Source organism: Oryzias latipes, chromosome 24 (assembly GCF_053564925.1).
Source record: "Oryzias latipes strain Hd-rR chromosome 24, Olatipes_Hd-rR_3.1".
In the NCBI taxonomy this organism is placed as follows: domain Eukaryota; kingdom Metazoa; phylum Chordata; class Actinopteri; order Beloniformes; family Adrianichthyidae; genus Oryzias; species Oryzias latipes.
Window position 1 is genome coordinate 3,773,213 of NC_136260.1, and position 71,199 is coordinate 3,844,411.

The 71,199-nt window shown below is 42.3% G+C and overlaps 4 protein-coding genes across 6 annotated transcripts in view; 3 read left to right on the forward strand and 1 right to left on the reverse strand.

The window, feature by feature from the left end:
• The first annotated feature begins 653 nt into the window (after positions 1-653).
• On the forward strand, positions 654-25,098 carry dse (dermatan sulfate epimerase). Of its 2 annotated transcripts, XM_078942785.1 has the most exons (7): positions 654-672; positions 755-872; positions 3,842-4,296; positions 7,915-8,168; positions 16,252-16,491; positions 19,175-19,382; positions 19,710-25,098. In XM_078942785.1, exons 3-7 carry the CDS (start codon positions 3,881-3,883, stop codon positions 21,454-21,456), a joined length of 2,865 nt encoding a protein of 954 aa, XP_078798911.1. In that variant the 5' UTR covers positions 654-672; positions 755-872; positions 3,842-3,880; the 3' UTR covers positions 21,457-25,098. The 2 variants fall into 2 exon arrangements, with proteins under 2 accessions (XP_078798911.1, XP_020570105.1); XM_020714446.2 differs by lacking the exon at positions 654-672 and having other exon boundaries at positions 3,842-4,292.
• A 1,648-nt stretch (positions 25,099-26,746) lies between these two features.
• On the forward strand, positions 26,747-29,764 carry ndufaf4 (NADH:ubiquinone oxidoreductase complex assembly factor 4). The gene is made up of 3 exons (XM_004083913.5): positions 26,747-26,929; positions 27,031-27,122; positions 28,552-29,764. Exons 1-3 carry the CDS (start codon positions 26,797-26,799, stop codon positions 28,846-28,848), a joined length of 522 nt encoding a protein of 173 aa, XP_004083961.3. The 5' UTR covers positions 26,747-26,796; the 3' UTR covers positions 28,849-29,764.
• A 1,703-nt stretch (positions 29,765-31,467) lies between these two features.
• Positions 31,468-37,768, forward strand: gpr63 (G protein-coupled receptor 63). 2 transcript variants are annotated; one of them, XM_020714606.3, is made up of 3 exons: positions 31,468-31,720; positions 31,834-31,903; positions 34,370-37,768. In XM_020714606.3, exon 3 carries the CDS (start codon positions 34,473-34,475, stop codon positions 35,703-35,705), a length of 1,233 nt encoding a protein of 410 aa, XP_020570265.1. In that variant the 5' UTR covers positions 31,468-31,720; positions 31,834-31,903; positions 34,370-34,472; the 3' UTR covers positions 35,706-37,768. The 2 variants fall into 2 exon arrangements, with proteins under 2 accessions (XP_020570265.1, XP_004083960.1); XM_004083912.4 differs by having other exon boundaries at positions 31,475-31,903.
• A 32,027-nt stretch (positions 37,769-69,795) lies between these two features.
• The window catches only part of ufl1 (UFM1-specific ligase 1), a 6,723-nt gene continuing 5,319 nt past the window's right edge, over positions 69,796-71,199 (reverse strand). Inside the window, exons 15-19 of the mRNA XM_004083911.5 lie at positions 70,872-71,002; positions 70,715-70,795; positions 70,524-70,609; positions 70,269-70,449; positions 69,796-70,128 (exon numbers count right to left, since the gene is read on the reverse strand). Of these exons, the coding sequence (XP_004083959.1) occupies positions 69,943-70,128; positions 70,269-70,449; positions 70,524-70,609; positions 70,715-70,795; positions 70,872-71,002 (665 nt within the window). The 3' untranslated portion in view covers positions 69,796-69,942. The remainder of the gene's footprint in view (positions 70,129-70,268; positions 70,450-70,523; positions 70,610-70,714; positions 70,796-70,871; positions 71,003-71,199) is intronic.

The following is a 71,199-nucleotide window of genomic DNA, read 5'->3' on the forward strand; positions in this document are numbered from 1 at the left end:
CAGTAGTTGCCCTAGAAACAATTGACTCAGACGGACTTTGGGTCCAAATGGTGGCGCCCGTAATGCGGAAAAATAGTCACTGAATTGGCTTCATTTCGCTGGATCTGGTGGTAAGAAATCTTGAATGGGTGATGTCACACCCGCTTCGTCCATCTTTATTCACAGTCTATGACACAGACCAAGCGCAACAGACTTTTCCAGTCTGAATACACCCTAAAAGTTAGGCAGTATACTTGAATTTGACTTTTATTTATTTGTTAACCTTAAAATGTTCCGAATTAGTCTGAAGAAGTAGTCAGTTAGTGTACCTCCTACCTGGACAGTACATGGTCTATCTATAGTATACTTGTTATACTTACAGTCAAATATACTTAATAAAAAAAATATCAAGTGTACTACTTTTTGCTAAGGGAAAACAACTATTTAAAAGACAAAGTTCTATACATTAGCTCAATCTTCGTGAAACGTTTGTACATTTCCTTATGGATCTTTTCTTTTCTTTATGGATCAGTTTATGTACATTTTTGCAGATGTTTTTAACATTCCGTGACTGCAGACAGCAAAGGTTGGATGACGGGCTGTAGATGTCATCTTGGATGAGAAGTCCAGAATCCTGCACTAAACAGGACGCATACAGTGGTGCAGCAGTGTGGAGCCTCTCAGCAGCAGGAGGTGGAGGAGGATCAGCCTTCATCAGGCCCCTTTAGGCCCTCCCCCCGCGCCCCTCCTCACGGCTGCTCTGCTGCCTCCTCAGCGGGTCTTTTCGGAGACAGTCTTCTCCTAACCGGACTGAGGGTCTCCTGAGGCGGTGACCGTGCGGGATGAGGGCCGCGGAGGCCGCAGCGCGCGTTTGGGAGCGGCGCTCGTAACAGGTAAATGTTGCGGCTGTGCGCGTGCGTGTTTCTGATCAATCAATGCAGTCATAAGGGAGAACAGTTGACTTGGAGGGAGAAACTTTTCTTATCGAACTTTTAATTTGAGTAAAAAGATGCGGAAAAGGTTTACAGAAGGAAAACTTTTCTGTAAGGGGTTTATTGCTTCTGAGGCAGAATCTCGTTTCTCACTCAGAACCATCACAGAACCAGGTTTTTCTCACACAGACAGTGGAACTTAGGAAGAGTCTGAAAATGACAGTAATGCTGAACTCCGGATTGCAGATCCCCTGAATTCAGAAATCCCCCTCAATTGAAGCACGTTGAGGTTCCATCCAGGTCCATTTTTGTTCGGTTTTGAAATGTATTTTGGACCAATTTGACCCGAGCGTAAAAAGACGAAATGCTTTGGTTTTCCGGTTTTATGACACCGTGCGTTCAGCCCCTCACACATGGCGCACCGTCTCCAAACAGTCCCCCTGTTTTCTTCTGCCAGGGACTTTGATCAAACCAAATCAGCTGGAGTCTCAGCGATGACTGAATCCTATCAGGAAGAACCAAAAACCAAAGAGGAAACCTGAAACTTTACGCGGAGGGTTGTGTTTGCGCACAGATGCGTAAATGTTCCAGGCTGAGGTAGGGCGCAGACCAGTAACAGAAGAAGATCCAAACAAATCGTTTGAGTTTAAACAAATGTCTTTTTCCCATTTAAGTAAAAACACATCACACTTTCATCTGAAAATTCTCCTTAACCTAGAAGACCTGGACCTGTTCACAAAGACATCAGTTCAGAACAGAAAACCTTTAAGGCATCACCTCAACTACAGTGACGGAGTAAGCATGCTACTTGGCTGATATCTTATTATTACTACATGTAAGACAAACAAGCCTAAAAACAGGTACTTTAGTCATGAATACTCAAAATACAGAATTTTAGCTATTTTTACACTCACTGTCCCTTTATTAGGGACACCTTGCTAGTACCGGTTGGACCCCCTTTTGCCTTCAGAACTGCCTTAATCCTTGGTGGCAGAGATTCAACAAGGTTCTGGAAACATTTGTCAGAGACTTTGGTTCATATTGACATGAAAGCATAATGCAGTTGCTAAGAAAATTACCCCCACCACCGGCCTGAAGTGTTGAAACAAGGCAGGATGGATTCATGCTTTCATGTTGTTGATGCCAAATTCTGACCCGACCATCCGAATGTGGCAGCAGAAATGGAGACTTTTCTTCTATTCTCCAGTTTTGGTGAGTCTGTGGGAATTGTTGTCTCAGTTTCTTGTTCTTAGCTGACCTGGTGTGGTCTTCTGCTGCTGTAGTCCATCTGCCTCCAGGTTGGACGTGTTGAGATGCGGTTCAGAGATGCTCTTCTGCAGACCTCGCTTGTAACCAGTGGTTCTTTGAGTTCCTGTTGTCTTCGTATCAGCTGGGACCAGTCTGACCTCTGGCCTCAACAAGGCATTTCCGTCCACAGAACTGCAGCTCACTGTATATTTTCTCTTCTTTGAACCATTCTCTGTAAACCCTAGAGATGGTTGTGGGTGAAAATCCCAGTAAATCAGCAGTTTCTCTAATCCTCAGACCAGCCCGTCTGGCACCAACATCCATGTTCAAAGTCCCTTCAATCCCCTTTCTTCTCCATTCTGATGCTCGGTTTGAACTGCAGCAGATCGACTTCACCATATCCACATGCCTAAATGTATTGAGTTGCTGCCTTGCGTTTGGCCTATTCGACACCCCACTTTATATATATATATATATATACATATACATACATACGCACACACATTAATATTAAGGGGAAAAAATATCTTAGTTTGAAAACAAAAGTACTACCTAAGTTCACGAAGGATATGAATATACTTGAAAGGTTGTGTGACACAGTGTTGGGTTTTTTGAACAACAAATTTTGTTTTGTATTTTAATGTTGCTAATCTTTTTCCAAATCCTTTTATTTCAGTACTTTACTGTAGATTTAATGCGATCAAAGCGTTTTCTTTCTTCATTAAACACTTGGACGCACATATAAAGTTGAGCTGTGATGAGCTTGTATATGCTAAAAAAAGGTTACCAGTGCCTCTTCTAGATCTTTTTAAGGAGATTTCCCACAGAAAAATACTCCACACCAAATGTTTGCTCACTCTGAACCCCCGCACCCCCACCCCCGTGTTGAGCACAGAGGAATGCACCTCCTCACGAGGTCGATGGTCAAACTACCTTCAGGAGTTGAATCAGTTGACGGCTCAGCGACTACAGTTTCCACCTCTTTCGGTCTGGCGTCCTTCAAGTCCCAACTAAAAGTTGTCGCAGCAGCCCGGCTTCAGAACCAAGGCTCCCACAGAACATGGCTGGACCTGTTTGGATTTCAATATTTTGGCAGTGAGGGTTTAAGGTCACTCATAGATCAGAGCTCTGAAAGAATGTTCTGTAATTTGAGGGTTGCAAAACAACATTTTAAATCAGGTTAATTTACTCACTTTCTTGCATACATTTGCTTTGTTTTTAAGATGTATTATTGTACGTGCTGCACATTTGACACGCATTTGCAGCAGAATTGTTTTATTATCATGATAATACTATTTTATCATGTTTGTAACTTAATTTGGTCATTGAATTATTCTTTTTGCAAGACAGAAGTCCCAACTTTATTATCAAAAAACAAGTTTTTCCATCTCATTGAAATGTTACCTGCCGCTCGAGTTACATATGAATTTGAAATTGGTTAAACATCATTCATAAAATGTGGAGTTTTTTGTGTATGTGGCAGAAATGGGAGCTGGAGCTGTAACGACAGTGGCTCTATCGCTCCCCAATGGTCTGCATCAGCATGGAATACTGCATCATCAGGCCCACAGCTGCTTCTCATTATTGGAGGAATGTGGGGCTTTTGTAAGAAAAGACGGGGCAGAAACTGGCTGCCTCCTCCAAATCCTTTTCCAAACCCTCTTCTCTTTTCTTCCTTCCAGCTGAAATCAGGAAATGCTGCAGCCATCTCTGATGAGACCATGAGAGCCCACACCCGTGGGGCGCCCACAGCCTTCTTTATACTGTGGGCACTGCTGGTTCCGGCTTCCCCAGCTGAAGTAGACCCCAGCGGGGGAATTCCCTTCATGGGAGGCAACTACGATGGTCATCCCATGCTGTATTTCAGTAGAGGCGACGTGGAGGAGCTGCAGTACGCCGCAGCAGGAAGTCACCGTGACATGGCCCGAAGGATCCGTGAAGCTGGGGAAGCCATGCTGGAGCACCCAGAGGAGTACCTGCCCCCCTGGAGCCCCGTCGAGTTCAGCGCCCGCTGGAATGAGGTGTACGGGAACAACCTGGGCGTGTTATCCATGTTCTGCCTGCTGTATCCGCATCGGGCCGGGGCCCTCCACCTGGCCAAGGACTACATGGAGAGGATGGCGGCGCAGCCTAGTTGGTAGATTTTGTGTCTTTTATTATTTTATCATTAGGATTTATGGAAATAACATATTGTTTTGACTATAGCTCCACTGTAAAGGGAAGGGCAGCGTCTGCAGATGGTTCCTGATATCTTCGTGTTCCATCAGCTGCTCACTTAAATCCTCCACCTCCGTTCCGTCTGACCCACGCAGGCTCATGGGCAGAACTCTAGTTCAAATGTTGTGACCCGATAAGCCTTTACCTCAGGAAATATGTTTAGCAGCTGTTTTCTGAGCGTGCCCTCCCCCCTCTGGCCTCAGGGAGAGGAAATGAAATCCTCAGATGTGAGCAGAACAGCTCAGAGAGTTTAAGGCACCAGGTGAGCTGATGATAATGAGGTCTACACTGATCTGACGGCTTCCAGAACCTTCTAAGGCCTCACAGCCCCCCAGAAAACTCCCTTCACACTAGCTGTGAGGCTTTTTGTGTTCTCCTGTTTCCACTGAACTCTGAGCTCAGTTTTGAGGAGGATGAGTAGCTGTTGGTCAGTGCAGGCTACTACAAGCTGCCTTTGTGCACTTTGTGGTTTGACTTGGGGTGAAACATCTATCTTACAGTGAAAAAATGAGCAGAGCTGTGCGGACATGTGTGCACATCTGGCAGTTTCTGTTCTGACAGCAGGACAGAATGCCTCCGTTTCTTGCTGGGCCTTCATCATGTTCTTGGAGAGCTCCTGTTTTTTTTACTGTTTGTTGAATGATGTGGTGCAGCCCACTGGGCTAACTCAGCAGCACCCACGTGCAGGAGATGACAGCAATGGAAATGTTAGAGGTTTGCAATGAAGATGCCCTGAGAGGAAATGACGGCTGGAAAACTTTTCTGTCTGAGTGCATTTTTTTGTAGAGTTCCTCAGTGGTTCATGGAACTCTGTAAAAGTAGTTAAAGCTAACTGATTATGGAAAACCTAGCAAACACTCTTTTTATACACCTTTAATCTACATACAACGACCAAGAGTGTTTACATGCACTAGAGACCGAGGGAGTGGGCACTAATGAAGACCAGGTTGCTGTTCTCCCCTCTCCAGGAGTTGGAGTCAAAAGCTGCAGTCCTGCTTTTCCACAAAACCCTTGCATTGTCTGACTGACTAGACACACCTGATCCAGGTGACCAGCTGTGGGTGTGGTGAGGGCATCCGGAGAACTTGTGTAAAAAAAAAAAAAAAACAGAAAAAAAGCTACTATTTTTCAGCCCCAAGATTTAATCAGATGCTTTTTATCACAAACTCTAGGATTGTGGCTGAACGGCTGCGGGATCACTCAGCTAATGTATCTATAACCCTGAGGTGACCCCCGCTCATACTTCAACAGTCGACTTTAGGAATGGGAAAACAGTTGTGGTGTACGTATGTGATCATATCTGCGTAAAACAACAAACATCTCAGGTTCATGTGATGAGCAGGACTCTTCCGCTCACAAAACTACATTTGGCCCTATGTTCTTTGGTCTGTAAGCATTACTGAGATCCTGTTTGTGAATATGTCCATCCATATTCTAGACCTGCTTGATTCCTTTTGGGGGTTACAGGGTTGCTGAAGCCTGCCCAGGTACTATTGGGCAAAGGCAGGCTACACCGTTACCAGTCCATCATTGAACAACATAGAGACAAACAACCACACAAAGTCACATTCACTTTAGAGTCGTCAAATGACCTATGAAGCATGTTTTTGGTCTGTGGGAGGAAAACCCACACGTGCCCAGGAAGAACATGCAAACTCTACACCGAAAGAATCCACGTGGGATTTGAACCAGGACCTTCTTACTGTGCTGTTCGGAGATCTATTATGAAAAGAAAAACGCATCAACGTGATAAGATTTTTCATTTGACCATCTCTTGTACTGCAGAGGATTCTTGCACCTCTCCTCTTTAAAGTGTTACTTCAGTTCAGTGAGGAATGCAGACTCTGGTTTCTGAACAGCTGGAGTTATTCATATCATGACACCATCCAGGTCAGACTGGAGCCTCCACTTTCACTGGACTGTTGGAGCTTTGCTCTGACGCTCTGGTCATAGATTTGTTTTTACGTACCAAAACCTTGCATAAGCTGCAAAGCCACACTTCACTGTATAGTAACTTTGCCTCTGAGAAACAACCTGTAACTCATTCTCTTAATGAACAGCTCTGACACTAGATCAAACGTTTTCCCAACAGCTATCTAACGTGTGCATTTGGAACAGTGGTGAAGCACACACAATGCCCTTTTTGAAACCCCTTTTCTAGTATTTTGCCAGGTTGAGATCTGGTTTAAGACAGCGGGGCTCTCTTCCGACTCTACTGAATACACAGTTGTTTATGATGAGTTTTGGTTTGATTTACAAGCTTAACACTTTGATTTTAGAGTAATGGCTTGTTCAGATAAAGTTTTTCAGTCTCTGTCATGATTTCAACCTTTGCTCAGTCTTTCACTCATCCCCGCATGGAATTGAACATTTTTCCATTTCCAGCTCTGACATGATGTTGACCGTGCATCATCAGCTGAGGAGTCGGAGAATAGCTTGACGGTTTTCCACTCCAGTCTCCTCAAAGTTAAAAGACAGACCAAAGATAGTTTGGATACAGATTAATGTGCAGCAGCAGAAACTTGTTTCTGTTTCAGTCTGCTGATGTTTCTGTCTTATGGCGCCGTGTTTCCACAACTCTTCTTCTGTCTGGTCCTCTGGCTGATTACACATCTAAAAGATTATTGTTGTCACCAGTCTTAACTAGTGTGCAAAAGCAAAAAATAACAATCTTATTGATCTTAACAACATCTTTTAATTTTTATTCAATTGGTATAAAGATCTGGATTAAAGGCAAGATTGGAAACAGTAGTCAGTTAAAAACTGTGTTCCACAGCAATAAATGAGAATTAGATAGATCCATTGTCTGGTTACTGTATGGGTTGTTGGAATGATAAAAATCTGGCAACTTCACATCAAACTCACTACTTGTTCACAAATGTTTAAATTCCAAAATCACCTCTTGTAATTCTGTGGCTGTAGCCGTTTGTAGAACCAGGAGCTGGGAGTTGATACTGGGACCTGTTCAGAGGTTTACTGTGCATCACCTGACGGCAGAAAAGCTGAAGGTTCTGGAGAAAATGTCTGAGTCGTGACCGCAATTCTTATGAATGTAGTTTTCATTTGATAGGAAAAAAAGTATTTTTGTACATTAGACGTGGTTTATGACTTCTCAGATTAAACAAGGTTCTGTTTTCAGAAAAGAAACACTTGGTTCTCAGACAGATTGCACTGTTTTTAAACCACTCCACTGTTGTGACTCCTCATCTCCTGGGATCTTGATGAAACTCTCACTTTGATCTCTACCACTCATGCCTTACCGTTTGATCTCTGCAGTTTCTGCTCCACTTTCCTTTTGCTTAAACTCAGCATAGTGTTTATGGAGGTGCTCTCCGTTTCATGACTGAACACATGGCTGTCCTGAGATTCTGCAGTCTTTGAGTTTGAACTGTGTTGAGTTAGAGAAAGACTGCCATGAGGATGGCTCTTTCATTTATGGTTCTTTTTGGACTTGTGTTCTATTTTTTAGTGTTTTTTCTTTTCATTCCAAAGGTTGTTCTGTTTGCACTTGTCCACTGAACCTTGTTGTGTGTTGCAGGTTGGTCAAGGACGCCCCGTGGGACGAGGTTCCCCTGGCGCACTCTTTGGTGGGCTTCGCCACAGCATACGACTTCCTGCACGAGTACCTAAACAAGGACCAACAGGAGCGTTTCCTGCAGGTCATCGGCAATGCTTCACGCCTCATGTATGAGAAGTCCTACGTTCGAGGGTGGGGGTTTCAATACCTGCACAACCATCAGCCCACCAACTGCGTGGCTCTGTTAACAGGAAGTCTGGTTTACATGTCTCAAGGTAAGCACCTGAGCTTCATTTATTTCAAATACAATGCTAGCTTTCCCTTTTCTTCCTAAATAACCAGTCTTTGATAACCTGGTCCAGCGTGTCCAACACCTGAAGAAATCTGAGACACAGCCGATGATGTTTGTTGCAAAAATAGTTCTAGGGAGGTTTCAGTTTATTGTGTGCCTGCCGTGTTAGAGAATAAATTAATCTAGAAGACAGAAATGGTTATAAAAAAACCTGCCTTTACTGTAACTTTAACGACAAATAAAAGCTCAGAGGCGCAGCATGAAATCAGATCATATGGATGCTAACTAGTGGCTTAGTCAGTTATCTGTCTTTTCTCAAATGTTTTTTAATTCTTATTTCTGCAGGTAATAATGGAAACTAAAGTGATACACACAACAGTAATTGTGTCTTGGAGCATTTATATACAAATGATCAATTGCTAATAAAGTTAAACATTTGCCTTCAGAGCTCCACAATCTGTGTTTAATTTAAAAATGGCAAAACAAGAAAAAAACATCGCTTTGAAATATCTGTTTGGCTTTGATGTTTTTGGATTTTTCAGTTGCAGTCCCAGCAAAAATCGAAAGATCTTCTACACGATTTTCTTGCTTGTTTTAAGATATATATTTTATATTTTATTTGTATTTGAGAAGTAGAAAATATGCTGGGCGGGGCCATCAGCAAGGCTCCATTCCGATGCATCCACTTGCAGACAAATTCCTTCACTACTCACTAACTACAAAGTCCACTATATGTGCATTTTGTAGTGCTGTCCAGATCTACAATTCCAAAATCGAGTGACCTAGAAATTTCCCAGAAGTCTCTGCAAAAAATCAGTGTATATCAAATGATAGTAATGAAATAGATTTATCTGCGCTTTTCCAGACGCTCAAAGTTCTTCCAATGTGTCCATTATTTATTCACTCCTCATTCATACTTGGTGATGGTAACTACTCAATCCATCAATCAATTTATTATTTGTATAGCACTTATAAAGGCCAAGGCAACCAAAGTGCTTAACATAAAATCCAATAAAATCACAAACAATATGATGCAATAAAGAAACAATCACAATAAAACAATAAAATCAATTGAACAATAAAAGCAATAAAACAATAAAAACAATAACAGAATTAAATTAATAAAATGAACAAGTCCCACTAGATACGCTCACTGGAGTTAAAAGCCTGAGTAAAAAGATGTGTTTTTAAAAGAGTCTTAAAATTACTGACAGTTCTGGCAGACCTTACAGAATAGGGGAGAGCATTCCAGAGTTTAGGACCTGCACCTGAAAAGGCTCTGTCTCCCCGAGTCACAAGCTGAGTCCTGGGAACCACTAAAAGCATTTGATCTTCAGACCTTAGGACTCGACATGGACGATAAACATGCAAAAGCTCAGAAAGATACTGAGGTGCCAGACCATTCAGACAATTAAAAACCAAAAGTAGAATCTTAAAAGAAATTCTAAAAGACACAGGCAGCCAGTGAAGTGAGCGTAATATCGGGGTCATATGCTCAACACCGTCTGGTCACCTACTGATGTACCCACAGCTGCCCTGGGGCAGACTGACAGAGGCTGCCAGTTCACGCCAATGGCCCCTCTGACCATCACCGGGACATTCATACATATTCACACACCAGTGGAGCCATGCTGGAGTAAGGGAGGGTGAAGTGTCTTGCCCAAGGACACAACCACATCGAACCGATGTCACTTTGTTCATTGGACGACCTGTTCAACCGCTTGAGCCACTGCCGCCCAATCCATATCGATGCTCACTGGAATGGGGAATAAAGACCACAGTTCATTGCGTTTGAACAATTTCTGCGAAAAAATGTATTTAAATGTATTTTTTAAGAAACCATTATCGTTTTCATCATCAAAACACAATATGTTCATTAAAAATTGTTGTAAAATGCTTGTATCAATTAGATTTTCACTTCGTGAATTCGTTGACGTCATATTCACCGTTCGGAAAAGAAAGCTAGTGTGCGTGGTCTCCGAATTGCTGTTAAAATCAAGGGCACTACATCATTTTTTAGTAGTTAGGGGTTAGGGTGGGAATTTGGACACAGCCATAGATTCATGTACGCCTTTGTTTTCCTCTTCTGAGTTATAATCTGGCTCTAAACTTTAAGCCAGGATAGTTTTTTTTTTTTGCACCAGCAATGTTAGCTTGGGGTTGTGAGGGGCTGTTTCTGATGAACTCCTGGTGCTCTGCAGAAACTATGTCCTAGAAACTGCAGGTTCCTTAAATGAAGACCACTGGGAATGTTGGAGTGGGACGTTAACGAACTTCCACTTTTGGGATTTTCTGTTAAAACTCAGTGAACTCTGTGTGAAGATTAGTGTGACTTTCATTTGGGAACATTTTTCTCGTTGCTCTTATATTTGAAACTTTAGCGTTGTGTCCTTTTAATTTGAAACTTACAAAGGGGGCAGCTCTCTCTGTGTGAAAACCTGTGCAGGAGCTAAAAGCTGCATACAAAGAATAACACAGCTCAACAGAGGGAATTTCATTAGTCTGGATTTACTGGAAAGTTTTAGTCCCACATTGACTGATGGCTAACTGGGGGTTTCCAGGGAGGGGCTTCCTTTAAAGCTCGACTCTTTGTGGACTTTTTGCATTACTTTAGAATATAATTGTGTTGTTCTGCCTCCTTTTGAGACTGGGTCCCGGAGCAGAAAGTGGATGTTCTTGATTCTGTCAGCTGCCTTCTCCAGTGCTCCTTACTGAGTTCCTGAATGCTGCCATCAGCAGCCAGCTGTCCATGTTTTTGGCATTCACCTCAGTGAGCTAGCTGAAGTTGGCTGAAGGATCCAGTTAGAGGATTTCTCTCCATGGAACTGCTAAAATGTATACCAAAACTTGAAACTTTGAAGAAAGCGTCTTAGCCTGATAGAGGCGACTCAAAACAGGCACTCATTATGGTTGTTCCATTTGTGTAGAAGTGGTGTTTGTGTGTGCAGAGTTCACATCACCGGACTGGACGGGCTGCTCTGTGGTTTCCAGGCTCAAACCAATCAATGAGGGGCTCACGGCAGCCGGGGAATGGCTCCCCAGAGTGGGTGTCGGCCGTCCTGAGATTCCTCAATGAACTGTGGTTGTAGTGTTTATGTGTTTGCCTGTTCTCATAGTAAACCCTGTGTGTGTGCCACAGGGGGAGTATGTACAGAGCAGCGTGGCACAACTGTGTGATGTTTTTTTTTTTGCCACAGGTCCATGTTTGGAAATATGTGGGAGGTTTGCCAGATTCCAGTGGGTAAAGGATGATAACTCTGTGACAGAACTCACTGAGCTACAGGGGTCTAAACTGAACAGAAATCAACTTTATACAGAAAAACAACAGAGTGAGGTTTCCTTTTTGTTTTTCCTTTAAAAGATTTGCTTCAGATTTACTCGTTCACCTGGATTTCAACTTCCACAACTCAAATGCCAATAAGCAGTGATGGATGGTACTCATGTGGTAACCAGGTGAGTTAATGAGGGTGGCTTTTGTAACACCCGATAATTTGTGTTTGAAATTGGACATAAATTTAGGTACTATTCTGAGTGATGTCAGTTATGTCTTGTTTTTGTAGTTCTGTTGAGAGGTTTTCCATAGATGTTGTCATTCTAATAAATCATTGGTTATGCCCGTTATTCACGTGTATCCAGCCAGGGGTGGTGCAGGTTTTTGGGTTTTCTGGGCCTGTGGAGGGTCATAGACAGGAGGGGCTGTATCTCAACAGAAGTGCAGGTGTGTCTTGCAGTACTCTTGAGCCTCGTATGGTCATCTCAAGGGACGTCATGTGTGTACTAAGTGTATTGTGAAGTATTCATAAGGATAACGTAAGTTACACGCACTTATGATGTACGGGTGTCAAATGAAATCTCCAGATTATCAAGGCATTCTGGGTAGAAATGTGCTGCCTAGTGTCAGAAAGCTTGGTCTCAGTCGCAGGTCATGGGTCTTCCAACAGGACAACAATCCAAAACACACAGCCAGAAACCCCCAAGAATGGCTCAGAGAAAATCGTTGGACTATCCTGAAGTGGCCTTTATGAGCCCAGATCTGAATCCCATTGAACATCTGTGGAAGAAGCTGAAACATGCCATTTGGAGAAGACACCTGTCAAACCTGAGACAACTGGAGCAGTTTGCTCATGAGGAGGGGGCCAAAATACCTGTGGACAGGTGCAGAAGGCTCATAGACAAATACAGAAACCGTTTCATTGCAGTGATTGCCTCAAAAGGTTGTGCAACAAAATATTGTGTTATGGGAACCATCAATCTTATCCAGCCCTGTTTTAGTAGTTTTTTTTTTATAATTCTGTTAATCAACAACTCAAAAGTAATGGCTGATCTTGATTATTTAATTTTCAAAAAATTTTAATTTTATTGTTACTTTTGAACGTTTCAAGTCATTTCAGTGAGCATTGTGGACTTTCTTTCTTTACAGTTTTTCTCAGACGCTTTAGTACCATTCTCAGATCAGAATGAAATTCCCAAAACTATTTGTTCAATCTTCACATCATGATGTCACTTGTGCACATCATATTAGCAGTTTCTCACTTCTTTGAACAAGTTGCAATTGCTTTGGTACATCCATGCAAATGATTATGTACAATTATCTGCTCTTTGCTACATTATCAATTGTTTATGTCATGTTGATCAAAATGTATTATATAGTTCACTTTGCAATAGTCTTACTCCTCAAAACACCTAGTCATTAGTTCATCGTATAAGTCATTAACTGCAAAATGGTTGACCAAGTTGTCATAATGTGACAAACATATTTTGCTGCGTTGCAAGAGAGGATATTCTCTGTGATGTGGATGAGAATTTGTGGCCTAACATACAGGAACGACAAGAGGTGTAGGAAGACCACACCAATTCCTACTGCACTGCCTGTACTGTTGGACAGAATATTGTCCTATCTTTTTTTCCCTTTGTGTTACTGTTTGCAGTGGGGTTTTTTTCTATGTTGGCATGACATGGTCTGTCAACAAATTACAATATGAACAATAAAAGTGTAAATGTGAATCTTGTCCAGTCTCTTGCAATCAAACAAAAAAGGTGTAACTTACATTTTACAATAATTGTCATCCAAACTTTAGCCATAGTTTACATCAGAACCTCCCTCTAAAGAACACAGTTATATTGACAACATGACTAAGTCATTTGACTATCTTGTTCGTAGACAATGACACAAGGACTTGACATTCTGATGGCACTGACATGTTCTATGACATGAAGACTCAGTTTTCAGAGATGAACTAAAGATTTTGAGCAAGTTACAGGCTTTTGCAAGAAATCCATAGTGTTTTGCTGTTTGAACAAATTGTTTTGAGAAATGCACACACGTATTTGCAAACTTCAATTCTGATCTGAGAATTGTACTAAAGCGACTGAGAAAAACTGTAACTGATAGGTACCAACAATTTTGTCCACCAATGTATGTGTGTCAGCTCGCTGTGTGTGTAAGAGGAATGAGCATGAGAGCAAGAGTGAGTGATGGCCTCCCTCTTGTGCTGCACGCGCTCCCTCCTCTTTCTTACACACACGTGTGGTTTCAGCACATACACATCCTCAATCTACAAACATGTTTCAATGTGGGGACATGCAGCTTATAGACAGGTGCAGCTTATGTATGTACAAAATGGTTTATCCTTTAAAAATGTAATGGGTGCGGCTTGTAATCAGGTGCGCTCTATAGCCCGGAAATTACGGTACTCAGGCTGCATGCACAGGGTGCACATAGGGCACACAGTTATCAGTTAAACAGCACTAACGGGCTTCTTGTGCAGTGAACAGGATATGGGGTTTAAAACAAATCGTACAACATGCCTGCGTCTCACCTATTTCAGTCTCACTTATCCTCACGGTTTGTTTAAAGTCCCACTCTGTTCATCTTTTTATATATTTTCAAAGCGTTCCCAGTGGTCTTATAATTATGATGATGCTGTTTTTAGCCAAGATCCAAAAACCTGTGTCGTCTTCTAGAACAGTGTTTCTGCAGTTCATCAGAAAATCACCTCTGAGTTGGGTTGTCTGAGTTGTGGGCGGGACTTTTGATGTGGAAGTAGGCTTTCACCAATTTCCCATCATCCCTTTGTTTATACACTCTCCTAATAGCTGACAGCCCCTCACAACTCCAACCTAACATTAGCAGTACAACAATAATGGTGAGCAATATCAGAGCCATCCAGTCATACAATTTTAATCCAGATTCCAGCTCAGGCGAGAAAAACAAATACAAACGTGGATCTCTTTGTCTGACATCAGAATGGAACAGAGCAGGGAGATTGTGACCACCCAGAATATGTTCTACTTTACCTCAATCTTTCTTAAACTGCCTTTTTTTCATCTTCTAATCCGCAACGATTTGAATAAAAAAAATTCTCAGAAATGCAGTTTTAATCTTACTTTTTTTTATACATGTCCTCCATCATTTCCGTCATAATAATAAGGCCCCTAAACATCCAACCTTTTGTTTGGCAAATAAGAAAGATGTTATCAATGTTTTGTCTTTTTCTCCTTTGTGTTGGCTGCTCTGTGTTGGTTCCTTTGGGTTTTGATTGTTGTTGATATACAGAATAGTTTCCAACAATTTTATTGAAAGTTCCCTATAGTTCTTTATTTCCCAGTTTTACTCTTGTGTTACTGCACCTTAGAGCAAAAGGTTTGGAAAAGGAATCTTTGACTTGTTACAAAGTCAAAGCAAAAGATGTTAAGCCACTGTATGGAGAGGTCTTTAAATCAATGACCTGAAGGTTTATTGTGTGATGAATAACCTTAGATACTGCTGGCTCATGAGTACACCTCACTACAAAAACAACACTGCTTTGTCTCGTCTTTTTCTTCACATAATAATATAATAATAATAATAATAAAACTTTTTTTGTATAGCACCTTTCAAGATAAAAATCACAAACTGCTTTACAATAAAACACTAAGTAAAACACACAAAAGCAAAAAGAGAATTAGGAAAAAGCAATTAAAAAAGCTGTTTTTAGCTGCTTTTTAAAAGAAAACACTGAGTCTGCAGTTCTGAGGTTGAGAGGAAAGGAGTTCCAGAGCGATGGAGCCACTGCTGCAAAGGCTCTGTCACCTTTAGTCTTTAACCGTGTTCTCTTAACAACCAGCAGACCATGGTCACATGATTTCAGGGACCTGAAGGGCTGCACAAGCTCTATTACATAGACTGGTGCTTGGTTGTTAAGAGCTTTGTCTATTAAAATCAGGATTTTAAAATGCACTGTGAAACAAATGGGGAGCCAGTGCAGCTGGATTAGCAACGGGGTGAAGTGTGAAAACTTGAAAAATATGGTTCAAAGTCTTGCAGCAGCGTTCTGGACCACCTGCAGCTGTTCGAGATATTTTTTACTTAGACATGCGAAGATGGAGTTGCAATAATTAGGATGAGAAGAAATAAAAGCATGGATGAGCATCTCCATCTCAGAATGGGACACAACTGGACTTAGTTTGACAATGATTTTGAAATGATAAAAGCAAGAACGAACAAGTGACCCAATGTGAGATAAAACTGGGTCTAGAGTTACCCTGAGGTTCCTCACAGTAAGGAAACAGGTGGACCAAGCCCCTGGACGATCATCGAGGGAGGCAATTGTCAGGAGCACAGAAGAGGACCTCAGTTTTAGCTTAATTTAGTTGGAGAAAATGAGCAATCATCATTCAAGGATTAATCTGCATAAAATCTGAATTTAAAAACATCCTGATGTTTCAAAGACTTAATGAAGCTTAAAATATGCTGCAAAGGCAGCAGATATAAAATGAACCAGAGAGGACCCAAAACAGACCCTTGTGGTACACCAGAGGTGAGGGATCCAGAGGACTTGAGTTTAGAAGATGCTACAGAAAAAGGATCTACCAGTCAGATATGAGGAGAACCAGTTTAGAGCAGATCCAGAAACCCCGACCCAGTGTTTCAACCTGTCCCAGAGGACATAATGGTTGACAGTTCTACTCTCTTAATAATTTCAAAATAAAACTTGTTCAAATGACACGATCCTTTTAACTTGGTTAATTTTGAATAGAATGCCCTTTTAAGAAAGATTAACCCAACTCCTGCTTCTGTCTTCCAGGTTACCTTCAGGAGGCATACTTGTGGACCAAACAAGTTTTGTCCATCATGGAGAAGTTCATGGTTCTGCTGCAGGATGTGACGGATGGCTCGCTCTATGAGGGCGTGGCCTATGGGACCTACACCACCCGCTCTCTTTTCCAGTACATGTTTCTGGTACAGCGCCACTTTGCCATCGGCCACTTTAGTCACCCCTGGCTGCTTCAACACTTTGCTTTCCTCTACAGGACCATCCTCCCCGGTAACTACCACCCACTCTGAATGGTGTGTTTGCAAAGTTATGAGTATTAAGGCCTTTCTTTTCAGCGGAAATTTACGTGTTAAGGCAACAAAATGCAGAACATGTCAACAGTTTGCAAAGGACTGTTAATTGTGGACACTTCCAGATTGTTCTTGCCACGCTGTGTTCTACCCGAACCTAACAGGGTAAAAAAAGACTCAGGCTTCTATATAGCAGTGGAGTTTGAACCCGGTGCTTGTATGGGTTATGCATGCATGGAGTGATTATCCTCAGCTGTGCTGAGACCTGCAGGGATCTGAGGTCTCCTGAAAGAAATGTTGTCCTCGGGTCAGGGAGAGGGCAGCAGTAGGGGGAAGGGCCTCTGGGTCAGTCTCTGACATGTCGCAGCTCAGTGCTGACGGCTTCCTGCTAACTCGAACAACACAGGCATGTTTTACCCAGAACGGGGGAGTTTAGTTCAAAAATTGCTCCCATTAGACCAGGGGTGGGCAAACGTTTTTTACTCGTGGGCCACAAAAGGTTATAAAATTTAACAGAAGAGCCAAACCAGGAGCTGGTTGGTGGAGTGTTTTGGTAATCCAACTCATAAGAGAAAGAAAAACAGAATCTGGATATAAACATGCTTTAATTGTGATAGAAAATTAATATACTGTATGTAATGTTAAACAGAACTTTTTTGAGTTTTTATTTCAAAACCATGGCCTTTACACCAATTACAATTACACCAATAGGTTGATGTCCCTTAAGGCCCGTACACACCGGGACGAATATTCGCCAGGCGTTATTCGCCAGCGTTTTTCGCCACGTTTTCTGTGTTCACACCCAGGCGATTTTCGCTGACGATGAGCCGAGCGAACATGCAATTTCCTTCCCTGACATTAGATGGCGCTTAATGTAAACAGAAATACTCCTGTACACAAGGTGGCGCTGCGCAACTTTACGCTTCTTAAAGTCGCTTTTTACTATGAAGAAGAGAGCAAGTATTTACGCGCTAGTCAGAATAATACAAAGAAAACATGAATATTTCAAGCACCAGTAGCTCCAACTGGTGCTTGGTTCGGGGATGTTTTAGAATGTCCGTCATTATTTCTTCGCGGCAGTGTAGACGCTACTTGGCGTCTATCTTCTTCGCTGGTATGTGAGCTCAGCAAGGCAGTTTTGTGTTTGAGCGCCCCCAAGTTGTGTTTTACTGTAACTTCAGAAGCTCCAGACACGTGTGCAAAAGCGCCATTCTCATTGGTCGAATAGATTTCGACGCGAGGCGTCAAAAAAGAAAACGAACACGAGGCGTTTTTTTTTTTTTTTGGACGCGTGGCGTTTTTTTTCGCGTCGGTGTGCACACTCTCATTGATGCCCTTTGTTTAGTCACAAGGCGTTAAACGTCAGCTAAAATCGCGGGCGAAATTCGTCCCGGTGTGAACGGGCCTTTAGAGAAATGCTGTGTTCATGTGGTGTTGGAATGATCGGAAAAATGACTCAGAAAACACACATCAATCAGAAAATAAACAAATCTTCAGATGCAATGTAAATGCTGAATAGCTTTCTGCTGCTAAACAAAGGTCAATTGATTTACAGAGCACAATCAATGGCGAAAAACCAGAATTACAAGGAAAAAGGCACATTAATAAGGGTTAACAATATTAATTATTCCAGTTTGGCGGGCCAGATTAAATAGTTTAATAAATGGCCCCCGGGCCGTAGTTTGCTCACCCCTGCATTAGACCTAAAGACGATGCAGTTTGTTGATGTCTATTACTGGCCTTTATGTTTGCTTCAAATTATTCTTCATTATAAAACGCGCCCCGGGCCATTTAGACACATAAAAACCAGCGTTGGGAAGGAAATACTGCAAAAAAAAAAAAAAAAAAAAGGGAAGACGGCCAAAAATACCCAGATGTTGTTGAGAGAAAATCCAAATGATCTTATCATAAACCATCCACATGTTACAAACTATGAAGAGTCCAAAGATACCCAAAAATTACAACCAGAAGACAAATGTTAGAGCAAAAATGCAGACCAAACCAGCACTAAAGAGGTGGGACATTTCCAGAAAGAAAAAGAAAAACAGAATCTGTTCTCTTGACATAATGGAAACTAGTGCTTCACAGAACCTTCTCCATAGCACTCATTTCTTTCCAGTGTTTCATTTTTTGCAGCACCAAACCAAAATGCTCAAGAATCACAACACATTTTCAATTTATTGATGAGGGAGAGGTTTGTGTGTTTTTTTACATTCAAATATTTGTTCTTGAACTAGTTGTTGAAACTTGAACCTGCTGTAGCCCCGAAAGACCCCACCACCACCCGCCCACCTTTGCTTCTAACTGGTCTCTTCTGCCAGGCCCCTCCTAAAAGTTAGGAGGGAAACTCCTAGTACTGGATCCAGAGATTCTCCCTGAGTGTCTCAATACCCCAAACTCTTCTATTGCATATGGAAAGCAGCTGAATTGAAAGAATTCAAAGTATTTCCTGTATTAAAGATCTCTTGACACCGCAGTTCCGTTATTAATGTAAGACGACCGTATTTTGTGGTTTTACTTTACAAAACATCTCTTTGTATTATATGGAGGGAGCCTGTGCTTTTGGGGCATGAAAAGTTTGCATTCATTTAAAAACTCTGTTAGAAGGTTTGGTGTGTGTCTACTCTGACATTATGCTGCCTGCATTTTCACCATCTGAACAGGCTTTCAGAGGACTGTGGCCATTGCCGATTCCAACTACAACTGGTTTTACGGTCCAGAGAGCCAGCTGGTCTTCTTGGACCGCTATGTGTTGCGTAATGGAAGTGGAAACTGGCTGGCAGAGCTGATTCATCAGAACAGAGTGGTGGAAGGGCCGGGCCAGGCGGGAAAAGGCCAGCGATGGTGCACACTTCACACAGAGTTCATCTGGTAAGCTGTGTCTGTCCAGCCATTCCTCTGCGTTGGTTTGGTGAACGCTTTTTGAATCTGATTACAGTTATCTTAATTCTTCTGTCGGGTTGCTTTTGTATTGGTCATTGAATCAGGAAAACTGTTGTTCAGTGTTGCTGTTTCCAATTTATGACGAGTCCTCAGCTTGACTTGAAAACTATTTCATATCTAGTCGCTGCCATGTTGGAATTCATCAGCCAAAGGTTTTGACCTCCACATCCAAAAAGCCCTATGATCAAGGGGAGTCCTGTTTTTGCTTTGGTTCATGCTCTGCCCTTCTAATGTTTGCTTCTCATGGTTCTGCAGGTATGATCCAGGCCTGATCCCTAAACCTCCTTCAGACTATGGAACTCCTCAGCTTCATTACTTTGAGGACTGGGGCGTTGTTACCTACGGCAGTGCTTTGCCTGCAGACTCCAACCACTCCTTTCTGTCCTTCAAATCTGGAAAACTAGGAGGACGTGCCATATTTAATATTGTTCATAATAACAAGTACAAGGAGTGGATCAAAGGTTGGAGGAACTTTAATGCTGGCCATGAGCACCCTGACCAGAACAGTTTCACTTTTGCACCCAACGGTGTCCCATTCATCACGGAGGCGCTGTACGGCCCCAAGTACTCTCTGCTTAACAATGTTCTGTTGTTCAGCTCGGGCCTCTCAGGGAGCTGCTTCACCCCTTGGGCTGGCCAGGTCACAGAGGCCTGTGATTCCAAGTGGTTAAAGTACAAGGCGGGTCTCGCAGCAGATGCCCAGGGCACAGTGGAAGCTGCTATGGAAAGAAAAGGAATGATCTTCATCCGAGGCGAGGGACATTCAGCTTACAGCCCGGATCTGAAGATCCGGAACTTCCAAAGGAATTTGCTCCTGCTTCATCCACAGCTCCTGCTGTTGGTTGACCACATCCACCTGGAGCCAGAGAGCCCAGCCAGAGCAATGAGTGCCTTCTTCCACAACACAGACCTGCCTTTCCATGGTATGAAGGTAGATGACATTTATGGAGCATTTGTGTCGCACGGAGGGCTTAAATATAAGATGTTTTGGATGGATGACACAAGTAGCAGCAGCAAAGGGGTGGTAGGCTATTGGAATTATCCTCGAGGGTACCCATATATTGGCTCCAACTATGTGAACGTCACAATGCCATTAAGGTACCCTCACACAAGGATCGCCTACATTTTCTTCGGACCTGACATGGACGTACAGAGTTTCAGCTTACGTGGGGACAACCAGAGGGTGGATGTTTACCTCACCACTAAGGACCACACCTACACTATCTACCTGCTGACCGGAGAGGTCATCACTAAGCCTTTATTTGCCATGGTTCTGATGGACCAAAAGAAGATTGTATTTGAAAGGGCAGCAGCTGTACCAGACAGTTCACCCCAGGAAGTAGAAGAATACGTCAACGTGGTGGAGGACAACCTCCAGCATGTCAAACCTGTCTTCCAGCAAATGGAGAGGCACATCCTTGGGCGGGTCCTCAACAGCGCCAGCTTTCGTAAAACTGCAGAGCGCCTCTTGCACTTTTCTGACAAGAAGAAGACGGAAGAGGTCATCGAGAAGATGTTTGCCATGTCCAAAAAGCAAAGCAAAAGTAAATGGGATAAAAAGATGAGCTTTGGGGAGAAGCTGTCTGAGAACATGCCTGATATTTTTGCTCAGGTTGAGGTGAATGAAAAAAAACAGAGGCAGAGGACTTCAAAGCGTACGTATGAATACAGCCCAGAGGAAGGAGACGCAGACTCACGGGCTTTCATGGATTATGTAGAAGGCCGCAAGAACAGAAAGGGGGGCTTTGTCAAAGGTCGCAGATTCAAGGAGGTTCATATGGTGGCCACAACTGGGAGTGAGGGTCTGTCCAGCACAGCCTCCTACATTAGACTCTTCCTCCTGTTGAACACCACCACCTTCTTCCTTCTGCTGGCAGTGCTGCTCACCCGGTTCCAGAGGGGCCGCAGCCTGCACACACAAAGGTGCTTCTACACCATCCTTCTGATTGACTGCTTCATCCTGCTGTACCTCTACTCCTCCTGCTCCCACACACAGTGCTAACACCAGGAGAATCTGCTCTCCAAGGATGTGCATTACACTGACTCCACCTCACCAGTGTCTTTGAGTAAGGCTTGATGGAAGAGCGGTATGGCCACTGTTCAAAACACATGTTGAAGTAAACAGGACGCACTGCAAAAACTGAAACTTAAAAATAGGGATGACGACATATTTGTGCCAGTATCGGTATCTGCAGATATTTGCATAATTTCAGTTTAGCGTTATCCGTCTGATATTAAAAAAATCTATATTTTCAGATACATTTTTATTTTTGAGATGGATACTTGTTCCTCATGGATCCCAAGCACTGGCAAAGTTTTAAAGAGATACTTGTTCCTATGTGATCCCTTTTTGTATTTCAAAAAGTTCCAGTACAATGTGATTGTATAGCAAAAGAAAAGTGCATTTGTAATAAGAAAAACAAGAAGGAAATCTAAACTTTGGGTTATTCCTGACACCTTTATATCAGTATTGGCAAATATCGGCTGTCAGCCACAGCTGCAGGGGAAATATCGTTTATCGGTATCGGCGAATAAAATATCAACCCATCCCTACTTAAAAAACTAAAAATACTTGTTTCAAGGAAATGTGTCTTATTTCCTGTTTTGCAAGAAAAATAATCTTATAAAGAAAGATTTTCAATTGCAAAATGATCTCAGAGAAAATACGTCTTAGTGACTAAAATGTTTTTTTCTTAAAATAAAAGACCATTTTCCTTAGCAGATGTTTTGCTTATTTATTTTGGACTTATTTTTAAGGGCCTTCTTTTTGCAGTGTTCATCCATGAGGGAAGTGACAGCATTTAAGACCAAGCTGCTTTTTCTTTTCTTAGATTTTTTACCACAGAGCTTTGAATATGTTTCTACAGAAAAAACTGATTTTTCTGTAATATTTTTGACAATGAAAAAGTAAAATCAAAAGCATGAAGTATAGGGACTTTTTCCTAAGGAAAAGGCTTCTCATCCGTCATGAGATTGCAGCTTGTCTTTCAGTCTTTGGGTTTACTTGCAGCTTTGATCATTATTGTGTTTGTAAAAATGTTTTTTTGGGTCTAACTTGAGTTATGACCAGAAAGAGCTGGTTAAGTTGTTTATTTCAATTTTCTAAAGATGGCTTGCTTGTTTTTTGCTAAGAAAACAAAAAAATTGGGTCATTTTTGTGTCAGAAGTATTTACTGTATATGAGAACTGGACTGAGTGACCTTCCCCTCCCCCGGCGTTCCAAACAGGAAGTACCTACTGGCTCCAAAAAGCCAAAATCCCGTAGACTTTTATAGTGAAATAAACAGCTGTTATTGTTGACTATTTTATTGTTCAGAATGACCTTTCTTGGTCTTAATACCTTTTTTTCAAAAAACATGTTCTTGATAATCCTATTTTTTTTGTGGTACTTTTTTCTGTAGATCCAGTCATTGAAGTTATAAGTGACAAATCAGATGCCTCAAAAGTATGTGTCCGCTGGCCCCCACGTACAACGTTACACATTTGACAAATATTGGCTCCAACATGGATTTGTCCATATTGGGAAAAACGGTGCCTGGATTGACTTGATTGGGTTGGAGTTGGGGGGTAAGGTATTTACTGGTTTAGTTCTCTGAGACAGTCGATGTTCAGACATGATGTGGATCTGAAAGAATTGAATGAAACCTCAGCACCAATGAGACCAGCTGTCATGCTTTGAGTTGATGTCTGCTTCTTGTATTGGGAATTCTATTTATCTATCTATATACCCAGGCTGTGTCCAAACAAAGTGGGTTAGCCTAGACAGGGCACACATTCTTACCTCCCTCCTTCTCTTCCCCAAACCCTCCTCCTTCAGTGTGTGCGTGTGTGGGTGTGAGACTGGTCTAAGGCCTGGTCTAAGCCACACCACACTGCACCAGGGTCAGCTGCACAGCCCAGTGTGGGCACCTCCACAGCAGGGCCTCAGCCGAGGCTGGCTTCCCCTTGCCGCTTCATCCCAAGACCAGACCTCTACCACACCCATCCATTCATTCATACACAAACTCTCTCCACCCATCCCTGTCCTGAGCAGCCGCTCTCCCCTCCACCACAGTCATCCCTCTTGCATTCAACGCTCTTTTTACACCCCCTGTCCATCCCATTCGCGGTCTTCCTCTCATTCTCACTCCACTCACATCAGATGATACCTTTTTCACCAATCGCTCCCTTTCCATTCTTTCAACATGTCCAAACCATCCCAATGCCTTTTGCTCTGCTCTATCAGCCAACTCTCGCATCACACCAGTTGTCTCTCGGATAACTTCATTTCTCACACGATCCATACGCGTCACACCACACATACTCCTCAAACATCTCATCTCAACTACATTCAGCTTCCTCTTTTCCGCCACTTTCAGACTCCATGTTTCAGCCCCATATAACGCTGCAGGCACCACCACACCCCATACAATCTCCTTTTCGCATCCTTTCCCAGTGACCTACATTCAATTTGGGAATTACATTTGGGAATTACATTTTAAAAATACAAATTTCATCTTTACTTTCAAGGCTGAATTTTGAACTTCATGTTTTTAATTCAGATTAAATAAAATAAAAATGTTTTTAAAAGGAAGTTTGAAATACTTAATCCCACAAATTCTAACAAAGTATTTTGTTTTTTCACCCAGTTTGGGGTCTTTTCATGCAGAAGGCAAACACCAATATTGTTTGTCTTAGCAGTCTGAGGGAGACAAAGTGTGAAAGAAGAGGCATACGCCATTTAAATCTCAACTTGTCCTTGGAAGAGTGGCCTTTTTTTGCTCAAATCCTCAAATTTAGTGCTTGTCCAGGATAACACAAATGATCCTTGGCAGTGAGTTGAGGTAAAGCCAGATCATGGTTTACATTAAAACTTTCTGGAGAATAGTTTACAGGGACCTCAGTGTCTAAAGTTCAGCCACTGAAACCCCATCACCTCATCTGATGGTGTCTGTTCTGTAGATCACGGAGACAATCACAAATGTTAATATGTTAAAGCAAGATGAATATGTATATATTTTTTGTCTCTTTTTATATTGTCCATGAATAAAATGACTATACATAGGTGTGCATTCATAATTTTCATCACATGAAAAGGTCTCTGAGACTGGTTCTGGACACTGATACTTTACATCACTGAAGACACAACAGTTGAGTCTTAAATTCATGGTTAATGTTGATGATCAGCCCGTCTTAGAGCTTTTCTTTAAAGGCTAACTTGTTGCTTATTCTAAACATTACTGTAAAAACCCACTCAGATGAAAATTGTGTTCTTGGTGTTTTAATGTGTTCTTGTGGCATTTCTCTGATGAAGAAACCTCTTAGGACGTGGCATCAGCGTGGACATCACATTTTAGGTTATACTACCACAGTAGTTAATTCTGCTTAACTAGACTCCTGTGACTACATGTTTAGAGGGTCGGCTTAAATATTTGCTTGGGTCTTAAGAGGAGAAAGAAAATTAGGTGAAAAATTGTGTTTCTGGGTATGTTCTTATTCAAATCATTGTGAATCTGGAGCAGTTGAAAAATAATTATTTTGTTCTGTAAAAACTACGCTGGGTGGGCCTCAAGTTTTTATTGAGATTGCGCCAAAGCTTCATGAAGCATCAGGCACCACTGTTGCACTTTTCATTGTTGGAATAAAAACTCTGCTTTGGGAGACAGCTATGTTTTTTTTTGTTTTTGTTATTCCAATGCACACCAACTGATGCAGAGCTCAGAAGTTACTCGGAATCATCTGATATTGATCTTTTATTGACATCCATCATTCTTTGCAGAAAGCCCTTCCTCTTACAGAGGCCAGCTTTTCTTGTTGTTTTGTTCTCTGACCTTCATCCAATAAATGAAACCTTCCAGTGCTGCTGGCTTTATGTTGGTTTAAGTCTTATCCCTTCCTTTTAAACACACACGCATAGATGATTAGCTGTTGTTCTCAAGCATTTTGTATTAAATACAGATATTTTTTTAGACTAAAACAGTAACAAGTCAAGTCAAATCTATAGTCCGATGACTACAGATTTGACAACCCATTATTATAAGCCTCCAAAAAGATGAGGACAACAAAAAAGGATATTTCGAAATAACTTAGCTGTTAAGACTGTTGCATTCAAGCACATGCTTAAAAAGGTTATAGATAGGGGGAAAAAATGTGGTTAAAATGATTCCCGAGCAACTGAAATAACCACAGTCTTCATAGGTTTGTAAAGCACAGCCAACACCTGTAAGGACTGCTGCAGGAGTCGGACTTTCAAGAAACATTGGCTGTTCCACAACATGAACTTCATCTGATGCATTCATGGTGTCAAGCCAACCTAAACCCCCTTTTATGTCATATGTTGATCATTTGCAACATACCGTTTTAACATTTAACATCATCTTGAACAGAAAAAACACTGACGAAAAAGTTTTCATGTAATTGGAAATAATCCAGGTTTGAAGGGGTCAAACCTGACCCTATTTCACAGGTGTCTTATCTGAGGAAATCAAGACCTGTGCATCGCTGTGACCTTGTTCACAGTGATCCTTAGTTCATTTTCTAGCTACTTTAAGCACCGGCTCTTGATTGAAGGTTGTTGTATCCCTGAAACTGGTTGACTGGGGGGATACCAGACACTGGAGTTAAAAATGCAAAAACACTGAAGAAGGCCAAAGCTGTTATCTCTGCTTGGCCACAGACTGATTTTCTCCATGCTTTAATAAACGATTGCCATTATTCCAGGGGTCTATTTATATACTTTATTTATTCCTTCTTCCATTCAATTAATTAATCAAACTATGTGTCAGCCATTATAATTAATGGATTTAATGTGCATTGTGTGTTTGTACTATTAGAAAAAATTATAAAGTCAAGAAGATGGCATCATTTATTATTCTTTTCTTAGAAGATAATAAATCATTTCAACCTTAAAAATATTAGATGTATTTCCTTTTTTGTTTTGTTCTCTTTTTTATTTTCTTTTATTGCTGAAATAGCCTCAAATAAACCAAATCAATCAGGGTCTTCTTATGTGAGGAGTGCCTTTATTTTAGGGGGCCAACATTTCTGTTAAAATCTCTTTTTGTTAACTCGATAGAATATTTTATTCCATGCTGAGTTGGAGGATTATTTCTGTCAACATATGAATTCAAAACACATAAAATATAATAAAAAAAACATAAAACATAAAATATAACATGCTGTGCGTAATGAATCTATAATACATGACTTGTCTTTAAAACTTATTCCTGATTCTTGTTGGGGTGAGAATTGAAAACAAAGTCACCCAACCGGAAGGTGGCGCTGTCGTTTTCCCTCCAACTCTAAGTAGAACTTCCAGTTTGAATAAACTTTATTGACAATTGTCAGGGAGAAGTTATCCAACATGGGAGGTCGGATCGCCCGGTTGTTCCGAAACTTTAACCTGGAAAACCGAGTCTTTAGAGAACTTTCTAAGGAGAAGCCCACGGCGGCGCCCCGACACGCGGTTCCAGAGCCGCCTCTTCCCGGTTCGGACGGTGAGTGGGCCCAGCTTTCTCTGCCGCATGTCATGTGTGTCTCTTTTCCCTTCGGGGTCATGATGATGGAGGAGCCGTTCACCTCTCTGCTCTCCTTCCAGTCTCTGAGTCGGTTCGACAGAAGAACGAGCCGCTCCACGAACTCCTCCGGTCCGTGTACGTGGAGTCCACAGACCCGGCTGCCACAGCAGAGGTCAGAGCGTCCGGTTCTGTTGGTTCTGAACGGTTTAGGATGGTTTAGATGAGTCAGTTTAGTGTTTTCCGTATGAAATATTTTTTAAACCTTTAAAGCTCACAAATTTACGTGGATACTTGGGCAGACCTGCGACTACTCCGTATCGCGAGATTCCACCTGAGACGGTTGAATTCCAGCGGTACACCTCGAGGAGGCCCACAACAGAACCAGAACCCCGAAGACATTTCTGCTCCCAGCTGACCTGGAAATGTCTCAGGAGGTCTGAGCTTCCTCTCTGAGTCTGCTGCACCCAAATCCCAAAGCCAGGAGAAGAGGAAGACAATGGATGGACCATCGCTTCAATTGAACCCAACACTCACACTCAAATGTCAAGTTAACAGAGCAAAAGGCTGCTGATAAAAATGTTCACCAGTGTTGGCAGGAAGAGAGAATGAAGAAACAGAAATCCTCCAGAAACACAAAGGGGTTTGATGAACTGTAACACTTCATCTCAGTGAAAGTTATGCATATTTTAGATGGGAACTGTAGTAAAGAAGGTGTTTAGAGTCCCACTCCGTCAGTGTTCCCGGTGGTCCTTTAATCCTGATTATGCTTTTTTTAAAGCCAAAATGTCATTTTCAAGAACAAAGTTCATCAGAAACTGACTAATAAGTTGTAGGCGGGATTGTCTGTGCGGAAGTAAGCCTCTGCCGATATCCCATGTTTACACTTTTTCCCACTAGCTTACAGCCCCTCACAACCCCAACCTAACATTAGTGGTACAACAAAAATGGTGAGCAATATCAGAGCTATCCAGCTGTACAGTTTAGATGCCAGCTCAGAGAAGGAAAACAGAGACGTACATGGATCGATTTGTCTGACAGATCAGAATGGAGCAGAGACTGGAGACTTTGCCCCCGCCCCTTTCAGTTGCTTTGTCATAACTGACAGCCTTTTCAAATGGTGTTTTTTTTTTTGTTCCGGATCAGCAACGATTTGATACTAAGAAACATACTTTTGATCTGAATATTTTTTATATATGTCTTCCACCAAGAGAGAAATGCTGCAAGAATATGGTTTAAAAAACACAATTTTCATTGGATTTGGGCTTTGTGGATTCTGCTGGCAGCATTTAGTCCTCATCACCCACAGCCTCCACCAGGGGGCAGTCTGCCAGTGTGAAAGAAGGAGAGCATGCGCCATCAGATGTGAAGGATGTTTAGATTCCTGCACAGACCTGTGGAAATTATGACCAAGCAGCATCTTTACATATCCAGGTTCCATCCTGCTGTGACGTGAGGGGGAGAAAAGATCAATGACAATAATCACAGAAAAAGTTTTTTACCTTATTTGCTGTCCTACCAGGAGTGTTTGGGTCTGTGTCCCGAGGCTATGGGGGACTGCAGATGCCCTGCGAAATTCAGCCAGCCTTGTTTTTCCCCCGCAGGCGTTGAAGGAAGCTCCTGAGGCTCTGCAATCCGAGAGGAGGCCCACGCGAGTCCACATCCCAGGATACGCGTACGGCCTCACCAACGTCCCCAAAGGCAAGCTGACCATCGCAGAAGCCGTCAAGGCCCTCGGCAGTCACCAGCACCAGCCTCAGACGTGGACGCCTGAAAAGATAGCGCAGGAGTATTTTCTGGACTTTAAGGACACTAAAGCTGCTCTGGAGTTTTTTGTCCCCTTCAAGGTCGAGATCATACCGCCCAAAACCCGAACTGCCAATCAGATCAAGGCGTCTTAGGAGGCAGTGGAGGAGGAACTTTGACCTCATTTATTTATGTCACTCAGTGTTTGGTGTAAAAAGTGATTTTCTGGAATACTTGAACGATGTCTAGAGAGTTCAGCCATTAAGCTCAGATCTCTGCTCTTCCTCTGTAATTCTACTGGTTCCTCATATTCAGAAATAAACCAGTTTAAACTCAGATCGGCATGAAAAAAGCCTTCAGATACATCCAGATTAGGCCTCATTGATGCAGCTCCACGGGAATTTTCTGCTGTTTTATTTTTCTTCTTCAGGCCTTTTCATGTCATCGTGTCTTGTCCGTTGATGAGTATTTCCGTCCACCTGACTGTTCAGAGAAACTTCTGCTCCTGTCCGGTCTCCACTGAGTCCGGTTTCAGGCTGGACGGGTCATTTTGGACCCAGTCTCAGTGTGAAAGTGAGCGGACGACTCTGTATGTGTAGCTTTGGAGTGTAACTTCAGGACTCTTTTCTGCAGCAGTTGATCTTTCTCAAACCGCTGCTGCTGCTTTAGTTGTATTATGTCGAAAGAACGTTGTTGAAGCAATTCCACTCTTGTCCTGAAGGTGAGATCTGTAGTCCCACAGAGGTGATTGACTTTCAAATGAACCATTGCCCATCTTCTACAAGCTCGCTGGAGCAGAGGTTCTGCTGAAAAACAGCTGCAGAAACTCCATAAACTTCACGCTGGTACATTTTTCCTGAAGTGGCTGATAAATTTGCTCGACAAAAATCGGGGATCCTGGGTCTCATCCATGTGCAGCTTTGGTGCATCAGGATGTTCACGCAGCAGGAAGATATGTTCAGACGTGAAGGAGAAGGCAACTACAAATTGAAACACTGGGAGTGAATTTACAGATGTGGAGGTGTCCATCGCATTCATGCAATTTTTCAAAATAAAAGAAGTATCCATGTGGGGCTTTTTTGCTGTTTGAGTCATTTGCTGAGATGAACTTATAACCAGGGTTCAACAGATTCTGGAGGGAGCACTCAACAAAAGCACGTGTGTTCCTGAGTTACAGTTTTCCCTAAAAAAAATCCCAAATTCGAGAGCAAAACTGGAAACAGAGACCTGCTGGTAAACAAGAAACAAATGGAAAGAATGGCAACTCATGTAAGGCACAAATATGGCAGAGGGTGTTGGTTTTTCCTGGGAATCAAATTCCCAGACTTGGAAAATGTCTACAGTCAATTAAATACAGAAGTAGAGAATGGAGTTTGTCAGTAAATATACACCAATAATACAGTTAATTTGTCTTTCGTATTAACTTTTGATGATTTAGTATCGGCTGATACATAGAAAAGGTGCTTCTTTAGTCTCCACATTTCCATTTTTCATCTTCTGCAAACATCCTCGTTTGCCCAAAAGGAGCCCTTCCTCCCGCCAGATGAGCCCTTCCTGTGCACTGGAGCATGCGCAGACACGCATGTTCCCGAAAGACTCCACTGCTGCCAGAGCCACTGGCTTCTGTGGGTGTCAGTTCTCACGAGAGCAAAGGAGAGTGAAGTTAGTGTGGAAGTGGGCACGTGTGAGCGGAAGCTTTGGGACGTTGCTTTCACAGTAAAACATTTAAAAGAAGGGGACAGTAGTTTGACAGTAATGTCAATTGTTTTTATATGTTTTCGGAATTCTCTTGATATATGCATTTATTATGATTACAGTAAAAAAACAGTGATTTAGAAGACAAGACTGTTACCCTCATTTAGCCATTAGAGACTTCCTCACATTTAGTTGTTCTTTTTTTCTATAGAGCATTTACTTTGGCAGCTGAATTGTTAACTGCAGGTTTATTTTTAAAAAAAAAAGTTTTTTTTTTTTTTTTATTAAAGCAGGCACTGGACATCAGGTTACACGGAGAAAGTATAGCAAGTGCTTATTAAACAAGAGGCTTTTGCAATGAATTAAACCAACTGGACAGAAGGGGTGAAGAGAACGGATTGAAGTAGTTGTTTTATTTATTATTTATTGCATTGATTGAGAAACTGTTTTGTTTCTGAAGTATGATTACTAAAATTTGATTTAACATTTATTTAATTTTTTGGTCATAAACATTCCTGTTTTTCAAGTGTACCTGGATTAGACACAAAACAGGCTGCAACAAAAAGCTCCAGGGGGCTTCTTAAAGCCTAGAAATACTGGGATTAATAAAGGATATAAGCGGAAAAAGGACACCACAAGAAAGGTGGCGAGGACAAACCCAACGCCAGTCTGGACAATGCATTCTCACAAATTGGTCACAAATACATTAATTATGGTCTGAACAATCGAAGTGTTGCACTCTTCAGTTTATTTCAGGCATCATAGCAAAAGCTTTATCCTATAAATTTCTCTTATTTCTCTATAAATTTCTCTTCATTTTTGTACTGTTTTAATATAGGCTATCAAAGTGTTTCATTATGTAACTAAACTGATAGAAAATGTGAGATGGATTTGTTTTAGGCCAAAGTATTTTACTTTTGTGGGCAATGTTTACGGGATTTTTTTTTCACCTTTAATTTATATTAAGCCTAAGAGTGACCACAGCAGAAATACTTTCACTTTTGTACAGTTTTTAAGTCGTTAAAAACGCTTTCCTAATGAAATTCTTGTTGTGGGTCTTTTATTTCGAAAGTCCAGTCAGGAAGTGAAAGTCGGTGTTTCGCGCCGGCGTCACAAACACCGACACTAGTTTTCAACAATGTATCAGACAGTCGGAACATGAAAGGCTTTTGCTGCATTTGATGTTGGAAGTCGGCTCGCGCGTCTCACGTGGATAAAAGAAAACAGCGGAACTTGTTGCCGTTTACTCTTTGATGAACAGGCGGATGAATCTGCGCCGCAGGAAGAAGCAAAGCCTCAAAATGCGAGCGCGGATTTCACATCGCCGTTTGTGTAGGTGGAGACACCCGCGGACGCCGCTCCGTGCCTAAAAAACCCCACCAAAAGGCCCGGATCTGGGATCAAAAGTGGGGTTACTTCGAAGAACGCCTGGTTTTTCTCTGCAGGCGGAGGAGGAGGCAGCTGCTGGTGCGACATGGGGGAGTTCATCACTTCCAGCAGGGGAGACACATGCAGGTATCACCGGGAACACGCTGCACCGAATCCGACTCACCTGCTGTGACAAGAAAACATCTGTCACGGCCAGATGATAATCTGATCACCATTTAACCATAATCTGAGTCTCAGCCTTTTTTGTCCGGTCGGAACAGAACGCCTGATACTAATTTACTGGTGGAATGTTATTTTTTTCTAGATCAGAGCCCTTATTGGTCTATTTGAACAGATATGCACTAGTTTTAATCATTCTTTCTTCTATTTTACATTCCATATTTCTTAAAAGTTCAGTTTTTCTGGGTTTTCTCCAAACGTAAATGAAAACCCAGAGCAAGAATGTAAGTGAATCCGGAGGACCCAGCTCATTTTTCCAGGGTGGTGGTTTTGTGGAGGCTTTGAAACGGTCTCTGTCATGGCTGATGGACATGTTTGCTGGTATCTCACCATGGCTGCTCTGTGCAGCCTGGCTCATCCATGATCAAGAGCCTCTGATTGGCCTGTAAAAAATCAGGAATCCACCTCATGGCATCACTAAAACCTGCTTTTGCCTTTTGTGGAGTCCACTCATGAGACTCCTGAGGTTTCTGTCATATAAAAGCATACGTAGTAATAATATTATTAACCCATTTAGCCATGCCCCCTCCCCATGGTGTTGGGGCGGGGTATAGGGGAACAGCCATGCCCCCGCCCATGGTGCTGGGGCGGGGTATAGGGGAACAGCCATGCCCCCGCCCATGGTGCTGGGGCGGGGTAGGGGAACAGCCATGCCCCCGCCCATGGTGCTGGGGCGGGGTAGGGGAACAGCCATGCCCCCCTCCCTATGGTGCTGGAGCGGGGTATAGGGAAACAGCCATGCCCCCGCCCATGGTGCTGGGGCGGGGTAGGGGAACAGCCATGCCCCCCTCCCTATGGTGCTCTAAAACACGTGTGTTTATGAACATTTTTTTTTTAATTTGTTAGTGAAATTCAGTTAGCAAACATTGCCAACGATGACTATTCTTTTAAGCAGTTAAATTATTATTATTATTATTATTATTATTTTTTTTTTTTTCGATGACTATTCTTTTCAACTGTTGTTTGCAGGAACATTCTCCCTGTAGGGATGGCTCTTTTCATGATACATTGTCATCGTTTGCTGTTCGGGGGCTGCAGGTTCCTGTGTGTTTCAGAGGAGGGGGGGCTTCCTGTCATTCATCAGCGTGTGATAACTGCAGCTAACCTTTAGGCGGTCAGGATGGAGCTCGGTCTTCCCAGCTCTTCAGCCGCTGGCGTGTTTATCCCACGTCTTTTGTCTGGTGACTGTCTTGCTGACACGACAACACTATCAGTTGAACAGCAGCTTATCCCGGTATCACAGCAGCGGTCGATCGGTCTCTGAGTATCCATCAGGTCCGGCCTCCTCATGTGGAGCGGTTGTAGATACTTGGCAGTAGGAAGTTAGAGCCTCCGTTGTTTGTATCGCTTATAAGTGGGCAACTTTTATGACAGGATTTGACCAAAGTCCTTCTGTGTTCTTTGACAGCTGGACATGTTCCCGCCTTCACATGTGGCAGTAACAGTCAACCAGACTGTTTAGATGTTTTTAGGGTGTTTTTCACTTTTTTCAGATGCGGGTATCGAACCAGCAGAGCCTCTGCTCCAAGGATTCCCCATGTATTTCAATGGAGGCAAAAATCCTGGAATATCTTGAAAAGTTCAAGGATTTGAAGGACCAAAATTCACAGCTGGAAAAAGCTGAAAGAGCCGAACATTTGAATAGTTGAATGGTTAAAATAGATGAAAAATTATAAAAGGAGTTTAGCAGCAAAAAAATGGAGGAAGATTCTATAATAAAGAAAGAGAAACATTTATGGGATTCAAACAATTATAGAATGAAAACAAAGATGTCATTATAGTTGAAGATTTATGTAGATTTGTCAAGCTGAACACATTATGTATAGAGAAGATTGATTGACAATAGTTCATAGCCAATCAGGACACAGAACACAGCGTTAAGGCTACCAGAATGACCCAAAAAACATCCGCTGACAGCGAGACTTAGAAAGTTGGACTGCGTTACAGTGAGGAAAACACTAGTTTACTCAGTGATTTCTGAAACCCTTCTTCATTCCTCCAAACTCCAGGCCGTTGTGTGTCCGTTTAAATGGAAGAATCCGAGCGTCTCATGATGCACATTGCCTGACACATGGACCTTTTACTCTTTTTGAAACAGTGTTTCCCAACCCTGGTTCCAAAGCACATTGATCTGACCATGTTTATCAGCCTTTGCATAGACTTTTTAATGGCTGCCTACAAAACCATGTGTGCTTGAGCAGCGCCGCATAAAAACATGTGTGCTCTGGAACAAGGGTGGAGCTGTTCATTTCATTTGTGTGCTTAGGGCCACCATGAGGAAAAAGACTCATTTTGTGTGGATATAGTGCATTGTTATCACAGTGTTTTCACTGTTCTTGTCCGGCTGTCTACTAACATTTCTTTACTTTCTAGGATCTGGTGACCTGGACCAGGGCACCATGGTGGGCTGAGGCGACCACATCTGCTGCAGTGTGTCCAGCATCGGCCCCCCAGTAAAAATGCCGGTGTGGGAAGAATGGTTCACTCTCTGGCTCGTTCCCGTTCTGAAGCGCTGGGCAGCAACAACAGCTACTGCTTGCTTGTCACCGGGATTTTGAGCCTTTCCAAGAAGCTGCTGATGGAGGACATCTCAGCGGCCAATGTTTCTGTGGGCTCCCGGTCTCCACCAGTGGCGATCACCCCAACAGCTCAGGCCCAAGATATCCGCCAGAGCGTCAGCCTCCCCCTGCAGATCTTCTTCAGTTTTGCGATGATCACCATCTTGCTCGTGGCCCTTTCCGGGAATGTGGTGGTGTGCCTGATGGTGTACCAGCGCTCAGCCATGCGCTCAGCCATCAACATTCTGCTGGCCAGCCTGGCGTTTGCCGACATGATGCTGGCTATCCTGAACATGCCGTTTGCTCTGGTCACGGTGGTGACCACGAACTGGATTTTTGGAACCCTGTTCTGTCGCGTTTCAGCCATGTTGTTTTGGTTGTTTGTGATGGAGGGAGTGGCTGTTCTGCTTATAATAAGCATCGATCGTTTCCTCATCATTGTCCAGAAACAAGACAAACTCAGCCCACAACGAGCAAAGTGTCTCATAGTGGTCACCTGGGGACTCTCTTTCATCATCTCCTTCCCTCTATCGGTTGGTTTCCCCCCTCTGGATACCCCTCCCAGGGCTCCCCAGTGTGTTTTTGGATACAGCACTGAGCCTGGTTACCACGCCTATGTACTGATCCTCATGTTGGCGTTCTTCTTCATTCCGTTCTTGGTCATGCTGTACACGTTCATGGGGATCCTGAACACCATCCGGCACAACGCCATCCGCATCCACAGCCACCCGGATGGCATGTGTCTGAGCCAGGCCAGCAAACTGGGCCTGCTGAGCCTGCAGAGGCCTTTCCAGATGAACATCGACATGAGCTTCAAGACCCGTGCCTTCACCACCATCCTCATCCTCTTCTCTGTCTTTACAGTGTGCTGGGCCCCCTTCACCGCGTACAGCCTGGTGACCATCTTCAGCGATGACTTCTACCACAAAAACAGTTTTTTTCAAATCAGCACGTGGCTCCTGTGGTTATGCTACCTCAAGTCAGCCCTCAACCCACTCATTTACTACTGGCGGATCAAAAAGTTCCGCGATGCCTGCCTTGACCTGATGCCCAAATACTTCAAGTTTCTTCCTCAGCTACCAGGGAACACAAAGAGGCGCATACAGCCCAGCGCTGTGTATGTATGTGGAGAGCATCGGTCTGTGGTTTGAAGGGAGTTCCACTCTAACACTGTTAGCACACCGTGCTCCTCTGGGTTTCGGTTTTGGACTTCTCCGGGTGGTTCTTCAGGCTGAATGTGGCACTACATTTCATTGGCGCAGGGTTCCAGAAAACAACTTTTAGATCCATTCTAAAAGCTGTAGTTTGAATCCAGTGTGGCTTTTTTCTGGTTATGGTCTAAAATAAACCTTAATGTTATCACAATCTGACAGAGATTAAATGTTAGACTTCCTAGCTATTTGCTTGATTCAAAAACAATTGATTAGAATCAAAAGTTCTAATACACTACTGGAGCCGTTTATTCTGAATTTTTTTCAGCCAAACAGATCTGAGTCCAAGTATTTCAAAGTGTTAAAATGAAAAATCACACAATACTTAAAAAAAGAGGTTTATTCATTTTCAAAGATTTATTTACATGGGGTGCCTTTATTTTTATTGTTGTTGTTTTTGCAGTTGTACAGTAAACACTGGATTTTTTTAAGGAAACTCTCCTAAGTGAGATTCAGAGTTTGACTGTCTTGGATCTTGACTAGTGACGGTTCTGTTCAGTTGCTCCAAAAAAGCTTCAGGTCTGAACTTTAGCACGATATGTCAGTTCCTGCCAAAACAAAAGAAGAAGCAGTGCTGTAAAAGATGGATCTACACTTAAACCAAGTGACTGTTGTCTTGTGGGTGGTTCACCTTTTTGCCGTGGGGGTCTTTTAGAGTTTAACCCCCAAGGTCAACAGTCACTGTGTTCTCGGCTAAAACCCCATCCTGTCCACACGGAAAGATGTTTAGGTCAAATGCATCTGCTAACGTCTGGTTCTATACGGAATTTCAGGACAAGCCTCCTGGCCTTTACGATGTAGCGTTCCAATCAGTCTGAGTTACTGCTGTTGGCAATCAGGGTTTGAAACATATTTTTATAAGAACATGGTCTAAGGGACATCTGGACTAGCCTGGTCTTCTGCGTCATCAGTCCACATGCTGACTCGGCACAAAACAGTAACAACTTTGCAATGCTTGGTGTATGTTTGATCCTATTTTTTTAGAGGATACTGGTGCACTCGAGCAGGAGCTGGCACGGCCTCTCCTTAGAGCGATTTCTCCTGCCCACAGACCTTCTGTAAAGATGGACACCTCTCCATGGTCTCACAAAAACTTGCTTTCAAAGCTGCGCTAACAGGATGGCAGTGGGTCAGCACTGGGGCGAGGGGCCGGCCCAGCCCGGTTCTGTCAGAGAAACGGTTACTTTGACTGCAGGCTGCTGTCCGACGGATTCCTGACATTAGTCTGTGTGCAGAGGAGTTGGGTAGTCCATCTTTACATGTGGTGTGTGGGACATTCTTCTGCTTCTCTGAATCTCAAGACCTTTAAATCAAACTGAAGCCTTCTTATCCTGTAAAGAATTCATTGAAGCCATCAGATCCAAAAACTGCAACCCAGTGCAGCTGCTGTCACAAGAAGAAGCCATGAGGAGATTTTTGCCAAAATTCCCTCACAATTTTAGCAAAATGTTGAGACTAACTCCGATAAAGAATGAGATCCATATTTATGATGCCAGGTTTTGTGTTTTAGATTGAACCAGTACTTTCATTAGACTGGAGTCAATGAGTTCTTTTGTCAGTTTAGCAAATTTACCTTCTTTTCTGAGAACAATTTAATGTTATTTATTGTCACAAAAACCTTTAAATGGAAGCGGTGTTTTGGGGAAGAAATAATAACCGGTCATGAATCATGACATGCACTGAACGGCAGTGTGTGGGACTGATTTCCTTATTTTTTTCTTACTTGGGGCAGACTGTTGCCTCATCTCTTGGTGAGCAGATTTCATAAAAAAACATGTTAAGTTGTGTGAATTCAGTTTTAAGGCATGTAAATCAACAGCTTAAGGTTGTGGGGAGGAAGGGGCCATAACACTATGAGCCTGTATCTGTAATTCAATGTTTTGATTGTGCCTATGAATTAGTTTATTATTCAGTCAGAATGCTGCTACATCTGGTGAAATGTGCAATTCAGTGTCTGTTCTGTTGCATATAATAAAAACGTAGACATTTCTTACATTGGTAAACAGCCTCATTTGCACTTCTTGCATGTTTTGTGTGGAGGTCTTCAGTTTTATTTTGAAAGTATTCCAGCTTTTTTTCCCTTCCAGTTTTTCCTGTAGGGTAACAGATCTTATGCTCTACATTCTTCTTTTGGTCCAACAAAAAACTTTTTTTTTCTTTACTCAGATGAAAAGGCTTTTTTTTCCTTTTTTTTAAAATAATCCTTTCAAAAATGGAAGGGTTACCCATTTGTTTTCAATCCAAACAGTGAATAAACAAGAGAAATCCACCCTTTTACCTTAACCCTTGTGCTATCCTAGGCACTTTAACATTGGGAGTTGGGTCATCTAGACCCACTAGACAGTGCTCTGAACCTTTTTTCTTCAATGATTTGTGATCTTCACTGGTGTCCATGGATTACATGAAATCTTTATCTCCACCTTTATCCACCTTTGTCATGGTAGGGAGAACACGTCAATGGAAGGGGGGGGGGGGGTCATCTAAGATAATACAAGGGTTAAAACAGCATCAACATTTCAAGCTTGCCTTGCACAGAGTTCTTAAAGGACCTCAGCTGGTAGGTTTCTCCCAACATCTCCAAGAACTAACTTCCGATCTGCTATGGCTGTAGTCCCTCTCACATCTCCTCACTTAATCACAGATACACTTCACGATTGGGAAGCTTTGGCACAAATTCAATCAGGAAGATCTTTTTTTTTTTTACATGGATGCTGGGTTACTGATTCTTCACTCCAAACGTCACTCATGAATTAGTCCTGACTTTGAGACAATAGCTGAAGTGCACACTGTGTTCACAGCCAATCACAGTCATATCCAGTCTCCAGTCTTTTTTTCCATCTCCACCCTCTTCTCCTTCTTCTTGTCTAGGCTCTGAGTTGTTTTCTTTAGGGTTCGAAGTAAGTCATTCTCTGCATTCAAGATGTCTCCGGCCCAGAGACGAACCGGCAAAGACTATGGACTTATTCCATACACAATTTTCTGTTTCACTAAGACATCTTTTAATCCTATTAACAAGATCTCTCCTCAGTTCCTAATATTGAACGTAACTTTTAATGATGTGTTAGGTTGTTGTCCTGCTGTAGAATACACTTGAGATCAGTCATATGCCTCCCTGATGGTAAGGCATGATGGGTAATTATCTGTCTATGTCTCAGCAAAAGAGAACCAAATAAATCCTGAACAAATCTCCAACCAGCCTCAAACCTTCATGGAACCTCCACCATTCTTCATTCTTGTTTGCAAACAGTCCTTTCTGTTTCCAGTTCCTGTGCTTTCCTGCATACTTGAATTGCTTGGTCCTGTTTCCACGTCACATGTTTCAGTTTGAGGCTGCAGTGCTTCAATGAAGACACTTCTGACCAGACGTCTCTGGACAGGAGATAGGTGTACATGGTCTCTGCCAGTTCTGAGCTGATAGTACTGCTGGACATTTTCAGATTTCAAAGATAATTAAAGCTACAAGTAGCATTTAGCGGGCCCGAGCACGTGCGACCGCCTGGCACGAGCGACCGCCCCGTGAGCAACGCCCTGCTCGAGCCATTCTCGTCGTTCTTTCTTGTCCATTCTGGAGCTCCAAGCTAATGTTAATATGACAACAGCCTGTGGGGGGTGGGGGGGGGGGGGGGACTGTAATCTGTTGCCTTAAGGGACAAAGACTTTTGCATATAGCATGAAAAAAATTCTTAAATCTAAGCCTCGTTTAGACCTGCTCATTTTCTCATTAAGGAGAAGAAGGTTTTTTATCAGATTAAGAAACAATTAATGATGATAATTGCTATTACTGTTCCTAAGAATGAGAAGAATAGAACTCATTCAATTTCCACTACAATGTCAGAGTGTCAGCTATGTCTGATAACTTGGCGAATTAGCTGGACCGGGATCTTGCAAAGTGCAGGTGGTTAACGTCCAGTGTGATGAGTCTGTGGACGGCAACAGTACAGCATAGCTTTTGGTTTCCACAAGAGAAGAATTCCTGACACATCTGCCCTAACAGACAACTACAAGAGGAGTTGAAATGTATAACACGGTGAAGGAGTTTTTGTGCAGAAAAAGGTACCATTAGAAAAGCTGGAAGCCATATCAGCAGACGGGGCTCCTGCTATGATTGACCGACAAACAGGTTTCATAACTAACTGTAAAGCTGACCAAGACTTTCCAAAATGTCTGCATTACTGCTGCTTCTTTCACCAGTAGGCCTTATGTGCAGAAGTGATTGGCTCTGGACATATAATGACTCCTATTGTGAAAATCATAAAAAACCTCAGCTGCAAAGCAAAACAGAACAGGATTTTTAAGGTGCTATTGGTGGAGATATCTGCTGAATATGGTGAATATGAATATGGTGAATCTGAACTTGTATTCTTGACTGACATTACTGGAAAACTAAACCACTTGATCTGCGAGCTGCAAGACATTGGCAAAACTATATTTTTTTATTGACCAGCCTGCCTGAGCCAGTGTTTTTCTTGTGGGGATCTTTTCTGCCAGAGCTTGGTCAGTGGATGTTGCTGCAGTTGTCTCCCTTGCTGGGACAGCTGGAGTTAAACATAGCAGCCTCACGGCTGTGAAGTGGACCCCGTTGCTGTCCCAGTCTGGATGGGCACTGTGGTAATGTTCCAATGTTCAGGCTGGCTCCTGGTATGAGGAGATTCCCAATTACCATTTCCTAACCGCAGAGCCAAGGATGTGTTTACATGTTTAGGTCAAAAATGTGATGGACAGCTTCATGTTGTCTATTGATGTAAGTTTACACCTAAACATGCCATCCTGTTACTAATCCAGTTGATGTGGTTCTCCATCTGTGTCTAGGTGATAGAAAAGCATTTTTTTATATTTAGAGCTCTAAGCAAACAAACAGTTGTCTATATAAAAGAGCTTTTACAATTGTGCACTTTTAGCAGGACTTTGAGTACATGTGACCAATGTATAATGGATTTTTACAGACTTTGTTTAAAACTGAAGGTGACAGAGACCTTGGAGAAGTGGCTACATTGTTCTGGACTTCTTTGTTTCATCCACAGAAGAGTAAAATATGTGATTGATTTTGAAAAGCTGCTGAAAAATGTATCTTTTTGAAAATTGCAATTCTAATTTAGGTTTTACATTTTGTGTTCCATTTTTTGTGATTTTATTAGAAAGATTTGTGTTTTATTTGGTGTTTAAAGGTGGTACATATTGTATATACACAATCTTCTTAGAGACATTTGCTATATGTTGTGTTTGTTGTCATTGTAGTTTAATTTTATTGGATGTATTGAAAGGAAACGAAAAGAAGTTGCAGCATTGATTAAAAAAGCATAAAAGAGACATTTACTGTCTGATGTTACATCTGTAGGAGTGTACTGAGGCTGGGTTTTGTTTTGGAGCACATTCATATGTTTTGTTTGTAAAAAAAAAAAAAAAGATAAAATATAAAGTTAATTGTATTTTGGATGAATAAAAAAGCAATTATTAGTGCTAAGGATGTATAAAAGACAAACAAAACAAAGGAAATTGCTGTATTTTAGTGTTGAACTAGGCTTTCTAACTGTTTTACTTTCTGTCTGCCACTCCTGGCTAATTTACATGTGAGCACACAGCCGGGGGGTGGGGGGGGGGGGGGGGGGGCTAACTCCACTCCTGCAGCAGGGGAGACTGATGAAAAGCTTGAGGATGTAAGATTGAAGTTGACCAGTTCCTTTTTCTAAATGTAAATATTTTTTATTTTGGTGCTGATAAACTAAACAGAAGTTATGATAAAAATATTTGCTTGAGTCAAAATGTCCAAAAATTTGCTTTTAGCACAATAGGGTGATTAAGGTGGGTAAATGTTTCTCGTACGTATAGTGGTGCTTTTCAAACGTGGAGCTTTGTAAGACGCATCTAATTCTGAAATCTCAGCTTCCTGAGACAAAGGGCTGATTTCCTATGAAGCTTGATTATATGACTGCAACGGAATCGACCACTTCCTGTTTGGCAGTGCCTTACGCAGGCACCGTCAGATGTACAGCCATGAAACTTGAGATGATGAGAGAAGAGCCTTCTGAGTATCTCCAGTTTTAATTTCATGCACATCGGAAAAAGCACATAGAAAATACAGGGGAGAATGTGCCCTATGCAATAACTAGGTGGCGCTATAGAGCTCGTCCAAAGTTGTCATATCCATTGGTTCAGAATGGAAGCCTCATCATATCCATTGAATTTCAGTGAGATTGGACAAGGAATGTGCACGTGAGAGCAACTTTTATGTGCATGGCGAGACGCCCAACTTTGCCGCTCTGTCACGACCACACACCCGCATTGAAAGTTATGGCTTTTTATCAGAGTAAACTTCAATGGCTTTTTAACAGGTGGACATCATTTTGAGGTGTGTCGGCTCATCCTACTTGGAGCAGTGATGCTCCAAGTAAAACATGTCATTTCCTGTTGCCAGCAGGTGGCGCTACACCTTTTCCAGATTTTTCCACTGCAGATTTGTTCAAAGTCAGACTACAATAATGCACATCAATTTTTGTTCAGATTAGATTATGCATGGCTGAGTAATGGCCATTTTTCTTTTCATGGCGTGTTTTCGAAACGACCTCCAATTTTGACGTGCCGCCACGGTCACAAACAACCGTAAAAACTTAAAAGCTTCGCAATTTAACATTGGACATGTGTTTAGTTTACAAAACCAATGTTTGGAGTCATTATTCACAAATCTCTAGGAGGAGTTCGTTCTAGAATGAGGCCTGCAAATGACCAAAATACAGCAAAAACGACATATTGACATCAATATAGCAGACTTCCTGTGCAACTGACAGCTTGGTACCAAGAGACTTTTTTGTAGGTTTTCATTTGATGAACATGTCCTGTGAAAAATCAAGCTTGTATGTTAAAGAACATGGCGGGGCTTGCGAAAACAAACATTGTAGGTGGCGCTATTGAGCCGTTTTTGTGCACCCGTGGGAGTGCTGTATATCTAAGTTGGAGATATGTATGGGGGAATCTCATTCTGAAATCTCAGCCTTGTGATACAAACGGCTGATTTTTTATGAATTTTTAATTATCTGACTGCAACGCAATCAACCACTTCCTGTTTGGCGGTGGCTTGCACAGCCACCGTCAGGTGTACACCCATGAAACTTTAAACGATGACAGAAAACCCTTGTGAGTATCTCCTGTTGAAATTTTATGAACATCGGACAAAGCACAGAGAAAAGATAGGTCAGAATGTGACAAAAAATGGATTTGTCACTATCTAGGTGGCGCTATGGAGCTCGTCCAAGATTGTCATATCCATTGGTTCAGAATGGAAGCTTCATCATATCAATTGATTTTCAGTGAGATTGGACAAGGAATGTGCACGTGAGAGCAACTTTTGTGTGCACGGCGAGACGCCCAACTTCGCCGCTCTGTCACGACCACACCCCCGCATTGAAAGTTATGGCTTTTTATCAGAGTAAACTTCAATGGCTTTTCAACAGGTGGACATCATTTTGAGGTGTGTCGGCTCATCCTACTTGGAGCAGTGATGCTCCAAGTCTAACATGTCATTTCCTCTTGCCAGCAGGTGGCGCTACACTTGTTCCAGATTCTTTCACTGCAGATGTGTTCAGAGTCAGACTACAATCATGCATATCAATTTTGGATCAGATTGGATTATGCATGGCTGAGTAATGGCCATTTTTCTTTTCATGGCGTGTTTTCGAAACAACGTCGAATTTCTACGCGCCGCCACGGTCACAAACAACCGTAAAAACTTAAAAGCTTCACAATTTAACATCGGACATGTGTCTAGTTTACAAAACCAAAGTTTGTAGTCATTATTCACAAATCTCTAGGAGGAGTTCGTTCTAGAGCGAGGCCTGCAAATGTCCAAAATAGAGCAAAAATGACATATTGACCTTAATATATCAGACTTCCTGTGCGAGTGACAGGTGGGTCCTTTCAGACTTTATTGTAAGTCTCCATCTGAAGAACATGCCCTGTAAAAATCAAGCTTGTACGTTAAAGCGTATGCGGGGCGTCGGGACAAACGTCACTGTAGGTGGCGCTATCGAGCCGTTTTTGTGCGCCCATGCCAATCTCCTATAAAATACGAAATTTTTTGCGACTCCTGATGTGTGTGCCAAATTTGGTGAGTTTTGGGGTATGTTAAAGGCCTCAAAAAGGCGACTCTTCCGGTAGAATAATAATAATAATAATAATTAAAGCTACAAGTAGCATTTAGCGGGCCCGAGCACGTGCGACCGCATGGCACGAGCGACCGCCCCGTGAGCAACGCCCTGCTCGAGCCATTCTCGTCGTTTTTTCTTGTCCATTCTGGAGCTCCAAGCTATTGTTAATACGACAGCAGCCTGGGGGGGGGGGGGGGGCTGTAATCTGTTGCCTTAAGGGACAAAGACTTTTGCATATAGCATGAAAAAAATTCAAGCAATGATGATAATTGCTATCACTGTCCCTAAGGATGAGAACAATAGAACTCATTCAATTTCCACTACAATGTCTAGATGAGTGTCAGCTATGTCTGATAACTTGGCCAATTAGCTGGACCGGGATCTTGCAAAGTGCAGGTGGTTAACGTCCAGTGTGATGAGTCTGTGGACGGCAACAGTACAGCATAGCTTTTGGTTTCCACAAGAGAAGAACTCCTGACACATCTGCCCTAACAGACAACTACAAGAGGAGTTGAAATGTATAACACGGTGAAGGAGTTTTTGTGCAGAAAAAGGTACAATTAGAAAAGCTGGTAGCAGTGACTGCAGATGGGACTCCTGCTATGATCAATAGACAAACAGGTTTCATCACTCACTGTAAAGCTGACCCAGACTTTCCAAAATGTCTGCATTACTGCTGCGTCATTCACCAGCAGGCCTTATGTGCAGAAGTGATTGGCTCTGGACATATAATGACTCTTATTCTGAAAATCGTAAACAACCTCAGCTGCAAAGCAAAACAGCACAGGATTTTTAAGGTGCTATTGGAGGAGATATCTGCTGAATATGGTGAATATGAACATTGTGAATCTGAACTTGCATTCTTGACTGACATTACTGGAAAACTAAACCACTTGATCTGCGAGCTGCAAGACATTGGCAAAACTATTTTTTTTTGACCAGCCTGCCTGAACCAGTGTTTTTCTTGTGGGGATCTTTTCTGCCAGGGCTTGTCAGCTTGGTCAGTGGATGTTGCTGCAGTTGTCTCCCTTGCTGGGACAGCTGGAGTTAAACACAGCAGCTCACGGCTCTGAAGTGGACCCCGTTGCTGTCCCAGTCTGGATGGGCACTGTGGCGATGTTCCAATGGCCAGGCTGGCTCCTGGTATAAAGAGATTCCCAAATACCATTTCCTAACCGCAGAGCCAAGGATGTGTTTACATGTTTAGGTCAAAAATGTGATGGACAGCTTCATGTTGTCTAAACATGCCACCCTGTTATTAATCCAGTTGATATGGTTCTCCATCTGTGTCTAGGTCATAGAAAAGCATTTTTTTTTATATTTATAGCTCTAAGCAAACAAACAGTTGTCTATATAAAAGAGCTTTTACAATTGTGCACTTTTAGCAGGTCTCTGAGTTCATGTGACCAATGTATGGTGGATTTTCACAGACTTTGTTTAAAACTGAAGGTGAGAGAGACTTAGAGAAATGGCTTCATTGTTCTGGAGTACTTTGTTTCATCCACAGAAGAGTAGAATTGGTGATTGATTTTGAAAAGCTGCTGAAAAAAGTATCTTTTTCAAATTGCAATTTCTAACTTGGGTTTTACATTTTGTGTTCCATTTTTTGTGCTTTAATTGGGAAGCATTTGTTATTTGTTTGGTGTTTTTAAGGTTCTGCAAATATACACATCATTTTTTAGAGACATTTGTTATCAGTTGTGTTTGTTGATTTGTAGTTTAATTTCATTGGATGTATAGATGTCGTGTGGGGGGGAGGCTCGAGAGCAGGTAGGACCCAGGCGCAGAGACGGGAGGCAAACGGGTTCAGGGCAAGTGGGTTTATTTAACTAACAAAAAGCGCTGCAGAGCAGGATGACAAAACTAAAAACAAAAACTTACTGTGGCATGGCAAGGGACATGGACGCCAGACAAGAAGACGTGATCAACATGAGCAGAAGTTAATGGACCAGCACAGGAGGAAGGCAGAGACAAGACTTATATACAGACAGGGCAGACAAGACACAGGTGAACACGATTAGGGCAGATGGGGACCAAAGGAAGTAAAACTCAAGAAACATGACAAGACAGGAAACCTTTCAAAATAAAACAGGAAACAGAACCAAACAAGACAGAACAAGAACTAAAGCGAAAAACAAGACAACAAACTGAAACCATGACAATAGAAAGGAAAAGAAGTTCAAACATTGATTATAAAAAAGGATATAAGAGATAAAAAAAAAAGAAAAAGGAAAAGAAAAAAAATAAAATATTGATTTAATTGCATTTTGAATGAATAAAAAACAATGATTAATAGAATCAGAATCAGGAATCAGAAAAAGTTTTATTGCCAGGTTCAGTAGAGCGCACTTTACAAAATGAGGAATTTGACTTGGTGTATAGTGCAATTAAGAATAAGTTAAAAATTAAGTTAACAACAACAACACACTATATACAGTAGAGTAAGGTGAATTAAAGTGGGAGCACAGATGGGCTGGGATGGTGGGGCCTGTAAGTGGCACCGACAGTCCTTTGGTGGGCGGGGGGGGGGGGGTCACCTGGGGGAGTTGGGGTTCTGTTCAGCAGGCTGGCTGCAGTGGGGAAGAAGCTGTTCTTGTGGCGCGAGGTCCTGGTCCTGATGGACCGGAGCCTCTTGCCAGAAGGGAGGGGCCGAAAGAGATTATGTCCTGGATGAGAGGGGTTGGCTACAATCCTGGCTGCCCGCCTCCAGGTCCTGGAGATGTGCAGCTCCTGGAGAGACGGGAGGTGGCAGCCGATCACCTTCTCTGCTGAGTGGATGACGCGTTGTAGCTTGGCCTTGTCTCTGGCCGTGGCCGCAGCGAACCAGACTGTGATGGAGGACGTGAGGGTGGATTCGATGATGGCGGTGTAAAAGTCTACCAGCATCTTTTCAGGGAGGTGAAACTTCTTCAGCTGCCTCAGGAAGTACATCCTCTGCTGGACCTTCTTAGTGATGGAGCTGATGTTCTGCTCCCACTTGAGGTCCTGGCTGATGATGGTTCCCAGGAAGCAGAAGGACTCCACAGAGGTCACCGGGGAGTCACAGAGGATAGGGGGGAGGGGGGCTGGGGCCTTCCTGAAGTCCACTGTCATCTCCACTGTCTTCAGAGCATTAAGCTCCAGGTTGTTAGCGCTGCACTATGACACCAGCCTGGCTATTTCACTCCTGTAGGCCGACTCATCTCCGTCAGAGATGAGGCCGATGAGTGTGGTGTCGTCAGCAAACTTCAGGAGTTTGACAGACAGGTGACCAGCTGTGCAGCTGTTTGTGTACAGGGAGAGTAACAGGGGTGAAAGGACACAGCCCTGGGGGGATCCGGTGCTTGTGGTCCGAGTATCTGAGACGAGCTTCCCCAGCCTCACATACTGCTGTCTGTCCGTCAGGAAGTCTGTGATCCACCTGCAGGTGGAGTCAGGCACATTCATCTTGGAGAGTTTTTAATACTAAAGATGTATGAAAGACATACCGAAAAAATATGTCTTTCAGTGTTTAACTGGCTGTCTTTGGATTATGCATGCCTGAATAATGGTCATTCTTACTCCTCATCTCTCTGTTCACTGCTTGCTAATTTACATAGCAGGGGTCCCAGCAGGAGGGGGCGGGGTTGTAACACGACTCCTTCAGCAGAGCCAGGCTGAGAGAGGCTTTGACATGTAAGATGTTAGATGTTAGAATGCCAGATGTTAGAATGACCAGTTCATTTTATATCTATGAAAATATTCAGGTAGCTATGGGACATGTTTAGCTATAGGTCTGTGAAAATTGGTGTCGATTGTTGAAACATAAGTTACCATAAAAAAATGTTTGTTTGGAGTCTAGACAGATTTAACACAGGTTTTTGGATGAAAAAGGATTTTTTATAAATCATCTGTTACACTTTTAAGTCTGAAAAAAATATGGAAGGCAGCAAACACAGATCCCTACCGTTTTTAATTTTTTTGTGCTGATATTTGAAAGATAAGTTATGCAAAAAAATAGGTGTTTGCAGTTTTGCCTAAAAAGACGTTTTCGGACCTTTTTGGATGAAATGATGTCTAAAAGTTCACCTGTAACTTCAATAATTCTGAATTCTTTTAGGAAGCAGTAGCACATAAATGCCTATGAAAGTTGAATTCTTGGTGCTGATAACCTAAACAGAATTTATGCTAAAAATCTTTGTTCAGTCCAAAATTTCATTAAAAAAATCAAGTGATGAAGTTTCTCGTAGACCCTATAGTGTTACATATCAAAGCTGGAGGTTATTAAAGGCATCTAATTCTGAAATCTCAGCTTCCTGAGACAAACGGCTGATTTATAATAAATTTCTATTATTTGGGTGCACATAATCGACCACTTCCTGTTACGCAGGCACCGTCAGGTGTACACCCATGAAACTTTACATGATGAGACAGGACCCTTCTGAGTATCTCCAGTTTTAATTTCATGCACATCGGACAAAGCAAAGAGAAAATACAGGGCAGAATGTGCCCAATGCAATAACTAGGTGGCGCTATAGAGCTCGTCCAAGATTGTCATATCCATGGGTTCAGAATAGAAGCTTCATCATATCCATTGAATTTCAGTGAGATTGGACAAGGAATGTGCACGTGAGAGCAACTTTTGTGTGCATAGCGAGATGCCCAACTTTGCCGCTCTGTCACGACCACACCCCCGCATTGAAAGTTATGGTTTTTTGTCAGAGTAAACTTCAATGGCTTTTCAACAGGTGGACGTCATTTTCAGGTGTGTCGGCTCATCCTACTCGGAGTAGTGATGCTCCAAGTAAAACATGTCATTTCCTCTTGCCAGCAGGTGGCGCTACACTTTTTCCAGATTTTTTCACTGCACATGTGTTCAGAGTCAGACTACAATCATGCACATCAATTTTGGATCAGATTGGATTATGCATGGCTGAGTAATGGCCATTTTTCTTTTCATGGCGTGTTTTCGAAACGACCTCCAATTTTGACGCGCCGCCATGGTCACAAACATCCATAAAAACTTAAAAGCTTTGCAATTTAACATCGGACATGTGTTTAGTTTACAAAACCAAAGTTTGGAGTCATTACTCTCAAATCTCTAGGAGGAGTTCGTTCTAGAGCGAGGCCTGCGAATGACCAAAATACAGCAAAAATGACATATTGTCATCAAAATATCAGACTTCCTGTGCGACTGACAGCTTGGTCCCAAGAGACTTTTTTGTAGGTTTCTATCCGATGAACATGCCCTGTTAAAATCAGGTTTGTACTATAAAGCATATGGAGGTGCTCGCGAAAACAAATTTTGCAGGTGGCGCTATCGAGCCATTTTTGTTTACCTATGCCGTTCTCCTATAAAATATGAAATTTTTCGCGACTCCTGATGTGTATACAAAATTTGGTGAGTTTTGGGGTATGTTAAAGGCCTCAAAAAGGCGACGGAAAAGTCGGAAGAATAATAATAATAATAATAATAATAATAAACCTAACAGATACAATAGGGTCCTTGCACTCCGTGCTCGGGCCCTAATAAACATTCGAATTACAATAGGGTCCTTGCACTCCGTGCTCGGGCCCTAATAATTTACATAAAAATAATAATATTGATAACTATAATAATATTAACAACATATAATAATGAGATATATAAGAATCTTGATGTATCTCTCATCTGCTGCAATAAATTATCATGAGCATCTAGGATCTTTAACATTAGCCTATTCTTTGTACTTCATTACAAGAACTTGAACATGTTAAATGTCAGTTCACTTAGAAATCTTTGTCTGAGAGAGAGAGAGAGCTGATATCTTGTTGCTGTGCTTACCGTGTCTTATCATAACGTTTGTTTGGCTGATCCTCACCAGGCTTAACGTCACCTGCAGCTGTTTCAGTTCCACTTCATGACTGGATTTCAATCTACATGTGACCAGAATGATCATTGGAACCTGTTGGATGTGATTGGCCGATTGATCACCAGACCAGAATTCTCAAAAACTCCTGTCAATGAAAAAGATGCAAACACAAAACATTGGTTTGATTTCGATGCTCAAAGTTTAGCTTGTGTTCGGTTTAATATCTTTACAATAAAGGGTAAACTTAGTTTATTAGCACAAACATTGTCGAAGAAGTTGGCCATCCAAAATGGATCCTAATAAAAAGTCCTTAAAAGGGTTCTTTAAATACAAAAAATAACTAATTCATCATTTTGATTGGCATTTTCCTATTTAATGGATTCTTATCTCTAGCTTTTTATTCTTAGCTATGCGGTGTGAAGACAATGGTTCGGTAGCCTTTAAAACCTTTCTGAGAGGAGAAAAATGTTTAAAGACTGACTGTCAAGAAGCCTACTTCCTCACAACAGCAGCACCGCTTTTGGAGAAAAAGCTCAGAAGCACATAGTTATTGTTGCCATGGTCACTTGCAACCATTGGGGCCAACTATGTTTTAAATCAAGTTGTTACATTGAATATATAGTATAACTGATGTCTATTTCAGAAAACTTCTTTTTTTTTTTACACCAGCACACCCCTGCACCTAAAGACTGGAAGGAAATGGAAGGATAACCTCAAACTAGATGTAACCCGCTACAAGCAGACCACGTCGTCAGTCTGAACCAGGTTCGAACTGGAAATGTAGAAAGTATGTTAGACCCTTAAGTTAAGCTAGTCATAATTGGGAATATTTTAAATTATCCTCCTGTAAAAATACAGTAACCTTTGTGTTACCTTCAAAGAGGAATAAATGAAATAAAAAGTGATTTTGTTAAAGTATAAAATGCTGAGAAGCCGCAAACTACAGACCTCATGTAGACTGCTCCAGCATGGCAGTGGAAGGCTAATGATGTGGTAAAGTCTTCCTTAACCCTTGTGCTATCCTAGGCACTTTAACGTTGGGAGTTGGGTCATCTAGACCCACTAGACAGTGTTCTGAACCTTTTTTCTTCAATGATTTGTGATCTTCACTGGTGTCCATGGATTACATGAAATCTTTCCACCTTTATCCACCTTTGTCATGGTAGGGAGAACACCTCAATGGAAGGGTGGGGTCATCTAAGATAGCACAAGGGTTCAAGGAACAGTTCAGCAATCAAGTAAATAATCTGCTGTATCTCTCAGTGGATAAACCTGTGGATAACAGCACGACGCCCTGCGACAGACTGGCAGCTATTTTTGGGTGTTCCCGTCTTTGTTTTCAGTAGCTGGGATAGGCTCCAGCAACCACGTGATCCTAAAAGGGAATAAGTGGGCTTGAAGGATTGATAACAGCCTGCCACTGAAAACAGAGCTCTGCTGAAAGGAAAAGGAGTTGTGAGAGCAACAGATTTATTACCTCTATCATTTTTACCATGAAGGCAAAGCAAGCTGGTGACCTCATACAGGGGCGGTGTGTTGCAAGGAGGAAACACTAGCTGCTGGATCATCGGTTTTCTTGAGTTTTTTTCATTTTGTAGAATGAATGACACTATTTTGTTAGTGTTCTTTTTAATGTATTTATTGCAGTTTTTCCTTTGGAGAACAAATGTCACAAAAATACATGAAATAATGGTTATTTTCGTCTGCAGATGAGTTATTTATAAGTCCAGTTTTTATTCCAACCCCGTTTTAAAACTGTTTCCAGATGCCACATCAAAAATGACATTACAGGCAGAGACGGGGAGCATTCAAATGTGTCAGGCGCCGTGTGTCGGTGAGGTCTCTCTGTTGATTACTCTCCTCCCAGTGTGTCACTCGCATCTCATTTGGTCACCCAGGGACCTCACTTCCTGTCATCCTCTTTGCTGAGTGCACTGGTGGGGGTGACATGTGTCCTTTGTGTTTACTGTGCCTCCTTCCGTGATTGTTGCCTTGACTTGCAACAGAGCAACCAGTCATCCGCTTCCGGGCTGAGTGAAATGTTGCTGATGGGAGAAAGGTTCTCTGCCTAATAAGCACAGTTTGTTTGTTCTGCACGATGTCACACATTCTCTCACAAAATCACATACGTTACCTCCTTTTATTAAAGCTAAAAGTTGTGTATCACAATTTATATGAGTGGATTCACGCTTGCGCTCTCAGTCCAAGTTTACGTACTCCAAACAAAATTGTAGATTTGAAGAAGTTGTTTCTAGGGTAATGTATGGGATGTATGTGTTAACGGATGGGAGGGGGAGGGGATAAAGGGTGGGTTGGGTTTTTATTGTAACACCTGTGCATGTTTTAAATGTAATGCGCAACAAGCTGTGCAATCCATGAGAAGCAATTTCTATGAATAGAGTTTGATTTGAACAGAACAGGACCTTTTTCCCAGAATGCCATTACAACATGGAGAAATTATTTTATGTTTTATTAAATCTAGATCAATTCTGTATTTCTCTTTAAACAGGTGGATACAGGCTGTGGGGAAAAAAATGTGTAAACCTGAAGTCCAAATGCAGGTGACCCGCATAAAAATTTCAGATTGTAGACCGTTCCGGCCGTTGAGCAAAAATGTTCATGCACATTTTTCTACGGGCATGCTGCAGGAGACAAGTTGTAGTGAACATTTAAGCAACATGTAAGGTTAAATAAGCAGGAAGTTGGTGACACGCAGGCATGTCGTGTCACCAACTTCTACAGTGCACAAACCTTGTGCACTGTGCAAGGGTTAGAGCCGTTAAGGTGTGCGCTCCTTGTGTATCCCTTGCTTGCTGTCTGACTTAGAAATGAGGAAATTCGACAATCCGATGTTTTTGGCATCCTACAGGTGTCCTACTAGCACTTTCGTATTACCTGCACACCGCTAGCATACAGTATTTACGCTGTAAACGCTGCAATTGCTTAAACAGTCTACATTTTTAAGAAAAGGCTATTCAACACTGAAGAATCCCCTAAAATAACACGTGTTACTTCATAAAACTAAACTCAATTGGCTTTTAACATCAATAAATCCAAAAACTGCAGGGTAAAACATACCTGTAGTAGCTGCTTAACCTCTAGCCAACTCATTCTCACGATTCTGAAAACAATTCCATGAGTTGGGTTTCATTTCAGAGCAAATTGCTCAAAACATCAGAGTAATGGCCTTCATCTTAAAGATGTAAGTTTAGGCAGATCAAAAAAAAAAATAGTGTTAAAGGACACAACTCATTTAGTTGGTTAAATCGATGGCTTGTAATCCAATTTAAGCCATTTTCACTGTCATGACATCGTAGACGTGACTGACCCAGAAGCTGAAACCCGGAAGTAACTCACGATCCAAGAAGTAGTTTAGTAGCGATTTATTTTTACAGAGTTTCCTGGGGACGTGGTTAGAATCCTCTTCGGGTGGAGATCTATAGTTCTTGGAACCGGAAGCGAGGAGCCGACTTGAGGTGAAGACGCTGAGGACGGCGGAGAAACTTGAAGGTAAGGCGTGGGCGCCGAGTACGGCGGGACCAGCTTGAAGCAAGACGTGAGGGCCGAGGACGGCGGAGCGGCTTGAGGCGAGGCGTGGACGCCGAGGGCGACAGAGTCAACTTGAGGCGAGGCGTGGACGCCGAGATCAGCGTGGAGAGTGACTGACCGCAGCAACGTGACAGTCACGTGCACTTGTACCTGGGTTGACCTGTATGGGTGTTGTGGGTTTTTGGGAGGAGCGGCTGCATCTTAAGAGGAGTGCAGGCAAGACACGCAGTTTCCTTGAGGGGACGTTATGAAAATGGAACATACAATTGTCGTGCGTGTGGTAAAAGTACTATTTGCAAGGATAATGGAAGTCATGCACTTATGAGCTATGGGTGATGCTGTTGTACGGTGTCCTCACGTCCCACATGTGTCATTAGTAAGGTGCCTGCACTCTTGCTAACTGCATGCAAATGCTGCATGCATGGGGTGTGCAGACCCAAACTATGCTCAGATGTTCTCATTTCTAACTGCCAGGCTGCAAGCCACAAAGAGTGTGCACCTTTCCTTTCAACAGCACTAACAGCCTCCCTGTGAAGTGCACAGGATTCGGGGGACAGACAAGAGGGTAAATAAGTATGATGTGCCTGCATCTCACCTTCTTCATCCCTACTTACCCTTCCCCTGACGTTGGTAGCATGCCCATAAAATGCTATGCATGAACATTTATGATTTACAGGCTCACCAGGTTGCCTGGGATCTTACAATTTCCTGCAGGCCACACAGGTTTGCCCATTTTTCACCTGCAGACACCACGTATCCACTCATGACAGCAGTGGTGACTACAGCTTTAGTAATCGCGCACAAATGCTGTATGCACAGGGTATGCACATGATCAGTGAGTGCCTGTAGAAACTACACTCTGGTTGTCTAGTTTCCTGATTTGTAACAGTCAGGCTGTAAGCATGACACGTGCAAAAGACGTGAAAGGAGTGCACACTTATGACTGCAACAGCACGAACAGTCCCCTTGCTTTGTTGGTGCAGCACAAAAAGTCAGAAGGTTTAAGCCTTGGTTACATGCACCTGTACAGGATCTCACCTACTTCCCCCTTACTACCTTTACTTTACATAAGTGTTCTATATGACCACAGCATGCCTAAAGAAAAAAAGGGGATTGAACATTTTCTCTACAGGTTCCCTGAGCAGTCTACAACCTTGATGTTTCTGCAGGCCACCTACAGAATGTACATCATGCAGGTTTACCGCTTTTTGCCCCACAGACAGCCCATATCCACCCATGAGGAAGGTTTGCTGCTGCATTGTCACTGCTATTTTCACAAACCTGGACCTTCTTCACAGAACCAAAACAAAACTGCTGTGATGTTAACAGCTGTCATAATTGCTGGTGAATGAGGAGCTACATGTGTGTTTTTCAATAAAATGTATTTAAAAAAACTTTTAAAATAAAAATGTCAAAATCTAAATGTTAAGCATTGGAATTCACTTTGAATTTACACAAGTGCAATTTACTAAAAATATAAATTTTTTGGCCATTTCAGCCTACTTTAATGTAGACTTTACAGTAAGATTCTAATATTGATTACTTAAATCAATTAAGTACGAATAGCTTAGAAATTACATTTCACATATGTTACATTTAATTAAACTATACTAAAAAAAACATTTCCTTTACTATCAAAAAAAATTGAAGCAATAACTTGATGAAAATATTTTAGCTACAATCAACTTATCCGGGATTTTAGTCTATTGTGTGCACATATGTTGCTAATTTCAAATTTGAATCCAGCTACAGGCCTGAGAGTCATTGGAGAGGGGCATGTCCCTGTGGTGCAGTGTCTGCTCTTATTTTGAAATAGTATGAAGAGAAGTGGACTTTGAGGTTATGAGGCTCTGGACACTTGGTTTTGGAATTTTAGCATTTAAGTCCATCCTTCATCACTATTAATTCCCAAAATATTGTTAATAAATACGTATGGGTCGGAGATCAGCATCTCAACTGGTTGCTGGTTCTGCAAACAGGGACACCGCAGTCAGCATCCAACAGCACCTCTGTAAACACTACGGCTCTGCAAGGACGTTTTCTGAGCCCCCCTTTTAACCCTTGTGCTATCCTAGGCACTTTAACATTGGGAGTGGGGTCATCTAGACCCACTAGACAGTGCTCTGAACCTTTTTTCTTCAATGATTTGTGTTCTTCACTGGTGTCCATGGATTACATGTAATCTTTCCACCTTTATCCACCTTTGTCATGTAACACGTCAATGTAAGGGTGGAGTCATCTAAGATAACACAAGGGTTACATTATTTAGCAACTTTACTAAAACTTTTCAATTAGTGTCACTGTGCCCTCTGCGTGCTGAAAGACTACATGCATCCAGTGAACCCTGCATACAAAGATTTCTCCATTCATTCATTCATTCATTCATTCATTCATTCATTCATTCATTCATTCATTCATTCATTCATTCATTCATTCATTCATTCATTCATTCATTCATTCATTCATTCATTCATTCATCTCCTTCCGTTTATTCCCTTTCGGGGTCACGGGGCCACCAGAGCCTATCCCGGCCACTTGTGGGCGAAGGCAGGGGGCACCCTGGACAGGTTGCCAGTCTGTAGCAGGGTGAGATTTCTCCAGTTTCTTTTAATTTTTTGATGACATTCAAAACTGTTGAGGAGGGGATCCACTGAGCCTTTTCAATTTTACATAGACAAACATTGTTACTTACAGTAATCACGTTGCAGACTCCGCAAAAGTCAACTTCATTAGCTGATCGATCTCTCAGATGAAAAACACTAATTGTTAATAAGCAGTTTGGTTCCCCAATTTCAGTTACAGAAATGCAGTATGCATTAAATTCAAAATGAGCGAATTTGGTGGAAAAAAGTGCAACAGCTCAAACATCTGTCATGTTACCGCTACTCTCTGGTAGCTAAGAATTCAGCTCATGCTTGGTAAAGTTTTTTTTAGTGTTTCAACATTTAAAAACACATCTGATTTACCATTTGAAATTGAAATGCAAACATTAAAGTGTGATATTATACCTGCCTTTTCATGTCATAGAAGGTGGACAACATTAAAGCCAATGTAAGTCAGTGACCCTTTGAAGACAGATGGTTTTAGGCCCAAAGACACATCAAAGATGGGTAAATCTGTGAACTGTGACACATGAAAGCCAAGCAAATGAGGCACACCACAACCTCTAGAGGCCCACAGAAGAGCAGCAAACTTGTTTGAAAGTTGAAAGCTGAAAGTTGGTACCGGTCTGTCTGGTACCAACCCAATGACCTGATGCAGCTGGGTCATTTACAGAACCAGCCGGCTCTGGCTCTGAGCTGAATCAGATTTGCAGGGACCATAAAGGACGGTGCAGTTAATCGTTTTCCTCCCTGGGATTCATTATGCAGCCTGCAGGGAATAATGGGCGTACCTGGAGCTTTGAAGCTCACTCTAATCAAAGCACTGAAGACTATTACTAAGCAACAGGACCTCGCAGGAGGTGATGGTGGATCGAATAATGTTCTCTACACAGATGAGATAACAACAGAGAGCCACTTATCAACCATGTGACCCTGTTAACAGTGCGTCGGAAATGTGCACACTTACAACCGACTAACCAGCTGCTGTTTGTGCTTTTACGGCCAGTACCAATGAAGGCCACACAATAGTGATACAGGGGAATTTCAAATGATTCTGTAATGACCTGTTGCTTATTAGGTTTTAAAGATTGCTGTCAAAAAACATTTTTCAGTTTGATAAAGCTATCATAATACCATCGTGGTGGTTTTATTCTTGTTCTTTACGGAACCACTCAAGCTTCAAAGAAGACTTTTACTTGGAAACAAAAATCTGGTATTTCAAAGAATGTAGAGCTGAAATATCTGTCTTGCATTTCTAAGACAAAATTGTTCTGGTCGGGTTACTTTAGGAGTTTAGTTCTGAAATTCAGTTCAAGTCAAAAGTGTTTAGTCTTATCCTCTGGACACCTGAGCTAATATGTGAGCTAACCCTCTAAACATTGTAGTCACAGGGTTTGGAGAAATATCAATGCCTTGATGAACATTTTTAACTACAGTGGTATTTAACCCAAAATGTGAGGTCCACACATGTGGATGCCAGGTCCTAAGAGGTTAAACAAGTTTGGACTGAGCCATTGATCCAACGGTTTGGAGTTGCGCTCAACAATAGCTTTTCTCAGATGAACCTTTACTATATACTTGCAGGGAGTTTTTCAAACTGAGTCTGAATAAACATTGACATTCATAAGGCCTGCACAGTGATGCAGTGCTAAGGGTAATTACAGGCATAGTATCAATACAGATACAGATACTTTTTCCTTGAAATATTTGATTATAGAATAATTTTAGAAAAACAATATTTTGTTAATTAAGTGTATGATAAAACACAGGACATAGACAAATAAAAATGTTAACTAACTAATTACAACAATCTGAACTGAATATACATCAAAAATAGAACATGTATATTAATAATAGCATAACATGAATGGCAAAAATTTAACTAAAAAGTAAGTATAACAGCACCACAAAACTTTTTTTTTAACTAAAGGCATTAATAAAATATCAGTTCCTAGGGAAAAAATAAAAAAACAACAACACTGTAATAAATATGAAAATATAAATAACACAACACGAAGCAGCAGTGGTGCAGTGGTAGGGTGGTCAACTTCTGATCAGAAGATTGCAGGTTTGATTCCCACCATGCCCACCAATATGTCAAAGTGTCCTTGGTGGCTATAGGACGTTGGCGCCAGTGTTCGGCAGTGGAGCCGCCATCAGTGTGTGAAAGTGTGTATGCTTGGCTTGCACCGGACTGTAAGGCGCTGCAGGCCTTCTAAGAAAGTGCTATACAAGTATTTACAACAAACAATCCTGCCATTGGTGCAAACATGTAGCTCTGTAATGAGTCCGCTCTCCGATGACCCAGTGAGGGCAGGGGCAAGGTATGAGCAGAAACCCAAATTTTAGGTATACGATCTCAAACATGTGAATCACAGCTATCACCCTAGTCACAAGGCCTAGTCACAAGGCTTTGAACATCATGCCTTTGTTTTTAACAGCCCTCCAGTTTTATGCATCACAGTATACAGACCACCCAAACCAAGCTCTGTTTTTATTGAGGAGTTTTCTGAGTTTTTAGCATCTGTCCACACTTCCTTTAACATGATTTTAATAACAGGTGATTTTAACCTGCATATAGACAGGAAGTCGGATTATTGCACCACTCAGTTCTTGGACTTGCTCTCCTCTCTTGATTTTAAACAACACGTCATGCAGCCGACTCACAACAGGGGGCACACTCTTGACCTCGTCATCAGCCATGGTTTACCTACTAGTGTGTCCGCTGTTGTGGATCTGGCTGTATCTGACTATTACTGTGTGCTTTTTAACATCACTGGTTTTAGAAAGCAAGAGACCTCTGTGAGAACGGTGAAGAAACGCTACTTGACTCCTGAGGTGGTCGAAAAGTTTATTACATCTGTTCGCTCCCACTCTCCACCTGTCTTACCAGCCCCCTGTGATCTACTCATTGAAAATTTTAACAGTAAATCAAAATCCAGTCTCTCCAAGCCAGTTTAGCTCGTGCTGGTTTGCGGCGCCTTCCGTCCGTGAAACCAGGGTTTGACTCCGGGCTGCTCCCTGTTCCCTTCTCTTCCTCTGCCAGTTCCAAGCCCGGTTTGAGAAGGTTGCGTCAGGAAGGGCATCCGGCGTAAAACATTGCCAATTTACCATGCGACTTGTTCGCTGTGGCGACCCCTGATGGGAGAAGCCGAAAGTGGAAGAAGAAATCAAAATCCAGTCTCGACTCAGTTGCTCCTCTAAAATCTAAAAAGATAAGAACCAAAGCCACACCCCTTTGGAGAACTGAGGAAATTAAACAATTGAAGAGATGTTGCAGATCTGCCGAAAGACTTTGGAGAAAACACAAACTTGAAATAAACTATCAATTATACCAAAACCAACTAAAACTATATAATCAAACCGTAAAACAGACCAAAAATTCATATTTTGCGAACATCATTTCTGTAAATAAAAATAATCCCAGAGTCCTTTTCACCACAATTGAATCTTTAATCAACTCAAATGCGAACAAAAACACAATGCCAGCCTCGGCCTCATTGTGTGAGGACTTTGCAGACCACTTCAGGAGCAAGATTGATTCTGTCAGATCTAACATCATAAATGAACAGAAAAGCCTTTTTATTGGAAATGATGGCTTGATTTTACCTGAGGAAGCACTGGACAGTTTTGACCTGGTTGAAGCTGCAACACTTGGTCGAGTTTTCTCCCAAGTTACTCCAACAACTTGTTTTTTAGATCCCATCCCTACTTCACTTTTTAAATCCTTTTAAGGGTCTTTTGAGAGTGAGATTTTAAATATCATGAACTCCTCTCTACAGACGGGTATTTTTCCTGCTGCCTTTAAAACGGCAGTGGGCCCCTTGCTTTTTAACATTTACATGCTTCCTCTGGGGAATGTCATCAGAAGCCACAACATCAGTTTTCATAGCTATGCTGACGATACCCAGCTGTACATAGCTATGTCTCCTGATGACACAAGACCAATAGAAGCACTTTTTAACTGTATTTTAGATGTGAAATTATGGATGGCAAATAATTTTCTGCGGCTCAACCAGGAGAAAACTGAAATTTTAGTTATTGGTCCTGAAGCCAAGAGGGAGAAACAGTTTCTGAAGCTGCAGCAACTTTCATTATGTCATTCAGAAACAGTCAGAAACCTGGGTGTTATTTTTGACTCTAAGCTAACTTTTATCCCCCATATAAAACAGGTGGTTAAAACTGGTTTTTATCATCTTAGAAATCTGGCTAGAGTCCGCCTACTGCTCTCTCTTGCGAATATGGAGATGCTAATGCATGCTTTCATCATGAGTAAAGTTGATTATTGTAACGCCCTGCTTGCCGGTCTTCCAAAAACAACCATTAGGAACCTTCAGCTTCTCCAGAACTCTGCTGCACGAGTTCTTACAAAGACCAGGAGGCGAGCTCACATCACCCCAATTTTAAAATCCCTGCATTGGCTCCCCATATGCTTCAGGATTGATTTTAAGATACTTTTAACAGTTTTTAAATGTCTTAACGGTCTTGCGCCTTCTTATTTATCAGATCTTTTAGTAAGATATGAACCCTCGCGGAGCCTGAGATCCTCTGGCTCTGGTCTGTTAACCATTCCAACTGTAAAAACCAAAACCTATGGAGAGGCTGCATTTCAGCACTATGGCCCCCGTTTGTGGAACAGTCTGCCAGAGGACCTGAGAGCCGCAGAGAGCTTTAACGCTTTTAAGAAAAGGCTCAAGGCCCATCTTTTTAACCTGGCTTTTAGCTAATTTTTTACTACTTTTATTTATTTATTCAGTTATTTATTTATATGTACTTTTTATTTTTATTTGATTTATTTATCTATCCATTTTATCTTGTTTTATGAACTTGAACCTGATTTTTAACGCATTATTTTAATTAACTTTTTTTTTTTTTTTTTTTTTTTTTTTTTTTTTCAAACTTTATTAATTTCAAACATGTTTGAAGATCTTTGGTGTTGGACCGGACGGAAAAGGAAAGAGGGGAAGAAGAGAGAGGGACGTTAGAAAGAGGGGGGGAAGGAGGGTGATAGTAGGAGGGGAAGGGGGATAAGACCATGAAGCAGCATAGAGCAACAAGTTTACTGGTTGTTAATCACCATGGTAAGGCTCAAATGCAGTACAAAAAGGGCGGAGCCTGTCCACACACACACCCAAGTGTCAAACACACCTGCTAGTTGCAAAAATGTCCATCTGTCGACATGTACACAAAACAGATAGTGCTCACACGCATACTTATGCCTTAAAACCAACTAGTGTGAAACATTTCAGTCATTCAGTCACGCAAACCGCCAGTGCAAAGGTGAGCCAACACCCGTGCTCAGGTGAGTGCTCATGTTCTTCTAATATGGATGGTGGAATGTGTAAAGAAGGAAGGAGAGCGCCCAGCCATCCCCACCCCAAGACCCCCACCGCAGCAGCAGCGGCAGCCGGAATCCCCCCACGCCACACGGAAACCGGCAGGGAACAACCGCCGCCCGGGCGACCAAGCCCGCCACCCAGGCCAGGGCCAGCAGGACCGCCGCAAGGCCCCCCAGAGCCAGAGAGCAGGGAGGCACAGAGGGAAAGAGAGGGCCGCCCCAGCCCAACCAGGAGAACAGCCCCCCCGCCGCGCCGGGAGAGCCCAACGCAGGGCCCCACCGGAGAGGGACGCCCACAGCCCCAGATGAGCACCCCACCACCACCCAGGAGTTCCGGGCATCCCCCCGCCCCAACCCCAGGTACGAGCCAGGACCCCCCAAGGGAGACCCGCCCCGCACTCCAGGCAGCCATCCGCCCGGCCCACGGTTGGTCCAGGGAGGAGCAAGGCAGGGGCCCGCCGCCCCCGCCCAGGAGGGGGGAACCCCGGGGAAAAAAGAGGGCCCGCAAGGGGTGTTGTAAATATGGCACCGACCAGGCTCGGCCATATTTATAATTAACTTTATTTTAATGTTTTATTGTTTATATCAATATGTTTACTTGTTTATTCTCATTTTTATTCATTTTTATTTCCTGTGCTTCCTCAGTTGAACCTCTCCCTGTGGGTCGGCTGCTGTTCAGCCACTGCAGCTCTGGATGGGGACCTGCATCACCGCTTAGCTGTGGTGGAGCGGTCCCCGCCTGTGATGCTGCATTTGGCTGTCTATGCGGCTGTTCACGGAGGGGGAGGTTCCAATTATTAGCGTTTCCAGCATCCTGTTTTTGTGCTCAGCCTATTTCTCATTGTCCTCTGCCATCACTTAAGGGGTGGGAGGTGTGAAAGGAGTGGGGGGCTGGGTACGGGGAGGGGGGCCCAATTTATTTATTTATTTTTATTTTATTTATTTTTAATTCGTCAATGCTTGTTTTTATATTTTGTTGTGTTTTAATGTAAAGCACTTTGTGTTTTATTTTTATATGAAAAGTGCTTTATAAATAAAGTTTGATTTGATTTGATTTGAAGGAACCAAAGACACATCCACCACCCCTACATTAGCTGTTCTGGGACAGCGGACAGACGATCACTGGTGTTCATGCCTCTTGTGCAGTGGGTACATTGTCTGATGAAATTAAGTGTGAATTTATTAAAAGTTCAAATTTAGTAGGTGACGGTTTGCATGGAAACCTCCTGTTTGTAGACAATGCTACCCAAAAACTTAGCAAGTGAACGTGGCGAACGCCCTCCTTAGACTCAAAGGAAAAGTCCTATAGAGTGGGAGGACTTGTTTGGGACCAGCTGTTCCCAGTGTAGAAGGCCCCATCCCCCCTAAGCCAGAGGTATTGCAGGGAGCATTGACGTTTCAGGCACAGCCTCCTCCATGCACTGAAGGGAGTTTCAGAACCCCTTCCCCCAAACACCCTAGGAGCTCTGGGTGGGCCAGTCTGAGGTACCTGAGAGAAAAGAGAATGAAGAACATGTGGGTGCAGTCAGCTGAGCTTCTTCCTGAGATTTCGGCATCTTTGTTGACATGTTTGAACTGAAAAAGGGTTTGGACCCACATCATGAAACAGGCATATTTGGAATCTGTGAAGCTCTGATGTGTTGAGGAGCACTGAAGGATGTATCTGCTGTGTTCTTTGTAGGTTTACATATTGGATTTATTGCTTTCAAGTGAGTGAGTGAGTTTCTCTACACTATTTTGGTTTGCTGGATGATAGGCCTGGAAAGCAGGAAGCCTGCATGATAGTACTTTTTAGGGCGTCCCACAGCCTGCCAGCCTACATTTGTCTTTCTGTATTTTCTCTGTAACTTCTTTATTTATATTAAATTAAATAATTGGGACTGAAAGAAAAATATTAATATAATATATAATATAATATATAATTATTTAATTAATATTTAATTTAATGTTAAAATATCAAAAAAATATTTAAAATAAAAAATAAAGCTGTAAGGTGCAGAAATGTGCGGCACTGTGGGCCAGGTCCCACTATTAACCCTTGTGCTATCTTAGATGACCCCCCCCCTTACATTGATGTGTTCTCCCCACCATGACAAAGGTGGATAAAGGTGGAAAGATTTCATGTAATCCATGGACACCAGTGAAGATCACAAATCATTGAAGAAAAAAGGTTCAGAGCACTGTCTAGTGGGTCTAGAACAGTGTTTTTCAACCTTTTTTTGAGCCACGGCACACTTTAACCTTGACCAAAATCCTGCGGCACACCAGCATCCCAAAAAAAAAAAAAACAAGCAGAAACTCATAGTCTGTATTGATCTACAGCCCCCCCTCCGAGCTTTGGATGGTATTTTTGTTAGAAATGAGCGACTTTTTGAGCTACATTGGAACAAGGAAGTGAAGACTTTAACCACTTCTGATTGGTCAGACTGATGACGTATGATTAAGCCCCCCAAGAATGATTGGTGGAGACAGTTAAAGGGGCGGGACTTTTCCTAAAACAGCTAAAGCTGCGGCTAAAACGCTGTACCATCATTCTTATCAAAATGTCTTTAATAGAATCAAATAAACACAAAGAAAAAAGTATTTTATGATCTTTCATATTCCTAACTACTCAGTGTTTTATCAGGGCCTGTTTGATGAACACAGAGCTGATTTCCTGGAGATGGGAAATGTTTTTAGATCAGTCAATGAGGGCAGTTTCCCACGGCACACCTGACTATCTGTGCCGCGGCACACTGGTGTGGTCTAGATGACCAAACTCCCAACGTTAAAGTGCCTAGGATAGCACAAGGGATACATCTGTAATGGTGTGGACATCTGTATATTTTGATAGATAGATGACTTTATTAATCCCACAATGGGGAAATTTCATGTATCTGTGGCAGCAAAAACGACATTCAGAAATAATCTATATAATATACCATCAAAAAGGACATCAAAAATGACATTCATATGAAATTATTAAAAATGATTATTAAAAATTATTATTTAAATTATTATAAAAATTATTATCAAAAACGAGATTCGTATTAAATAAATAAATATTAAATAAATGAATACAGTTGTGAAAGTGTAAAAAACATGTGGTCAACTGTAAAAAACATGTAAAAACTTTTTTTTTTTGTAGTAACACAAACAATAAAGACTGATTGAGTTGAAACTATGAGAGTTTAGTCTGACTCATTTTTTCTTATGAGTGTCTAAATGCAAATTTCGAAAAATAAAGGTGCGGTCTTGTCTCAATGGAAATCTCAAATCAGCACTTAACTTTTCTGACATTTGTTTTGAAGATTCCTGTTCTTTCATCTTCGGGTTTCTGACATTATTGTGTGGCACAAAACTGTAGCAACTGGGGTTTTATTACTTTCAGAAACATGATTTTAGCGAGGATCATCTTCTGAAAAGTTAAAAAAGGTCTATTAAATGCATAAGAATATTTCAGGCATCATTCATCCAGTTTCCCTGGATGAAGAACCTGCAGTAATGCTCTACTGGATGTTGAATGAACACTGTGGTTGCTCATGCAACACTTGATGGGGACTTGCTTGTGCTGCACACATCACGCAGCATCGAACCAGTGCTTGTCTAATTTCAGTACAGCGTGAACATAGGTGAGTGGAAAAGCAGCTTTCAGGGTTTTATATAAACAGCATCAGTTGTAATGACTGGATAAACAATGATTATTCTGACTGTGTGAGCCACTTACGTGGTCCTGTTTAATTTAATGGAGAGAGCTGTCACTAATGGATGATTCCAACTGAGGCCAAATGGGACTCAAATGGTGTTCTTAATGCACAGATTAAAAGTACAGCTTTGAGCTCCAGCTGGTTTTGAGTCTGGATACCTTCTCTTTTCTTTCTCTCAGTTTTGTTTTCATTGTAAATTTTGTGTTCTTCTGCTTTTGTGCTTCACCAAGTTACTGTTATAATTTCCTCTAAGATCCATCAAAAGATTTAGAAAAACAGATTCTTGGTTTTTACATTGAAGAATTTTTTCATTGAAAAAAAATGTATGTTTTTTGCAGGGAACTTAGATTTTGTCATGTCAAATGTGCCTCCTACAAAAAGGCGTTGCCAGAGGAGGAAAAATATACAAATGGTCATCCAATTTGAGTTTAACACAACAGAAAAATTAGATATCTGAGAATGAAAGAGTCAAAGATTTTTAGCAATTAATTGCTATTCAGAGTATTGATGGATCTTCCAAACATTGTAAAGCTTTTGCAGGATGTCACAGCATGAACAATCGGGAAAATCTGAGTCTTAGACTACCAACTGGAATAGTGCAGCCGTGATGCAACATTGAACCTTCTATGGAAAGGCTGCAGAACCTTCACTGCTTTGGAGTCACAGGACTCTGTTCCTCAGTGCGACTGGAAATTAAAGGTTGATCTAAAATATGTTTTGCAATAACTATTTTTAAAAAGCCAAACAGTTAACTATTAAACAGAGAAAGCAAAGGTATGCCCCTGGATTGTGTAAATGGGGTTATTTGATTGAAACACATAGCTTTTATTGATGTGAGGGAATCTTAAGAATGTAAATTTTATCTCTGTTGCTTCTGTGCTTTTCACTGCTTAGCAACATGATCTGCAACTTGTGTGCAAGATAAAAAAGAAAAAAACACAGAAATTAAAAAGTTCAGGTTTTTCCTGAAAATGTTATGGACTAGGCTGGTTGCTAACCTAGTGTATTTCTCATTTATTCAGTATGTGAATCACATTTTGAGAGTAGGCGGACCAGTTTTCGATCGTCTCGTTTTAGAATGAAATTCCTTCTTTGACATCACTTGCTAAACCCACGGGCCTCTGTGGAAAAGCCAAGAAGAGTGAGGAAGAATCCGGCCTCCACAAGGAGATGCTTGTTTCCACGGCAACAAAGATCCACGTGCTTTTGTATGTGGTGACCTGGAGAGAGCATACAAGTGCTCAGCAGCCTCCTCCACTGCAGACAGTGTCTGCCTCCACACAGAAACCGAGTGCAGTCAGATGTCAGGCAGGAACCAGATCCAAGCAGAGGTTCAGGCTCTAACCGGGTCTCAGAACACAGCTAGAACCACATGCTCATCTCAAACATTTACACATCTTTACCATTTTTATGAGGGATCTCTAGAAATAGCAGTTTGTAGACTCAGTCTTCACAGTCAGTGTCGCTCTGTATTCCTCTCCTTCAAATCCCCCCGCCTCTGACGTTTTTCTAATCCATGCATTTAATTGGAGACCCAATCTGATGAAAGGAAGACATTTATGAAGAAAATTAAGATTCAAACTGCGTTTGTGAAATACATTTATTCAGTTTGTTACTTATAAACTACAACAGCAGGTCACCAGCTCCCTGCTCGGCTCTATTCTGATCATCCACCGTCAGACAAATAGATCCGTGAACGTCTTTGTTTTCCTCGTCTGTGATGGAATCTGGATCTAAACTGGACGACTGGATAGATCTGATATTGATGTCCATTTTTGTTGTACTGCTAATGTGAGCTTGGGGTTGTGAGGAGGCTGAAAGCTAGAAGGAGAGAGTGCAAACAAAGGGATGAAACTATGTCCAAGAAAACGAAACAGGTCTTTCATTTTTTCTAAAAGCAGCACAATCACAGTTAAAAGACCACAGGGACGACCTTGACTATAGATCACATGGGAATGGGCCTTTAGGTCAATGAGCTTCCCTGTTGTCCACCTTTTTCTGGAAGTTACTTTATCCCTCTTTTCTTCACTGCGTCACAAAAATAATTCACAAAATGTTTACATTTACATTTGAATCTGTCTCTGATTTGCATAATATACAGGTAATCAAAAATCTCTGCAGATTTCAGCACAATTTCTCAACACTGACATTGTGGCTTTGTGTCTGGTCATTGACTGCTGTCCTGCTCTGCATAATGCTGCTTTCTTTTTATTAAATTATTAAAGAATAGTTTTCTTAAGAAGAAAAATATGTTCTTGTATGAAGTAAGTGAAAACTTTTAGCTGAGAAACACCAACATCTGCATGACATTGCAGCTTTAGCAACATCATAGTACTGGAACAAACCTGTAGAGCTTTAGGCTTTGCATTCTCACTATGTTGGTGTTAAGGGGTCTAAGAGCACTTCTAAAAAATGGAATCTGTGTGTAGAATTATTACACAAGAATCAGCATGCTGAGGAGAGTAAACCCGAACTGTCACCGTCGTGTTGAAGGAGCTGAAATCCAAACAGCTGAAGGCGACGCGGACAGTGGAGACCCTTTTGAATCCTCCTGGTCTGAATTAGCATCTGAATGTGTTTTGCTGAGTCATTCCAGCTGACGTGGTGTGTCTGCCAGTAAGATGAAGTGAGGATAGACTGCCTTTCGACTGGCCAGCTGTGAGCCAAACCAAACCTTCCGAGATGGTAATGCACACCAAACAGCTGGTCTGGGTTTGGGCAACCAAAGCGCTGCTGACATGTTTTAGCATTGGTAAATAAAAGCTGAAGGAAGAGCACTCCAGGCTTTTTAAGCATCGCTCTGAGTCTGCAAATGTTTGTCATAGACAATCACATCCCAATAAAACTGTAGGGGAATCTGGGAGATCTTCCGTTTGCTGTTGCTGACATCAAGTGTTAAGATGAGGACTTGCACTCATTTCCCGTAAAAAAAAACAAAAAACTCCCATGATCTCACACTTGTTCTCTGAATTTGACCCATTCCATGAGGGAGCTGTGAGAAACCATTTGGTGGTTTAACCCCCTAATACACGTGTCAAACTCAATGCCCGGGGGCCAAATGTGGCCCCTCCATGTCATTTTACGTGGCCTGCGAGAGCATAAAAGTTTTTAATTTCTTAAAATACAAAATGAAAATTGGTGTGTATTTATTCATATCTAGGGGGAATCTGACTTGAAATATGGGATTGGGCAACTGAACATGAGGACTTAACCCTTGTGCTATCCTAGGCACTTTAACCCTTGTGATCTTCACTGGTGTCCATGGATTACATGAAATCTTTCCACCTTTATCCACCTTTGTCATGGTAGGGAGAACACGTCAATGTAAGGGTGGGGTCATCTGGACCCCATAGGATAGCACAAGGTTTAAACACTGTCCATATAACCTAATCTGACAGAATCCAATGTAAAAAGATTTATGCTAGAATAACAAGCAAACATATGTTTTCTATGCAATTGTAATTGTCACTTTAAAAAGTTATAATAAATAAATAATAAGTTTTTTAACATTAAGGAGTAGTTACATTTATTTTTCATTACATTAAGTTACATGTATAAGTTATATTTGGCCCTTTGAGGACAACCACTATGCTGATGTGGCCCTCAGTGAAAATGAGTTCGACACCCCTGCCCTAATCCAACCCTGCAATGCTGAGTTTCAAGCAGGGAGGCACTGGTCCCATGTTTGGATTTGATCTCACAGCCTTCTAGTGTCAGAGCTTCAGTGCCACAAGGACACAGAGCTGGCTGTGGGAGTCATGTGACCTTGCAGAGGTTGAATTAAGGAGGATCACCATGCAGGCTGCAGTGGTTAGAGTTCTTGCCTCACAGTGAGAAGGCTCCTAGCGCATGAGCGGGTTTTCTTTGGGAACTCCAGCTCCAAAAACATACTGTATACATGAAGTGGCATTTCTAAATGGCCCCTAGGTGTGCGTGTGTGGTCTTGCAACACACTGGCAGTCTGTTCAGGGTGCACCCTGATTTTGCACAACAGTACAGTAGTCGTGATAGGCTCCAGCAGCCCATGACCACAAAAAAGCTTTATAAAATGATGCATGGACTTGTACAGCACCGTTTTGCTTGTAGTCATTTTGCATGACTTCTCAAATATCCGACACATATTCACCCACCAGTGGTGTGCATGTTCTTCAGGTGAATATGTGTCTAATGCCCCGCCCATGAGCACTTTGATATGTGACTATCGTAGATGGGAATTGAGCCAAGCCTGCAGCTGAGAGTTAACTGCTTTTCTCCTAATAATCAGGAAGGATTTTCCCAATTATTCTCCTTCCAACTTTTTTCTGTAGTCGTTTCTCTGGACAGATTTTCAGATTTGTCATTTGCTGAACTTTTAATTATCCTTTAAATTTATTAATGTTTCTGTTTCCATTTTCGTAAATTCAATAGATCTAAATGTAATCATTTTTCTCAAAGGGGACACAAAAACACACAAATGCGTTTTAGTTTTTAGCCTATAATCCTTGTGCTATCCTATGAGGTCAAGGTGACCATTGAAGTGTTCTCTCTACCATGACAAAGGTGGATAAAGGTGGAAAGATTTCATGTAATCCATGGACACCAGTGAAGACCACAAATCATTGAAGAAAAAAGGTTCAGAGCTCTGTCTAGTGGGTCTACATGACCCAACTCCCAATGTTAAAGTGCCTAGGATAGCACAAGGGTTTAGCCAAACATGAAAATGCATTTTGTTCGTTTTTAGCCTAGAAACCAAGCATGAACATGCTTTGGAGTTTCGTGGAAGTGTCCAGTCTCACTGCTCCTCATCTCCTAGCCGGTAAGACCTCCTATCGGCCAGAGCAGCCAAGATTCCCCCCATCCGTTTCTACCATCTATAGTAAAGCGATCCGGCGTGCTCGTGTGTTCAGGAAGACAAAGAAGCATCACACTGAGCAGAGGATTTTTTATTTAAATTATGAAAACCCGAGCCTCACTGAGGACTTGAATGTTTTCAGGGACATTCCTCCCTTCAATCATTTCTCATTTTTGTCCAAAATGTTTGCAGACCCAATCATCTCTCCCACATTGAAACCGTTTAGTCCTCAGAGAGCGACGGCTTCTTCTGCGACAGGACCAGCTCCTTCACACGGGGTGTCATGGCGGCCAGCTGTGAGCGCACGCCGTGACCCTCCTCTTCCTCCTGTTGCTCCACGCCTGGACTCTGACTCACCAGCTGCTTCACCACCAGACTCTGGTAGGAGGACAGCAGCTGCTGCGTCTCCTGCGCAAACACAAACACGTCCAGCAGTTGAATGCACACTGGCAGCAGCAGTGTTTACACAGTCGTGAACATATTTCCTGTTCACTGCTGTGAAGACTCATACACCACGCCACAGCAGAAGGATCTGACGGTTTTCCTACCGCAGGTATCCGGCCGGTGAGCGTGCCGATGATGTGCGGCACACAGCGCCCTGGGGCGTGCAGCATGCAGTGGGTGCTGGCCTGGAACAGCAGCACACTGGTCAGGTGAAGCACCAACGCCGGCTCATCCGCCTCCTTCAGCTGCTCAGTGAGGGCCTGACGGTGCAGGAACAGCGCCTGTCTACAGGACAGGAGTCGACATCCACCCAAACAGATTTCCAGATTTCATTGGAACCCCATTTGTGTGAGGCTTACCTCTCCCTCTTTTTGTCCCCCTTTTTAAGCATAAATCCACACACTTCAGCAGCAGCCTCCAGGTTGGTCAGGAAATCTTCAACACTCTGCAAGGATTCACCCTTAAACTCAGCAGTTCCATGAAGACCACATCCAGTCCTTAGGAGCTTTTGGACAGCTTGCTCGATTGAAGAACATCAGAGCAAACCTACTTTGCCATTCAGAGTGTTGTGCAGCTTCATCAGAGGTCCTCTGGTCTCCTCAGACAGCTTCCCCAAAATCTTCACTCTGACCTGCAGCAACACATCACACAATGGGTGTAGGCAGCAGTCCCTTAGTCCTGGGCCCACCAAACAGAGGAGGACAGACCTCACTGGTGATGGTGCTGGGATTCTCCACAGACATCATCAGGTCTGCAGCCAGGAAGTTCACCAGGATGTTGGTGACATCAGAGCACAGGGTCTTCAGGACATGTTTGATGATGTGCACCTGAGTTTCATCTGAGGAGAAAAACATCCCTCCTTTATTTGAAGAGCTCATCTGTTTACACGTCTGCCGGGACGTCCTGAAGCTTTTCATGTAAAGAAGTAGCTTTCAGCTGAACACACATCAGGAGCTCAAATGAACCCAACTTTATCCGCGTTGCTCTTTGCTGGAGCGTTTGCCATCTTGATCCACCTACGTCCTGCTTTTTCCC

Coding starts and splice junctions, on each gene's coding strand:
- dse (XM_078942785.1), top strand. CDS start 3,881: ATGAGAGCCCACACCCGTGGGGCGCCCACAGCCTTCTTTATACTGTGG. Junction 16,492..19,174: donor CTACAGGACCATCCTCCCCG/GTAACTACCACC, acceptor CCATCTGAACAG/GCTTTCAGAGGACTGTGGCC. Junction 19,383..19,709: donor CTTCACACAGAGTTCATCTG/GTAAGCTGTGTC, acceptor ATGGTTCTGCAG/GTATGATCCAGGCCTGATCC.
- ndufaf4 (XM_004083913.5), top strand. CDS start 26,797: ATGGGAGGTCGGATCGCCCGGTTGTTCCGAAACTTTAACCTGGAAAAC. Junction 26,930..27,030: donor GCCTCTTCCCGGTTCGGACG/GTGAGTGGGCCC, acceptor CTCTCCTTCCAG/TCTCTGAGTCGGTTCGACAG. Junction 27,123..28,551: donor ACCCGGCTGCCACAGCAGAG/GTCAGAGCGTCC, acceptor TTTCCCCCGCAG/GCGTTGAAGGAAGCTCCTGA.
- gpr63 (XM_020714606.3), top strand. CDS start 34,473: ATGGTTCACTCTCTGGCTCGTTCCCGTTCTGAAGCGCTGGGCAGCAAC.